A 72089-nucleotide genomic window follows, 5' to 3' on the forward strand; every position below is an offset into this window, starting at 1 on the left:
GTTGACATCCAACAGCTGGAACTGCGCAAATCCCACGCAGTCCTCAACGCATCAGCTCCGCGCGCGCATCAAAGCGAGGCTGAATGGCTTCCCCGCTGTCCTCAACGTTTCTTGTTGCGCAAAGCTTAAACCTACTTTGCTCGTCTTGCTGTGGTTCTGGCTGATCCACTTTACTGATGAGCAAGTTTTTGACTTGCTTTGCTCTTGGTGTGGTTCTCAATCCACCTTTATACTAAAGAGCACTAGTTTTTGACTTGCTCTTCATGTGTTCTCAACGAGCACCAGTTTTTGACTTGTATAAGGGCCAAACTTGATTTAACAAAACAATAAATCTATAAGCCCTTGAGGAGGCTGCTACCGGCTAAAAACCTATAATTGACGCGTCTGTGGCCGCTGTTGTAACCGTCTGGTGAAAGGAATGAATGTCCACAAGGTTCGTTCCAATAACACCCCAAATGGGTTTATTTACCACACAAACGTGATAAAACGCAATTGCCAAACGATACCTTTCAAAAGAACAAACAAAACACTTTACCCTACAAACAAAACGATAACAAACAACGTGCCGTGTCGACGTGACAACTTGACGACTTGACGTCCTGACGGTCAAAAACTGTTTGGCTCTACCGGTAACCAAACGCACCTGCCTGTCATCAGTCCCGTTACTCATTAAGTAGCTACGTATGTCACCTACTGGTGAGCAACGGGAACTGATGCCACAAACTCAATTTGGCAGGCTGGCAGGCACAATGTATTACAGGCAGAATTCATCATAAATACATAAATCCAAACAAATGCATAAAATATAACATATGGCACTACAACCATGTAAATTGGCTCTTACAGTGACAATGGCTCTAATATTATTATTAAAATGTCTTATTTCTACAGTGGGAGTAATATTAGATTGTTATGTTATTTGGCTTAATGATATACCTGATATACAATAGCTGTAATATTATATTGGTATGTCTTATTTCTATAATGATTGTAATATTATATTATGTCTTATTTCTAAAATGGCTGTAATATTATATTGTTAAATGTATTTCTATAATGGCTGTACTATTATATATTTTAATTTGTTATCAAATATATATTTTTTTTCACATGAAACAAGACAAGACACAATACAGTAATAATAATAAACAACAATAATAAACAAGACTTCACAGGACGATAACAGCAGTAATAATAATAACAGTAATGACAATAAATAGAAATGATAAAAAGAATAGAAACAGAATATAAAATGTAATTTATTTGCCTCAGACGTTTCTTCTTTGTACTATTATATTGTTATAATATAATGTCATTTCTACAATGGCTGTAATATGATATTGTTATAATGTCTAATGTCTTATTCATATAATGGCTGTAATATTACAGTATATTATGTCTTAAATATATAATGGCTGTAATAGTATATTGTAATCTCTTATTTATATAATGGTTGTAATATTATATGTGTATAATGTCTTATTTCTATAATAATAATAATAATAATAATAATAATAATAATAATAATAATAATAATAATAATAATAATAATAATAATAATAATAATAATAATAATAATAATAATAATAACTTTATTTATATAGCACCTTTCATACATGGATTGCAGCTCAACGTGCTTCACATCAAATAGCATAAAATGAACATATAGGCATAAAATTAGCATACAGTTGACAGAATAAAAGCAATGCATAAAGTGCAGACATAAGAATATGTAAAAGTAGTGCAATGTAGCTGTAATAGTATTGTAATGTCTTAATTCTATAATAACTGTAATATAATAACAATAAGCTGATATAATATCCCCTAAACGCATATGGCACCTTACTTCTGTATTCATTCCCTGCCCCAAATTGCCACTCAACATTAACTCAAGCATCCTTTACAACCTCCTCACAGCTCGTTTCAATAGTGCCCGTATGAATGAGTGCACAGGGGGGGAAAGCACACTGGGAATGTGTGAACAGTGGGGAGCCAGGTGCTCTGAAACTACTTTAATTAAGCTAATAATTGTTCTGTGGATGCTTGTAATTATGAAAAGGCTGGTGAAGGGGCGCTGGGAGCCCACATTATACTAGAGGATATTTTGAACCAATATAACCAATATAACCTATATAAGACCATATTAAAAACAAAATTACCTTGTGGGTAAAACCAGCTTGCGCTATTCGAGAACCACGTGGAGATGAGAGAAAGGGAGAGCAGATACGTTCACCTTCTCTGTGTGTTCATAGTATAGGATTATACAGAAAAAGGTTCACAAGACCCCCAGGATGTGAAGCTTGTAGCCTTGAAGCTTGAATTCACACTGCTAACAGAATGTGGCCTGAGCGATCGGATCTCAATGTGTTTTATCCGCGCTTTACAATTTGTGAACCGGTGGCAGAGGCAACCATGAGGTGCCAACCTGCACATCGGGAGCAATTAGGGGTTAAGTGTCTTGCTCAAGGACACTTCGACCCACTGCCCGGGAGGAGTGGGAATCGAACTGGGAACCTCCAGGTTACCAGACAACTGCTCTACCTCCTCTACCTCTACCTACCAGACGACTGCTCTACCTCCTGAGCCACTGTAGTGTTGCCCCGTATACTTAGAGTTGTCCACTCGTGGTCGGATCTTAATGCCAGTGGAAACAGGGCCACTGTTGGGTTGGCCACTGAGCAGCTGGGGTTAAGTGCCTTGCTCAAGGGCACTTCAGCAGTCGGTATTGAGGGAGGGGAGAATGTTATTCATTCACTTCCCTGCCCAGATTTTTCTCAGGGGGGATCCAACCGGGGGGACCTTCGGGTCCTCTAACCTCTAGGGCCACCGCTGCCTCTAGTTGTTTTAGTGCTAAACCAGATCAAACACACTACTGGATTAATTTCACCTCTGTAATAGACCCATAGAAATGCACATCTAAAACTATAATTATGATTCTAGATCTATAGTAGGAGATTGATTGATTGATTGATTGAAAACTTTATTAACAGATTGCAGAATGGGTACAATACAGTACAGCTCAATACACACAATTGTTAAGGGGATGCAGACCAGAGAAAGACTTTCGTCTTGTTTACATCAGGGTCCCCCATTTTCAATTCATCAGGACATATATGACATACATGACATACAGATATTCAGTACTGCTACATCTATACATTTATGACATACCAGATTTGCAAATACAGTACTGTTTGTGATACAGAAGGAGTCAAGAAAAGGGAGTATATACATTTGACGTAGAAACTGTACATTGGAGGAGGTTGGGTGGGGTTGTGTGGGGGGGGTTGGGTACATTGGGATATTGTCAACCATACTGGGTAATTTACATTGGAGGTGGTTGGGGGGGGGGGGGGAGAAACACTGTATAAACAAACAAAACTGTACATTGAGGGGGGGGGAGACACTGTACAAACAAGCAAAATTGTACATTGGACTATTGACAAAACCATACTAGGTAAATGACTGTACATTGGAGGGGGTTGTGTTAGGACATTTACAGGGGCCAGTTTTGAATTGCAGTCTCCCGTAGGTGTCCCTTGAGAGTGGTTTTGAAAGTGGGTATAGTGATCCACATTCCTTTACAGCTTTGGGTAGGGCGTTCCACATTGATGTGGCATAATTGCGAAACGTGTTTAGTCCCTTATTTGAGCCGAATCTGGGTTTAACATGATTTGTGGCGCTCCCTCTGGTGTTGTGATCGTGGTATTCACTGACCTTTGGGAAGTATTTTGACATGTACATGGGTACCTTGGTCGTGTAGTGTATCTTGTAGACCAGGCCCATTGCAAGTTGCTGTACTCTGTCGTCTACTCTAAGCCATCCTAGGTTGTCAAAGTGGGCAGGGGTGAGGTGGGTTCTAGGAGTAAGCTTAAGCAGTAGTCTGACCAGTTTGTTTTGAGATGTTTGTAATTTTGTTTTTAGCGCCTTTGAGGTGCTTTGGTACCATGAGGTGCAAGCATAGTCGTAGTACCCTTGAATGAGTGCTCCTGCCAGAGTCTTCAGGGTATTCTTGTTTACCAGAGAGGAGATCCGGTACAAGAATCGAGTTCGTTGGTTGACTTTTTTTATTACACTGGATGCCATTTTGTCACAGGAGAGATTAGCCTCTAGGATGGAACCCAGGTAGGTAATTTCATCTTTCCTTGTGACAATATTGTCACCCACTGTAACTGAGAAGTCGTCGGTCTTGCTGAGTTTGTTATTTGAACCGATGAGAATGGACTCTGTTTTGCCCATGTGTAATGATAGTTTGTTATCCGCGAGCCATATGCAGATTTTGCCTAGTTCCGAGCATGAGAACCAGCTCATGTGTGTGTGTTGTTTTTAAAACTAAATACCACTCAACTAAAGACCAGTGTGTGTGTGTGTGGGGGGGGGCATGTTTATACGAGTGGTCTTTCCACTCCGATACAGCAGGGCGGCGGAAGAGCACCAATGCGGTCGACTTGTCAGCCGCCAAAACACTGATTACACAGAAGAAAATATTTTTTCTCTTCGGGAAGAAGATACCGACAAAGCGGCCCTCTTTCTTTTCAACCAAGAAAAAGTCCAAACAAACCGGGAAAATAAACATGTACGCCAGGACGAACGCCGGGAGCGCACACGGAGACTTTCAGGACAGAAACGGAGTAAACTATGTGACCTCGGCGGAGTCTTTTGGACACTGCTCTCAGTTGTTCTGGAAGAAAGATCCCAATGACTCCGGAGTAAGAAAGCCTCCTGCTCATAACAGCCGTTAGCCACTAGCTAACGATAAAGCTACCGACTGCTCCTTTTCAAAATGACCGCTTTGTGTGTGTTTAGCCACATTGCTCGTTTGTTTATATAGCTACCGCATGTCCGACGCCTGTCTTCTCGGGGGTTTCTAATAGCATGCGATACGCGTTAGGCAAACGTTGTGTTTCCTCATAATAACAGCGTTAGCATCGTGCTAACGCCGCTGGTCGTCATGCTGAGCGGTTCATCATCACGGCCTAGTTTACATAGCGGCTAGTTAGCGTGTTAGCTCTCCGCACCGTGCAGCACACATCTAGGTCTAGTTGTAACTGTTGTTTTAAAAAGGGGCGCATGTGGGTGTTGCCTGTTAACGCCCGGGATCATTTGACCATATTAAATGGGACGTATTGGTTGATAGTTAATAACACCCACTTGGCTAACACCTAACAATGCAGCTAGCTAAGCTAACATGATTAGCCTCTCCGAGGAAAGCCTGGTCAGAACAAGGCAAAGAGGAGGAAGCGATGGAAACATGAATACAACTTTTGATCTGAAAGGGATCTGAAGTTTAAAATAGTCACAACATGATGGGTTGATTGTGTTACTGAAGGCAGATGTGAGGGTGAATGTGTCGGGCCTGTGTGATAGTGTGTTGGTGTCCCAGTGGAAAGCCAAACGGAAGACGCCCCCTGGAAGAAGTTTGAAAGACCCCTTTGTGATCACCCACACTTGACTGTGGTTCATTCATGCTGTTATTCCCCATACACAGATAAGATACATTTGCGATTAAAATTGTTTTTGCCTATCATGTCATCCTTTGAATGGTGTCTGGGAGTAGTTAACTACATAATGCAGTGCATTTACTAGTTTAACTACAAATTGCATTAGCCAGGATGGTGGTTTAACTACATTAAAATCTCAGTAGCTTTTTTTTGTAGCTTTTTTTTGAGTAGTTAACTACTTCAACAACCAGTGTTGATGTGAGGTTTTGCTTCTTGTCCTAGTCACTAAATCAAACACAGTCACGCTTTACTAAACTACTCTAAATTTACGAGAGTAGTTCAGATTTACTTGAACTACTTTTTCACTGTGAAGTAGCTAGTAGTTTGGTAAAGTACCGTTTTAGAGTAGTTTAGTTCCCCCAACACAGGTTGTTTATCGCCCCATTTTGGCCCTTCTGGTGCTATACATTATGATGGATAAACGTATCCGAAAGGGGCATATTCTATAACTATGTAGTAACGCTGTTTATTCCTTCTAATTTACTGCACACTGTCTAGCAGAGTCATAGTCCAACAGAGTTTCTCCATCATCTGAATGATAATCCAAACTTTAACCAGCATTTGTAAAGAAAGCTCTGAACACAAAGAGAGCGAAAACTAGATTAAGAGAAAATGATAAACTGCAACAGACATTGTGGTTGTAGGGCCAAAAATGTATACATACTAGGGGTGTAACGGTACACAGAAACCACGGTACGGTACGTACCTCGGTTTTGAAGTTACGGTTCTGTATGGGTTTTCGGTACAGTGGGGGAAAGTTTGGCTTTCCATGTTCATCTCATTGGTGATGTAGTGTTCAGTAACTAATTGTACTTGTAGGGCTGTCAACGAATATTCTATATTGAAATATTAATAATCAAAGATTTTTAATTCATAATTATATTAGATTGTGAAAAAAAACAGCCCCCGGTGGGTGGTCGTTAAGTGGTTAACATACCATTGTATTTGTTCGGTACACTACACAGCCGTTTGGTACGGCCGGATACGTGTACCTTTACACCCCCTAATACATACTATATATTTCTAAGTGAATCATAAACGATTCCTTGCAGCAGTATTGGAAAGAAAATAGAAAATGTTCAATGAAATAGCACCACTATTTTTTTTTACAAAAATGTATTACAAAATAAAGACGTAAAATCAATACGTCATGTAACATTGTAATTTGTACTGAAAAACTAGTACCTGTGCCCCGGTCCCTAATCTCCTGCCTCTTCATCTTCCTCTCCCAGCCGAGTTCCACCATCAGCTGGTGTGACCAGCTGCCCTCCTCCTCTGCCTCCCTGACCAGCGCCACTCTCAGTATGGACTCCCGGGCGGCGCCGGCACCGGCTGTGGACATGGACTCCGACGAGAGGCCCTACACCTGCGACCTGTGCACCTGCGCCTACAAGCACGCCAGCTCCCTGCTCAACCACAAGCTCACCCACCGGACAGGAGACTTCAGGTGAGGCCTCTGATTCAGATTCAGAGTTTTATTTGCCACATGGAAGCAATACAATCATAGAGTTTTCATACAAAATCATAAATACCGTAACCATACCATGGGAAAAAGGAGCAGGAAGAAGAATAATTCTTATAGTTACCTGCCCCATATTCCTAAACTAGGCTCTGAGCTGGTGACTGAGGGGGACGGCCTGGCGAGAGGACAAAGGGAGCTCTCGAACAGTAACGGGGAAAGGGGGACAAAAATAAATAAAGTATAAAATAAATAGATCAACCAAAAAGACCAATCCAGATAAGACTTTGACACAGACGATGCATGCATTACAGAGTTAAGGGAAATAATTAAGACATGCATCAAACAAACGACCAAATAAAATTACACGGTATGCAAGACATGAAGCGGAACAGACAATGTAAATTTGGCGTTAAAAGGCTGGGTGGCAGGTGTGTGTGTGTGTGTGTGAACAACCCGTCCATTTTCAAGGTCTTTTACATCTCGTTCCAACTGCTGGGAGCAGCAAATTGGAAGGAGGATTGGCCAAAGGAAGTGTTTACACAGGGAACGTCTAGCGAGATATCTACAGTGCCCACCGTCTCTGCCTACTAGTGCCTGTGAGATGCACTCGCTCCCCTCTGTTGTGTACTCATCAGAGCAGATACCCCTCTACACCGGAAACCCGTGTAGCTGTGTCTAGAACCCCCCCCCCCCCATACTGCTTTACAGGCTCCAGGGCTGTCTGTCCCCAATTCCAAAGCTTTGGCACCAATTATTTGATGATGGCTGCACTACAATGTGTGGGGGGGGGGGGGGGGGGTACAAAATGTAATGTCTATACCCACCCAGGTATAAAGACCATACTGTATTTTTAACACACGTTTTCAGCTCACTTCTAATTGGTCTAAATTTCAGTAAACATGTCCAGCTAAATTAAGAGTGCACCGACTCTTTGAAAGGAAAAAAATTGTTTTTTTTTGTTTTGTTCAATGAAAGCTTGCAAGTTTAGTTGGGGCGCATTCATTAGAGCTCTTAAGACGAATGGACAAGTTGAAGCCTTTAACGCTAAGTTTAATTAGCAGTTACTCACAGCGCCGAAGCACCTTCCTTCTGTAAGTCTGCAATCCACGATCCAGTAACCGATGTCGCACACCACACTGACAACACAGTCTGTGGTGAAAACGCAAGCTGTCCTCATTCACGGGCTGTAACGTGAAGGCCTGAATATACTTCCCGCGTCCGTTGGTACGCGTGGCGTAAATTGCGTAATTTTCACCAGCGCTCTTGTCCGCACCGTATACGCGTGCCTGTTAGATTTTGTGGCCACGCGGATATGCGCGCCGACTTCTCGAGTATACAGTTCCAGTCTTCCATCAACAACATTCATTTCGTGGCTCAACAACAATAAAACTGCAGCCTACATTTCTCCCCGTCACAGAGGTCAACTAAAGTGCAACAGCGTGATGTGCAGCATGTTTGGCTAAGAGTTTAACAAGCTCTATTTCTGTAAAGTATCTATTTGCAGAGTAACAAGTCAGTTAAATCAGTTTTTCCCCGAATGTTCACAATATGTATGTATGTATGTATGCATGTACAAACATTTGAATACTGATTTTGGCATTGATGATTACCATGGCAACCACGATTTTGAAGCTTCAACGTATTCGGGTCGGCCCCAACAAGCTCCCTCCCACACTGGGACTGTGTGTGTTGGGGCTGAATTATTAAGCAGAATTTGTGTGAAATGTGTGTAAAAATGTCTTAACTGAAGTACTGTGGCGCTGCAGAGACGTCTCGGCCTGCAAATCATATTCTACAGACTTAAGAAAACATCTTTTGTTTGACTTTTGTTTTTGACCACCTAAATGTTTACTGGGAGCGATCTGTAGTGCCAAATTTCCCTCTGGATAAATAAAGTATTTCTATTCTATTCTATCTTTTGTTTGGTACGGATCCCTGCAAAAATCATCAAATGAGAATGACAACACGAAAATGAGCATTCCCCTCAATATTGTGAATCATATCACAATTAGATTAGTCTTTTCACAGCAAAATCCTTAATTCATAATGTTCAACTAAGAATATACAGGAAAACTCATTTCTATTGCCTTGTATAAACTGGCAATAATGTACAGTTTCATCTTTGTTGGGAAGGTTTTTTGGGTTGTTAACCAGGTTCAGTGAGATGGGGTTTAAAGGGAGACTTGACCTGGAGGGCAGCAGCACATAGTTCTAAAGTTTGAGTTACGGTAAGAATTGTATAATATAATAATGAGTAACTTTTTTGGGGGTCATTCAAAAGGAAAACTAGGCTAGCAAAAGAAATGGCAGAAAATGATCACTATTGTTTTAACCATTACCATTTGAGATGTATTTGCATACCGGTATATATTAACGCGTTTGTAGATGGTAAATACATTTGCGCATCTTTCTCAACCAATCATACCTGAGAGACTGTTGCTTGAAATGTGTGAACTTAGTGAAACAACATGGCAAACGTACAAAACAGTTATGCTACATGGCTAGCTAGTGAGCTTCACCCAGCAATCATGCCATTCAGCGGTGTAATGGTTAACAGGGCTCCCCTCTCAATACACTACACAGTGTAGGTGCTGGTAAAAACAACAGAAAAAAAAATATTTTAAGACCAAACAACAAACAAAAATATTTTTTTTGAATAATAATAATAGAATTTATTTTTATACATTTCAAAATTATTTAATGATTATTCGAAAGTCGATGCGCATCTCTAATGTGTAACCTCTCTCCCACCCCTGTGTCCCCTCCCTCCAACAGATGTGACTTCTGCAGCAAGCCCTACACCAACTACATGTCCCTGCGGAACCACATGCGCATCCATGGCCAGAAGCGATACGTGTGCGACCTGTGCGGCAAGTGCTTCCGCCTGGCCCGGTACCTGCGGAACCACCAGAAGATCCACGACGACGGGCCACACCGCTTCGACTGCCCGTCCTGCTGCAAGAGCTTCCGCACCATGCTGGAGCTGGCCCAGCACCGATGCAACAATGCCGGTAGCCAGCCTGCTGGTGCGGTAGCAAGGAGGGTGAGTGATGGGGGGGCGGGGCATGTAAGAGAGTCGATGGATGGGTGTTGGTGGGTGTGTTTATGAGAGAGTGGATGGGTGTTGGTGAGTGTTTATGAGAGAGTGGATGGGTGTTGGTGAGTGTGTGTATGAGGGAGTGGATGGGTGTTGGTGGGTGTTTTTATGAGAGTGGATGGGTGTTGGTGGGTGTTGGTGAGTGTGTGTATGAGGGAGTGGATGAGGGAGTGGATGGGTGTTGGTGGGTGTTTTTATGAGAGAGTGGATCGGTGTTGGTGTGTGAGAGTGGATGGGTGTTATTGGTGTGTGTATGAGAGTGGATGGGTGTTGGTGAGTGTATGAGAGAGTGGATGGGTATTGGTGGTTGGGTGTATGAGAGAGTGGATGGGTATTGGTGGTTGGGTGTATGAGAGAGTGGATGGGTATTGGTGGTTGGGTGTATGAGAGAGTGGATGGGTATTGGTGGGTGTGTGTATGAGAGAGTGGATGGATGTGTGTTGGTGTGTATGAGAGAGTGGATGGGTGTTGGTGGGTGTGTGTAATATATGAGAGAGTGGATGGGTGTTGGTGGGTCTTGGTGGTGGGTGTGTATGAGAGTGGATGGGTGTTGGTGGGTGTGTGTATGAGAGAGTGGATGGGTGTTGGTGGGTGTGTGTATCAGGGCTGTACAGTGCGACGAGATGGTCGCGAATTGCCCCTTTAATTGGCCGTTGCGATTGGTAAATATTATCTGGGGGCGGGCTTGCGAGTAGTGCTTTCAAGCCTTGCATTCGCATTTCACTCCTAAATTATCCAAGGCGTGTGATGACGCGATGCCGTCACTCACGCGAGCTGAGCAGTGAGCACTCAGCAGCAGCGTTTCCGTTAGCCGGTAATTACCGGTATTTGACCGGCAAAATATGTTGAAGTCCGAATATTTAAATCTCTCCGGTCTTAATGTCCGATGAAAATAATTCCTCTAAGCACAATTTTATTATTTGAATTGTATTAAAATCGACTAAAATTAAATAGCCTATGCGATGAACGAAACAATAATTCCATTTTCAGTTTCATTGTTGCTTCACTCCGATAGGATGGCGCCGCTCAGATGTGAAACTTAATTTATTTATTTTTTTGAGCCTGCACGCTCTGGCCACCATAACGACAAACAGGTATACGAGGAAGAGAGAGAGATGGCGAAACAAGCTAAGCTTAGTAAATATTTCACGAAACCAAGCACAAGCAGGTCTAATAATGACAACGAAGATGAATCTTCTGAACTTGAAGTCACAGAGACCGCTGACGCTGATGCCGTGGTGGCTCCTCGCTGTTCCCCCCCCCGCTGTTCTCGCATGCAGGTACAAAACGGATAGGCACAACGAGAGACGGGGTGAGTGAGTGTTGACATTTTTTAATCATAATATGCAACTGTTGGTTGACTGCCGTGTCACATAGTAATGCATATTATTGATTATAACTAAATGTAGGCTATAACCTATAATGAAATTAACAAATGCGTTACGCGGACGTGGCTCGTCCTCTCTGCATGTGGCGACGAGCTAGCAAACGAGGCAATGTGATGATCAACTACAGTTTGCTGTGTGTGAAGTTGAACATTATGATATGTGTGACGTGTCTGATACAACGAGGTGAAGCGATGTCGACTCGAGATTCATTTGGGGGTGCATGCGACAGCTGCTGCAGTGCAAGCCTGCGGGGCGGGAGCTTGATGCTGGTAGCGTATCGCACTAACTTGAGAGGCGAGAGATAGTAATTTGATTCTGCAAATCAATTTCTCATTCTTCGCTTGATGTAATTAATACACATGTCCAATTATAACGGAATTCGTTAGCTCATAAAAATGTGATTATAATAGACTGCTGTTTAAAACTCTGACCGGAATTTCTTGAATATGTTGATAGAAATATTGCAGGACACCCAGACCGGCACGAATATGTTCTAACGGAAACGCTGCTCAGCAGGTATGATCAGCGGGAACAATCGACTGAGCACTCACTCTGATAGACTGGCTGACTGTCTGATTTAGCTATGAAGAAAAGTAAAGTTAGTATTGCTTCATATTTTCGACGCGTTTGACCTCCTATAGTGAGCCGAACTGAACTGAACTCAAGACACACGGAGAGAGCTGCGGCGTCTGCTGCGCCTCCTCCTCCAGCGCACCCGTGGCTGTTGTAACACTAGTCTCTAGTGGGACACTGGGACGTCACCTCGGTGAGCCTGCCAGCCGCTAGCTACTGATATCAACAAATGCTCCAGCAAGTCTATAGTAGTGCATGATAGCTCGCGTTAGCTTACTGTTCAAAACGAAACGTCCCATTAAACTAAATAGTTCAGATAGCTCCTGATATCAATGTCTTATAACACTGACTCTATGCGTATTCGAGCTGAGGGCACGCTGAATATAGTCAATAGGGTCCAGCTGCAGCGCCGGTGAATCCTGGCCGTAGCTGGAGGCTATAGTATAGGGTCCAGCTGCACCTCCGGAGAATCCTGGCCGTAGCTGGAGGCTACTCGAGTACACACAGACAGTGGAGCTGGTTGCATATAGCGAGCATTTTGACTTGTTGCGTGGTGGCGATGTCTCGCAGATAATACAACTACAAATATGATTATATAATATATATATTTTATTAAAAGAAAAAATTATATAAAATAATTTCTCTTTTTAAAAAAAAATCAAAAACAATCGATATAAATAATGGTAAAATTGTTATTTAAAAATGTGCCCCTAAAAATATTTTTTGCCCCTAAATTTCTCATTTAGGGGCAAGTGTGCCCCTAGTGAAAAAGCTTAGTGTACAGCCCTGTGTATGACAGAGTGGATGGGTGTTGGTGGATGGTAGGGTTGCCGCGGTGATGTGAAATTCGGTGACACCGAACATTTTACAAAATCATGCTCAATATCTAGAACATTATGCGGCTACATTGATCCGCTGTGTCTGTCCTTCTGTGTCTGTTTTTAATACATTTTTGATGACTAGTATCCATTTGTTGGACAGACGGAGTTGACATTATGTTCTAATTTAAAAATAAACCAACAGACGGTAATGCCATCCGTCAATTTTCTATCCAGTCACTGGCTGGATATACACAGATCAATGTAGCTGCAGCCGTTAGCATATTGCGTAAACATACTGTTGCCTCTCCATTCTAGCTGCTGCAGGGTTTAAATCTGAAAGATTGCCAAATCCTCCGCCATCGCTTTTTAACCTGTTGTGCCGTCTCTTAGAGTCTTCTTTGTCTCCTTCACGTGAAGTTAAATCTACTCTAAATGTGACGGTGAAACTTTCTCTGCTGCACAGAGACCAATCAAATAAGCTCTGCTGTCCATGCAGACACGTTCAGTTTATAATGTTGTCTGACTGAGTTATTATAAAAGAGCAAGTCGTTTATTTTTTTTGATGAATGTGGGAACTGATGCGCTTTATTTCTATTAAAAGCATACAACAAGCATACAGTACAGCAATGAATGTACTCGGTGGAGCCTGAACAGAGTAACACCGCTAGGGCTGTCTTAAATACTTCGAAGCTTTGAAGCTTCGTTCGATGGCACAAGCTTCGAACATTAAAAAAAATCTAAGTTAAAAAATAAATAAAAAAAAAATTACTTCGATTTTTGTGTGTGTTGGGAACAAAATTAACTTTTTGACTTACCAGCCATCTGGCTGGTAGATTTTAAAAACTACCAGCCAGGCAGATTTTTTACCAGCCAAAAATTAAAAATAGCTTTTTAGTATATCGCCATGTGTTATTATTACTATATAATACTCTCATATGCTATTTTCAATTAATATCATAAACAACATAAGGAATATTAGCATAATTTTGAGTGGACTGAAGGAATGAGTCAGCGTTAATAGTTTTAAATGCAAATAATTTATTGAAACATAGAAGTGGGGTCGGGGACACACACTGTTTCAACTCACCACCCCTGCATCATATTGTAGTCTAGTCTGTAGGGGTGGACGGTATAAACGGTATACGGTATAAACGGTATGAATTTGCTCTACGGTATGGATTTTGCCTATACCGTGTAACCGGTAGTGCAGCTCTAAAATAGCAATGACGTCATGTAACCACTGCGCGACTATTTCACTCGCATTTGCCCCTAAAAATAGATAGAATTAGTCATAGATAATAGATATGTGCGAACTGGAAAAAGTTATTTAGGAGGCTTCGCGCAGTGGGCGTGCCAGCCCCTCCCGCACGCATGTAAACACGGGTCTACTAGTAGTCTAGTGGGACGGGACGTCTCCCTGAGCTAACGTTAGCTTAGCTACCGTTACAAAATGACCCAGTCAACTATTCACTTTTAGTTTAATACATGATGAGGCATTGTCTAACCGAACGGTATCTAGTCGGCCAGCTACCGATAGCTCCTGACATCAACAAACGCTCCATCAAGTCTAGTAGAGTAGACGTGTATGATAGCTCCGTTAGCCGTTAGCTCACGTTAACGCAAGTTGGTTCACCGTTCAAAACGAAATGTCCCATTGAACTAAATAATTCACTGAGGCGTTGTATTAACGTTATATATCCGGCTAGCAGTAGCTACAGATAGCTCCTGATATCAATGTCTTATAACACTGATTCGATGCGTATTCGAGCTGAGGGCTTGATGAGCACAGTTATGTAACGTTATGCCAATAGGGTGCAGCGCCGGAGAATCCTGGCCGTAGCTCTGCTCGAGGCTACTCGAGTATAGGTCCAGGTGCAGCTCCGGATAATCCTGGCCGTAGCTGGAGGCTACTAGAGTACACACAGACAGTGGAGCTTGTTGCGTGGTGGCGATGTCTCGCAGATAATACAAGTACAAGTCTAATTATATAATATATATATTTTATAAAAAAGAAAAAAAAAATTATATAAAATAATTTTTTTTTAATCAAAAACGATGATACCGTGATATATACCGTTACCGTCTATGCTTCAAATTATACCGTGATATAAATTTTAGACCATACCGTCCACCCCTACTAGTCTGTCTTCAAACTTCCACTCCTCTCGAAACCTTTTTATATTTGAATATCAACATTATCTGTGCATCCTCAGTAATCCTCAGTTTACTACAATATACTCCTCTCCTGAGTCCTGACTAGTGACTTCATCGTCTTTCCAAACGCACGCACACACACAGAGAAAGGGAGAGTGCCCCCCCCCCCCCCATTTCCCTTTCCCCAGTCCACACTGTCTGCTGTTCTCTATGGCTCTGCCGCTGATCAGGATTAGCTTGTTAGCTTACGCTAACATAGCGTTCATTTCGGGCGATGTGGGCATAAAGGAATGGCGACGATGCAATGCATGTTAGATGAATTTGACCCGTTGTGAGAAGAAGAAAAAACCACAGACTTATTTCGGCTCGCAAAATAGGCGCACTGCTGTGTAGCTCTGCTCTCAGGGAACAAACTTAACTTTTTGACTTACCAGCCATTTGGCTGGTAGATTTTAAAAACTACCAGCCAGGCAGATTTTTTACCAGCCATTGGCGGTTGGCTGGTACTTATTTTGTTCCCTGTGTGTGTATACACATATACACCTACGTGCCTTGTATAATTCCACACATAAGAAAGAGAGATACTGGTATGAATAAACAAAATAGGAAATAAAATGTAGAAATGCATGCAATACATAAATAAATATGAATCTCCATATATGAAATAGAACATTTAGATAAGGTGCTACTGAGATGTTTTGGTGAGTTCTTTGTTTTTTTGTGGAAGTAGCCCTTCTTAAAAATGCATGAACATTCACTGATTGGTCTAGTGGAGTCTACAAGGTCTACATTGCCGGACCTTGTAGACTGACATAATTCTGTGCATAGTTTAGTCTACACAGGCCATATTTCAAATAATCAAAATCTTACTTCATTCATCTTAAACATTCTTGATTTGGGGGATTGGTAGTTCCCATGAAATCTGAAGTTGTTCAAACGACAACAGCGATCCACCTTGAATTAAATCACACAGCCGAGTGAAACCTTGTTGGCTGCGTCACAGTCACGAAAGGGGCTACTTAATTCATTAATCCAATCCACTTTATTTATAGAGCACATTTAAAAACAACAAAGTTTACCAAAGTGCTGTACAAGTCCCACAACATTTAAAAAAAGAAAAATTATTATATATTTAAAAAAAATAAAAAAAAAAAAAAAAAAAAAAAAAAAAAAACGAAGCTTCGAATTAAAATCGAAGCTCGGCCCCGAACCTTCGATTGCCAAAAAAAGCTTTGAAGGTCAGCCCTAAACACCGCTATCACTGACTACTGTGACAACAAGCCTGGTGTAAAGTGGATGGGTGTTGCTGGGTGGGTGTATATGAGTGTGTGTGTGGGAGAAACTGTATGTGTGAGTGAGGTCTGGAAGATGCAGAAGACATTAAGGCAATGATAATTATGAGGGATTATTTTCCCCTGTTAGCCATATGTCATATCTAATTATCTACTCAGTAGTGCAAAATCACACTAAGTAATCCACCCAAGACTCATCACATTGTTGAAGTGCATGATAAAGGGAAACCAATTAACAATGCTGATTTATTTTGCACATAATCTCACACACATCCCAAAACTGTTTTGCACACATTCATTTAAATTATTATTATAGTAAATTAGTTTGAATATGGACACCAGTGATGTAATCGGGGACATTGAATCCTTGTGTTGTGTCAAATTACAGCTCCATGAAATTATGTAGATGAAAGAAAACGGCAATTCCATATGGCCATATTATATGTGCAAAATAAATCAGAATTTATTTTCTGGTGAAGTACCCATTTATATATAATAAACAAAAAAAAACTCTTCCCTGAAACACACACCAGCTTCATTTTTGGTAAATTGGGAGTTAGGCTAATTCGTTTTCGTTGTCCTTACTTTAAACAACATAACTGTGTATCACGATTTCACTAGATCATAATTTCATCATTATATGATCCCATTGAAAGATGAAATAATTATATTATTTAGTCATTGCCCGGCCCTAGCTGAGAGAGTGTTTGTGTGCATTTTGTGTTTGTGTTGGTAAGAGAGAGTGTGTGTGTGTGTGTGTGTGTGTGTAAGCAGGACCCTAGGCAAGCTTCACCACTGTGCCCGCCCCCCCCCCCCCCCCCCCAATCAAAACATCTTAACAGTTATACAGTAAAGTACTGCACCTTTTATTTATTACAAATAAGAGCTAAGAATAAATGTAAAGTGCACTGCACACTAAAGAATTAAAACAAATAAACAACTTGGCTAACAAAACAATAATACTACTAATAATAACAATAACAAAACAATAAAAGAATGTGGACATTTGCTTTCAAAGAAAATAAGAACAAATGTAAAGTGGACACTAAAGAATTAAAACAAACAACTTAGCTAACAAACAATAATAACAACAAACAATTAAATGTGAAAATTAGCTTTCAAAGAAAATTATGTATTGTAAAATATGTTACACATGTTAAATAATCAAAATATAATATGCTAAATAAACAAACCAATAAATAAAAATTACAAATTCACTTTGTCTCAAGAACTATTTACATTCCACTCCCTATCATCACACTTCAAGGTTAGCCTACATATTAGCTCCTCTTCATACGTTAGTCTTTCTTTCCTCGACGCTCACTTTGAGGAGGGGGGGGGGGGGGGGGGGGGGCAAAACTGTGTTCAGCTAAAGAAAAGAAAAAATAGGGTTAGGCGGAAGAGACCCTAAACCAATCAGAGAGGGTCTTCGCACACATAGGCTACGTTTAAAAAATCATGCGTATGACCCAGTGTCTTGTCTGAAACTATGGACGTGCAAGCATGTGTTCCCCTACTTCTGTCTTTGTGAGAATCGGAACAGTCCTCACAAGTATAGCCCAATTATCAAAACAGTCCCCACTTGTGAGGTTCGCCTTGTCCTCACAACACCCCACGCTTTAAACTCCAGGGTTAGAGAGTCGGGTTTGGTTGCGGTTAGGGACAGGGTCAGGGATAGCAGCTAGGAATGTCCTCACTACCAGTTAGGGCTGCACGATTCTTGCTAAAATGTGAATCACGATTTTTCTCTAAGAATTGAGATCACGATTCTCTCTCACGATTCTTATTTTTCGTCATTTAAAAAAAGTAAAGTAAAAAGTAAAAACATATTAAAAAAAAAATTATAATTTTTTTTAAAGAATTAGTTAAAACATCTTCATAATTTAGAAATGAGATCACATAGGTCTATGAATCGAGATCGCGATTTTTTTCCTGATGAATCGTGCAGCCCTACTACCAGTATAGTAATACCAATATGTGTGTGTGTGTGTGTGTGTGTGTGCGCTTGTGTGTGTGTGCGTGGCTGCGTGTGTTGGGTTCATAAGAACCGGTACCACTGTCCGTCCTGCTTTAAGAGCTACCGGAACATGCTAGACCTGGCCCGGCATCGCTGCAGCGCCGCCGCCAAAGACCAGGTTGGTGTGAGCATGGCCTGAGTCAGTCTGGTGTCTGCTGTGGAAGTGGTGTGTGTTTGTGCGCGCAAAAACATAAATAAAGTACTATCGACCACAGGAAAAAAGGTACATAGCGTACGCTTGTTATAGCCATACGTTGTATATTAAGTCTTGTATGAGAAATATAATTGTTTCATATAAACGTTTTTTTTTTTTTAAATCGCCAAGACCAGGATTCAAACCGACAATGGTCAGTGTCGCGGGAAAGAGCTCTCATCCACTAGACTAAACCTCCCACCCACCCTGATTATATGACGATGGTTCGTTTTAACAGTTGTGGTTAAGATGGAAAGTTGGGGTTCGATGGTTATGGTTAGTTCAAGGTAACAGTGTGGTTATGGTTAGTTTAAGGTAACAGTGTGGTTATGGTTAGTTCAAGGTAACCGTGTGGTTATGGTTAGTTTAAGGTAACAGTGTGGTTATGGTTAGTTCAAGTTAACAGTGTGGTTATGGTTAGTTCAAGGTAACCGTGTGGTTAAGGTTATGGTTAGTTCCAGGTAACCGTGTGGGTACGGTTATGGTTAGTTCCAGGTAACTGTGGTTAGGGTTATGGTTAGTACCGTTAGTTCCAAGTTAGGGTTAAGGTTATGGTTAGTTCCAGGTAACCGTGTGGTTAGGGTTAGTTCAAGGTAACTGTGGTTATGGTTAGTTTAAGGTAACCGTCTGGTTAAGGTTATGGTTAGTTAGTTCCAGGTTAGGTTTAGGGTTAGTTCCAGGTAACCGTGTGGTTAGGGTTAGTTCAAGGTAACTGTGGTTATGGTAGGGATGTCCCGATCCGATCACGTGATTTTCCGAAGATCGGGATTTTGTATTCAACAAACATGACCATGTTCACGTCTTAAACTCATACTGAGGCCTTAGTTTGGGTTTTAAATTGCATATCATCATTTATTTATTGTCACACAGAGCAGAAGAATTTTTTTTTTAATCCCAATTTCTCACATTACATTCACCCTGAATGTTGACGTTATCCAGGTGAAAAGTTAACTTCATTCAAGCGAGGCATTGCAATCCTTGACATAAATCATTTGATGTATAATTAATAGTGCTGTCAAACGATTAAAATATTTAACTCGATTAATCGCATGATTGTCCATAGTTAACTCGCGATTAATCGCAAATTAATCGCATTTTTTTTTTTACCTTAAACAGATCTTTTTCAAGTTCCAAGTTTTAATACTCTTATCAACATGCGAGTCAACAAATGCTTGCTTTGTGCAGCCATTTAACACAAAAGGATGACCCTCATGCATTGCAAATTTGCATCAAATTCAAAACAGAGTGATGCACAAAATAACTTAAAAGAAAATAATAATTTAAAACAATGAATAAAGTGTGCATGAAATAATAGGGGAAAGAAAACGTTAGGAACTTGTTACATTCACACACACAAGGGCTGATTAATCACACACCCCCCTCTCTCCCTCACACACACTCTCCCAGCTCTTTTTCTCTTGCCCCTTCCTCATCTCCTCACCCCCCTCTCTCTCTATATCTCACACACACACACACACACACACACACACACACACACACACACACACACACACACACACACACACACACACACACACACGCACACTTCAGAAACAAACATAGTATCAATGAGAGCATCAATAATACACCCGAGTGAAGTCTAGTAAAAAAAAAAAAAAAAAATTTAAGTTAATCTTGAGTTAAAAAAATTAGTGGCATTAATAGAATCGGGAGTTAATGCGATATTAACGCGATATATTTGACAGCCTTAATAATTAAATCAAAGGAAATGCGTTTGGGTCTGAGAGTGTGGCTGGATACTATTGGTTTGTTTTGGCAAAATTCTTCTGCTCTGTGTGACAATAAATAAATGAATGATGATATGCAATTTAAAACCAAAACTAAGGCCTCAGTATGAGTTTAAGACGTGAACATGGTCATGTTTGTTGAATATTTTTAATTTTTTTATCGGATCGGGAAAGATCGGTATCGGTAGATACTCAAAATCACATGATCGGGATCGGATCGGGAGCAAAAAAGTGTGATCGGGAGTCCGGGACATCCCTAGTTTAAGGTAACCGTGTGGTTATGGTTAGTTCCAGCCAGGTAACAGTGTGGTTAGGGTTTCCTCGAGGCTTTCAGAAATGTGTTCATTTCCAGCAGGGGAGCTCAAACCTTTTCTGAAAACATTAAGTTAATTTTTTTTTGAATATGTACTTATGTAATACAGACACGTTGTACATACATCAATATATTACTCATACTATAACATAATGTTCAATATGTACCTTTTCCCTGTGGTCGATTTGGTACTTTATTTACATATTCAGCAAGATCTGGCTTGTGTGTGAGGAACAGGCAGGGAACTGTAGTTTTAATATAGTGGTCGACCGATATGGCTTTTTACTGGCAGACACCGATATTTAGAGGGCACAATTTTTCAACAATTTAAAGATGCTGGCATGTCATTTATCCAATCGGGTGCATTCCATGTGGGGAAATGGGAAGTAGGGAGGGGAATAGGGGCTACATGCACACAACATGTAAACAACAACATTAATTTTGGACCTGCAAACTCTTATCCTGCTAAAAGCTTTTTAGTATTATGTATTTGTTTTAAATGATTGCTCTTTACTTTAGTAGATCTGAACTCTACTTATTATTTAAAATCAACACATTGATTGAACGTGAAAATCTGAAAAGAACCGTTTTTGGAATCACTTCACACTTTGCGGGACTGACGCAAGGCGGAGCACTAATATTTGAGTCAATCGACCATGTGGGTGCAGTGACCGACCAATAACCATCATCAAAATGCCAGATATCTGCCCGATTAACAGAAATGTTAGCACCGAGTAGGGAGCTATGGATCCTATACCCACACCAAATGAGCAAAAATCCTACCTAATATATTATTTACTCTATTAATGTAGAATCTTTGTGATGGTGGGCCATTTTGTCACATTGCCCTCAAACGTTTTGGCTGTTAATGGTTTGAGAAATGGTGGTGATTAATAATTTCTGGTGTCGTACACTTCTTTCTTTAATCAGTCGCCTCATAATTTATAGATAAGAATAATATAATTTATTCCCTTTATTCCCTTTGTGGATTCATCATAACTTACAAGCAGCACAATATAATATCTATAGACTGGTAATAGAACTCAGCCCATAATAGCGGTTTATTTGCGGTTGAGGAGTTGCGTTAGGGATAGAATCAGGGTTTGGGTTAAGGTTGGCGTGTAGGGGATGAATGGAAGTCAATGGAGTGCTATTGGTGTGAGTGTGTGAGAGAGAGCACAGTTGACCCATGCCATCCACCATCCATTTAAGAACAATGTTTGTAAATAAAATGGTATATATTGAATATTTTTTAGATGGATTCAGTCTTTTTATTTATATATTACACCCAATGGTAATTGTTTTCTTGTTCTGCAAACAGGTCTAGGTTGAACATGTAGCCTACACAAGAAGACAAGATGCTAAGCGATAATCACTCATCAACGTGCCTCATGCATGCAGATGCATCAATCACCTCTCTCTCCTTCCTCTTTCTTCTCTCTCTCTCTCCTATCTCTTTTTTTCTCTCCTCTCTCTCTCTTGACATGCTATATTGGCATGAATGTTACATTAATAATATTGCAATGTCTAAATACAATATGAATTTGACCCCAAATTTCTTTCTTTCTCTTTCTTTCTTCTCACCTCCTTCTCTCTCTCCCTGTCCCTGTCTCTCTTCTCGTCTCCCTTTCTCTCCTTCCCCCACTTTACCTCTTTCCCTCTCCCCTTTTCTCCTTCCCTCTCTTCCTGTCCCCTTCTCTTTTCTTATCTCCTTTTCTCTCATTACCTCCTTCCCTCTCTCCCTGTCCCCTTCTCTTGTCTCCTTCCCTCTTTCCCTCTCCCCCTTTCTCCTTCCCTCTCTCCCTGTCCCCTTCTCTTGTCTCCTTCCCTCTTTCCCTCTCCCATTTTCTCCTTCACTCTCCCTGTCCCCTTCTCTTTTCTCATCTCCTTTTCTCTCATTACCTCCTTCCCCCTCTCCCTGTCCCCTTCTCTTGTCTCCTTCCCTCTCCCCTTTTGTCCTTCCCTCTCTCCCTGTCCCCTTCTCTCTCTTGTCTCCTTTCCTCCCCTTTTCTCCTTCCCTCTCTCCCTGTCCCCTTCTCTCTCTTGTCTCCTTTCCTCCCTGTTTCTCCTTCCCTCTCCCTGTCCCCTTCTCTCTCTTGTCTCCTTTCCTCCCTGTTTCTCCTTCCCTGTCCCCTTCTCTATTGTCTCCTTTCCTCCCCTTTTCTCCTTCCCTCTCTCCCTGTCCCCTTCTCTCTCTTGTCTCCTTTCCTCCCCTTTTCTCCTTCCCTCTCTCCCTGTCCCCTTCTCTCTCTTGTCTCCTTTCCTCCCCTTTTCTCCTTCACTCTCTGCCTGTCTCCTTCTCTCGTCTCATTTTCTCTCATTACCTCCTTCCCTCTCTCCCTGTCCCCTTCTCTCTTGTCTCCTTCCCTCTCCCCTGCCTCCTCCCTCCTTCCACTACCCCCTTTTCCTTCCTCCTCTCTCTCCTCTCTACTCACCAGTCTGGTGGTCGTCGTTCTAACTACTCGGCTCATCGCCGCCAGCAGCAACAGCAGCAGCAGCAACAACAACAACAACAACAGCAACAGCAGCAACAACAACCACAACCACCACAACCACAACAACAACAGCAGCAGCAGCAGCAGAATAACAGCAACAACATGATGCAGCAACACGGTGTGAGGAGCCAGCAGGACTCCCTCTCCTCGCATTGTGTCTCCCCGATGTCCCAGAGTGCCATCTCCGACCCCCACCAGGTAGGGTTAACCCTCTCCAGGTGTCACCATCAAACCGTTGTGATGAGGACTTAGGGGAATCCCCGTCAAAGTCCATCTAAAAACAAGCGAGTCACTCTGCCTGCCGTCTTGATGAAAATGGGGTTTAACAAGACATGGGGCCGGTCGCACAAAGCACCTTAAGTTAAGATTTTCCTTAAAATCCGAATGAATATTTCCTTCAAATAAAATTTGGTTTCACAAAACACCCTTTTTTACTCTTCACCTGGTTTCCTTAAATGTTTCCTAACGTATTTTAAGGTTTTCCCCATTATCTTGGTCTTATACTAAAGAGGTCCCTTAAAGTTACTTCAACCGCAAATATTGAATCATAACTAGAATACTTGTAGAATCGCAATACATATCAATATCAGCATCCAACTAGGTAGGTATGGTAGGGCTCACAAGTTTCAATTACGATTTTCACTTCCTACAATCGTCAAATCATAACACAATCAAACGATTATTGTACCACATGCCATGTTGCTCTCATTTTGTCTAGTGTTGTAAATGCAGCACACCCTTCCTTCACAGCGATGCGCTCCCACCCCAAACAGCAGTTTCAGCTCGTATTGAGAGGGAGGAGAGGGTTCCACGGTGCGGTTCTGTAGTTATTTTGAAACGTCTTTGGTAACTTGTAGAATATGACAGAAAGGCAGCCTTTGGTCGAGCGTTTCACTCGTATTTGCGACTAAAACATTGTTGCATCAGCTGAGCAGACAGTTGTTTACTTTCGGTGTAACAGCTGAAAACGTTTGAACGTTTGGTTGAGCTTCAGAAAAAAGATGGAATACAGCTAAATGCAATACCTGCAGCAGGAGTATTTTGTGCAGCAAGGATGCTCCTCCAATATGACGAGGCATTTTCTTCAACCCCCTTCGACGTGTTGCGGTCTCCCACGGTTAGCACCTTAATGTTACACTCGGGTTATAATATCTCCTGTGCTGCACAAGCACGAACTAGTGTGCACGTGGAGAGAAGTCTGGCTCTAGTGCAGGGGTTCTCAAACTATTTTCTACCACAACCACACAAAACCCATTTTATTTTAGGATTTCTTTTGGGCGACCCCACACTTAACTCGGGTTATCTCGCCAACCGTTGAGCGCCAGAAACCCGAGTATACTCGGGTTTTGATCTTTGATCTTTTCCTTTGATCCACGTTCTATACGGTCAGTCGGAGCCCTCTAGGTGTCTGTGATTCATCTACCTACGTTGGAATTGCAATGACGATCGAATCTCACCGGGTGGCAGTATCGCCTACCTTTTGAACTGGGAACTGAGGATATCACTTGTCTTGTGATCCACTCCGGCTGTTTCCACCTAGGAGTGGATCACAACATAGCAATCGGTGGAAGATTTGGTGCCTCAGAGCTAGGGGTGGACGGTATGGTCTAAAATGTATATCACGGTATAATTTGAAGCATAGACGGTAACGGTATGTATCAGTGTTTCCGTTAGAAATTTTTTTTTGCCTGATAGGCAGGCTATATAAAGAATGACATCCTCAAGGCATGTAGATTTATAATATTTTAACTTAAAACTAGGCTACTTTTGCGTATAAAGTCATTATATTCCAATTAAATAAGTCCCGAGTCCGTGCTGCTCCCATTGCAAACAGCCGGGCTGGATGCTGGATTTTGCTAGAAGCATATGTAGCTGCAGAGCCAGCGGCGCTTTCAGGTCTGGTCACAGCTTTCAGCCGTTGGGTGGGGGGGGGGGGGGGGGGGTGGGGGGGGCGCTGTTGAGCGGACCTGACTGAAAGCGCCGCTGGCTCTGCGGCTCTGCAGCTGCATGCTATTCGCAAATCCACTGCTGCCGCCGTCCCCCCGGCTCCCGCTGCAGCCGTCGTTATCATAACACTACACGCATATCATAATGTTTACAGCAAACTGTAGTTGATCACCAGGTATGTTTTATTAACGTAGATAACGTAGAATAATTCATATAAGAAAAACGATAGGACATCTCTTACCTTTCTCCACTGGTTAAAAATGCCAGGAACTGAAATTGAAACTTGCTGTGCGCCGCGGTGATATGCGTTTATTATGAAATGACAATTGCGTGTTGACACGCCCACTGCGCGAAGCCTCCTAAATAACTTTTTCCAGTTTGTACATATCTATTATCTATGACTAATTCTATCTATTTTTAGGGGCAAAATGCGATTGAAATAGTCGCGCTGTGGTTACATGACGTCATTGCTATTTTAGAGCTACTCTACCGGTACACGGTATAGTCAAAATCCATACCGTAGAGCAAATTAATACCGTTTATACCGTCCACCCCTACTCAGAGCTATTATTTCCCGTATGGTAGCCATGCCCAATATACACGAGTAATTGCGATCGCCATGGGATCGACTGGGATTTATTCATTTGAGTACTTTCTGACTGAGGTAAGGTCCATCTTAGGTAACCTGCTGGTAAAACAGTGTTGTAGCTTACCGGAAGTAAAACTTGCTTTAGGTAACAATCACAGTTTTGAGTTAAAACGACCCCCCCCCCCCCCCCCCATGATGATTTTGTGAAGACACATATGTACATGGTACCTTTTTATTTGGGGCTTCAGGGGATCAACCAGAACGATTTGGGCTTATTGCATATAATCTTGCGATCTATGGAAAAAGACTGGATTATTTCGGAAATGGGGCAATGTTTATTAGCGTGTAACAAACTACAGTGTGTAGAAATGAACTGATTAGTCAGTAATGGACTATGAACAATGACTGTAAAATGATGATACTATTGTCTCCATAGCTATAATACAGAACACACGATGGGTCTGCAAACATCGCTAAAATGGTCATTAACGCTGGCACCAAACAGTGCAGATGGCGAAAGCTAGTGGCCCTCAATGAGTTAATGTATTGCGTAACAACAACAGCAGCACACGTTGTTGAACTTGATCATGCATATTTATTAGAAAATTAAATTACAGCACAATGTTATCAATGAAATTAATAAATATTATCAACAAAAGCAACGGAATTGTTTCTGTATATATATTTGTAAAACTAGGCGTATTTTGCCAAAATATGTTGGTTGCCAGAACATTAAAAAAAAAAAAAAAAAAACGTTCATACGCTTTTCAATAATATGTTGAATATGATACGTGGCTGCGTTGTGCAAAGGGGACAAGCTTTCTCAGCGCAGCATTACACAGCACTGGGTACTCGTTCCGGACTCGTATCCAGAACTTTGTGAGGGCCTGTCCAGTAGGGCTGACCTTCTAAGCTTTTTTTGGCCTTCGAAGCTTCGTGGGCCGCCTATTCGACTAATAGGGGTCAGCCCTAAAAAATACTATAGAGAATTGTCAGTGCTGTAAAGTTTAAACCTTTTTAAATCTTAGACAAACGAAACACTTTGCTTTTATGAAATATTGTAAGCCGTCATTTGAGGCTTTATAAAAGCAGCAAGTTGTATTCAACACGGAGGAGTTAATGAGGAATCTCCATGTGCTTGTTGTAGTTAACAAAGAGAGGCAGAGTTAATGAGGCGTATGACGTCCGTTGCATTGGAGGCACAAGATTTTGCAGGTTAAAAAAAAAGTATATATATATATATAAAAAAATATATATTAGAATCCTGTGCCCATCGAACGAAGCTTCGAAGTATTTAAGACAGCCCTACTGTCCAGTGAACTTGACTTTCAGTAGCTCGTCACAAGAAAGATCAATGCGCGCCTTCTGCTCAGACAGTGTCTGTCTGGCAGCCTGTTGCGTCCTGCGTAATGAACGGATCTTGGATCCATTGTCCGTGCCCTTTCTTTCAGGAAAATAGTTCAGAAATTTTTCTATGTGGCTACAGATGATGGGCTTCGTTTGGGCTACATTCTGTTCCTCCAAAAAGCCATCAAGCAGAGTAAACACTCCAAAATCTCTGTTGATGATCCCGGAGTGCCACAAACTGAGTTTTTTTTAATCCAGCTGCATTTTAGCTGTAAGTCCAAACAGGTCCGTGTCCCGACCTTGTAGTCCCAGATTCAATGTATCGAGGATCCGCGACTATATACCTGTACAGGATGTAGTGAGATGTGTATCCTAAACGCGGCACTTTGCGCTCCGCGATTATACCTGTGCAGGATGTAGTGAGATGTGTATTGGAATACTGTGTGGCCTCTGTTGATGAAGGGGCGAGACATGGCAAATACTGGCGCAGATACTCAATTTCATCGGCGACGGCAGTGTGTGTTCCTGTATGTGCCGCCCATCGCATGCGTGTGTCACTGCATGATAAATAAAGGCTTTTTTTTTCAAAAATCCAGTCATAATGCATCAGAACCGGATGGCGAAAACTAAAGTTGCAGCAACTTAAGAGAAAAGATGCCTTCATGTCGTGGTTCATTATGTACCGACTAGAGCCTAAATCTGCCAAGAATGAAAGGTAGAATTGTTCTTGATGTTTAATTTTCTCCCCCACCAAAAATATTCAACTCAAAACGGACATTTTATAAGAACCGGATACGATAACCAGAACTAAAATCCAAGCAATACCCAACTCCTGAAAAAAGTGATGGTATGAACATTTTTCATTGTGCTCCTAAATGTCTGTGTGCTCCTACGTTTTCTCAAGTGGCCATGTGCTCCTTGGGAGGAAAGTAAGCGGCACGCCCTGTCATGTTCTCAAATCAATGAGAAATCGTGTCTTATAATCGTGATTTCAATATCAATCAAAATAATCGTGATTTATGATTTGTCATCGAGCAGCCCTACATGATGGTACCAAAACGGGAAATAAGCATATCGTCCCAGTCCTAATATGAAATGGAAAAAAGAAATGTTTAGGCAACAGGATCCCTGTTTACTGTACATATCTGCAGGAGTCAGGAGACATCTAAAGATATGAGCTGAGTTTAGTATGTACACAGTGAACTAGGGCTGACCCCTATTAGTCGATTAGTCGACTAATCGGTCGAAAGGAGCCGTAGTCTACTGCCAACCTACTGCCAAAATAAAAACGTATAATTTTTTTTAATTTTAATTATTTTTTATCATTCTTTCCAAAAGAAAAGAGGCCTAGAAGCGTGGCTAACGCTAATGGCACGCATACCAGAGGCTAACTGCCTACGAAAACAGGCACAGAGGCACTGAAAGAGGATTTCACCCATCTAATGAACACACACTAGACTAGACAAATATCAAGATGTATCCATCAGTGGACCAATTGCATGCTTTTGCAGAGGACAAGAAGCCTTCAGTCGACTCCTTCAGACATTAAGCACCCCCCACAGCCCAAATGGAATGATAAAAAAAAAAAAAATTGTCGACTAACAGCTAATTTTGGCCAATCATAGTCGACTATCCAAATCCTTAGTCGGGGACAGCCCTACAGTCGGGGTACAAAATGGCTACACGCCCAGCGCCATTGGCTTGTAGATTTATTGTTTGGCGACTAGAATTTAAGGTCTGCCCGCCACCTGGCGGCTAACAAAATACACTGCATCTACCTCGGCCGGCAGGTAATGGGTCGGCTGTGCTCGGCGTCAATATGATGCGGCGGTGGTGAGTTGAAACTGTGTGTGCAGGGGAGGAAATTAGGCCACTTTACTCGCCAATTGCGAGTATTTTTTACGTTTGGCGAGTAATTCATGAAGAGCACTCGCCAGTCTGGCGAGTACTAGTAATTACAAAACAAAACAAAAAAATCATTCTGCAATCTGCTGATTCGCTCACTGACACAAACCGAACTCTGACTCCCCCCTTGATTCCTCCCATTTGCGCCACATAATAATCAGACCATAACCAATGAACATCATCGTTGTACAGATGCGCTCTAAGCTCCTCCAATGAACACTCGTTTTCTAGAAGATGCCGCCCATCTAGGGGAAGTGGACAGACCACTGACTGCGCGCAGACCTACAAACTCCTGCCACCGGCAGCCGGCTTGACAACGTAGACAAACTTACAAAAACACATGAGTGGATGAAAATAATTGCATGTAGAGTCGTCGCTTTCGGATATCGGTGCGGTCTGACATGGGGGCGAACAACAGCACGCGACGCGTCTCCTTCGAGTCGGATGAGAATGACAAGTCAACAACATTAGCCGGCTAGCTACCTAGCATGTAACAAGCTACCATAACGCGCATTCAACATAGTGGACTATACTGAGCGGCTTTGCTTAAATGCAGCCGAGTGACATTTTATTATTACCGGGTTTCCCAGCATATCACCACTCGCCCATATGCCCTTCACAACGGTGATGTTGTCATATTTGGCATTCAGAATACACCCGCTGAACCCCTAGCGTTGTCGATTCGGTTCCAATGTATTGTCATCTTACAGCACAAGTACAGTACAACCAGAATACATTTGGCATACAACCAGAGTGCAAATGTAACAGTCAAGTTCAAGTTGTTTTATTTAGCTATTACATTACAGTGAAATGCTTGGTTCTTTCACTGCCCAACCCAGTATTGATTGAAAACTTTATTAACAGATTGCAGAATGGGTACAATACAGTACAGCTCAATACACACAATTGTTAAGGGGATGCAGACCAGAGAAGGACTTTAGTCTTGTTTACATCAGGGTCCCCCATTTCAGTCCTGTTTGCTTAATGCCTTGTCCACTTCCTCCACACTCCAATATGTTATGATGAATTGAAAATGGGGGACCCTGATGTAAACAAGACGAAAGTCTTTCTCTGGTCTGCATCCCCTTAACAATTGTATGTATTGAACTGTACTGTACCCATTCTGCAATCTGTTAATACACTTTTCAATCAATCAATCCCTTCAACCCTGCTCCTGTCAAACCTGCTCTTTCCATTCCCTCCATCATGTCCCCCCTTTCTGATGAATATTTCCTGCACTTAAGAGTCAGACACACATTCCTAGTAGTTGAGCTGTGATGAATGAAAACTTTATTTAACAGATTGCAGAATGGGTACAGTACGGCTCAATACATGCAATTGTTAAGGGGATGCAGACCAGAGAAAGACTTTCGTCTTGTTTACATCAGGGTCCCCCATTTTCAATTCATCATTCAGTATAACCTAGACCAGCCCAACCCAGCATCTTTCACTGCCCAGTTCAGCCCAACCCAGTCCAGAATAGTTCCCTCTTTCATGTTAATATGTGATTTAATGATGTAATATTTTGAAGAGTAGAGACAGTGTGATTAATTTACTATGATTGAAAATCAATTTAGACGAAGACGTACAAAGAAGTAATTATCACAATTAGCGATTTTTTTTGTCTGGTAAAAAATCTATTTGGCTGGTAAAAAAAATCAGATACCCGCCAGTTGGCTGGTAAGCCAAAAAGTTAGTTTCCTCCCCTGTGTGTGTGTGTGTCACGTGTCCGTTCTAATGTTTACAAACAATGAACCTTTAAATGTAAATGAGATGCGCTCTGCTCACGAGGTCAAGTTTGTAACATGAGACGCACATGAGGTCTTCTTACTTCCCCCGTTATTTAGCCTACAACAGCGTTTCCGTTAGCCGGTAATTACCGGTATTTGACTGGCAAAATCTGTTGAAGTCCGACATATTTAATCTCTCCGGTCATAATGTCCGGTGAAAATAATTCCCTCTAAACACAATTAGATTATTTGAATTGTATTAAAATAGGCTAAAATTATATAGCCTATGCGATGAACGAAACAATCTCACCAAGCAGCCGGTCTAATAATGACATCCTGCTGTCAGCGCGAGCTGGCTGCTGATATATTTACGTGAAGCATGGCTTGGCAGGGTGCAGTACTCCAATTCAGCCATTGGCAATTCAGCTGTTGGGTGGGGGCGCTGCTGACACCACTGCTCTGCTCTGCCTGCTCCAAGTGCTCCATGCTTCACGTAAATATATCAGCAGCCAGCTCGCGCTGACACAGCGGTGCCAAATTTCTCAGTTCTTCGCTTGATATAATTAATACAAATGTCCAATATAACGGAATTAGTTAGCTCATAAAAATGTGATTATAACAGACTGCTGTTTATTAAGGTCGGGCAGACTGCCCACCGACACCTCAAGTCGGCAGCAGCAGCACGAAGTCTCGAGGGACTTATTTTATTTGGAATATATTAATGACTGATACGCAAAAGTAGCCTAGTTTTAAGTTAAAATATTATAAATGCCTTGATGATGTCATTCTTTATATAGGTCTATCAATTGTTTTTAAGCTCAATAAACTCTGACCGGAATTTATCCCATTTGTCCGGTAGATTGAAATCTACCGGACACTCAGACCTGCAAAAAAAAATTCTAACGGAAACCCTGGCCTACAAGAAAACCCTGCAATCGCGTTTTTGATTGTGCTCTGATATTTTACTATTTCGCATTTGATTTGACCAAATATGTGGAGGCATATTCCCTGCAACAGGTTCAAAGATAACTTCACATTTATTGGCAATTTGTTTCCTTATATCGCTTCCTCCAGGGTTCCAACTTGTGTTGACAAAATGCAACCCTGCTCAGCTACGGAGAATCAGCGCTCTCTCTCTAGACTAGAAAGGTGCACTCAGTAGAGCACAGATGTCCGCCAGGGCGGCAGCCACACATAATAATAATAATAATAATAGATTGGATTTGTAATGCACTTTTTGTTCACTGGGATCCCAAAGTGCTACACTACATGGTTAAAACAGTTAAAAAAATAGAAATAAAATAGTTATTAGTAAAACAAATAAAATAAAATACAGAATAAAAATAAGATAAAAATAGAACATAGTTAATTAAAAACATAGTATAAACAGACAATTTAAAAACAAAAGCGCAATAAAATTAAAATAAAAAGCTTGAACAGGTAGGTTTTCAGGCCTGTCTTCTCTCTCTATCTATCTATCTATCTACCTCTCTCTCTCTCTCTCTGTTCAATGATTTAAAGTGGCCAAACGTTACAATATAAATACTAATTGGATTTTTGGCTGGTAAAAAATCTGCCCGGCTGGTAGTTTTTAAAATCTACCAGCCAAATGGCTGGTAAGTCAAAAAATTAAGTTTGTTCCCTGCCTACAGTGAACTAGTGTGCATTCACTTAGGTTATCTGTGGTAATGGTGGTGAGTTTAGTATTTCATGCATAGTCTTAGGTTATCTGTGGTGATGGTGGTGGGTTCAGTGTTTCCTGCAGGTTCTTAGGTTATCTGTGGTTATGGTGGTGAGTTTAGTATTTCATGCATAGTCTTAGGTTATCTGTGGTGATGGTGGTGACACTGGTGAGTTCAGTGTTTCCTGCAGGTTCTTAGGTTATCTGTGGTGATTGTGGTGAGTTTAGTATTTCATGCATAGTCTTAGGTTATCTGTGGTGATGGTGGTGAGTTCAGTGTTTCCTGCAGGTTCTTAGGTTATCTGTGGTGATGGTGGTGGGTAGGGCTGACCTTTGTTTTTTGTTTTTTGGAATTCGAAGCTTCGGGGCCGAGATTTGATAAACATTTTCGAGATCGCCAAATGATTGACTGAGGTAGAGGCTCGAGAGTCAGGAGTGGTATTTGAAAAAATGTAAAGTCTGCCGTCTACTTCAGCGCACGCCTCACATATCGGCATGTAACTCGAGAACCGCTGAGCGTATTTTGTCGACTATTGACAGGCAACAAATAGGGCTTTAATTTGATCTATATACTGTATTTTTAAATATAACGAATGAGTGTGGCTTTCCAATGGTACCCCAGGTGGGAATGAGCGAATCAGGGATCTAGGTGAAAAGTCATGAGCGAATACAGGAAGAGAATTCTCCATCGAATCCATTGGAGTCAATGAGAACATATTTTTCTCTTTATTTTAATTTTTTTTACCGCTTCTAATCACTAATTTCTGAGTGGATTTTTATGAAATTTGGACATGTACTACACAAGACTTCAGGCTATGGTTTTTTCAGCCATACCAATTTTTTTGGAAATACTACTTATTGACTACTAACTACTACAGAAAAACATGAGTAACAAGTTTTTCTACAACTAAGTTCAGACTTATGTTACTCTATTTCATTAGCACTAAAAGTGAATTTTCTTTATTGTATCAGAAATGTCATCTTTCAAAAGAGACCAGGCTCATGCATGTGCTATAAGTATAAAGTATAGTATTTTGGTTTGCAAAAAAAGTATGCAGTCCTCAAGTAAAAAAGAATTGCCACTTTTGGGTATGCCAGTTAAGAGGTTAACACATCCAGCGCCAAAAACGCTGTCCAGCGTTATTGGCCGCCATGCGTTGTCTGCAATACCGCCGCCTGGTGGATGGTCGGTCGAGTTACACTCGCAAACAGGATGTGCCATCAGTGCATCGATGAAAATCATCCGGCAGTCACATCTCGTTACGGGACTCCCGACAGACACTATGTACATAATGGATCGCTTTCTAAACTTAATAATCTATATGATTTCGGCATTTATTGCGCCATACAAACCGGAAATGGACCTAGGCGATCGGCGTCGTATAATTGGGATCTTTCACCGCCAGTCTCATTGGCCCACGGTAAGAGGAATATAACGTTATTTTCAACCTGATTGTGCATTTCCTTGTGTGCAAACCATCTGATCAATATATCCACCCAACCTACATAAAGCAGTTACTGATGATCGGGGAATTATAACCCCCCCCCCCCCTTTCCTCCGCGCATGATGAGGCATAATGTATACCGATCATATACATTTGAGTTTTTTGGTGTAGCGTGTATGGGGGGGAAACGGCAATCGATAATCTATATAATGCGTTTGGGCCTATAACTAGCGTTTTTGGAATTACAGCAGAAAAGATTAAAAACATACTTATATTCTAGAAGGTATTAACACAACAATGTATGAATGAAAAAGTATAACGTTCCCACATCCTGAAACGATAGATAATCGATGTTGAATGGGCCATAGTAATGTCAATATAGCAATAACATTTAAAAAGTTATAGCCCTGCAAAGAAGGTAAACATCTCCATAGGCTTACAGTGCTGGCAGAGAGGTGCATTAGATGGGCTTATTACATGACGTTTTAACATTCGCCAAAATGCTTGATTGTGATTGGTCAATAGCGCTCGGTTGCCCCTGACAGCGGTCAGTTATTTCTCGATAACGGGCCGCTGCTATGGGCAACTCGCAATAATGGCCGCTGATACGGGTAACGCAGCGCTATTGACCAATCACAATCAAGCATTTTGGTCGCAGACAGTCACGAAAGCTAAGCTCAGCATATGCACGGCTGCACTCATCAGGTAATCAGACCACAGACCTGCCAGCGATGACAGAGGAGCCACAGAACAACTGCCTCTGCATTTGATCTCGTCTTGTCGATGGTGTAAAATGAATTAGGTATATTGTTAGTAAGTTAGCCCTGTAATAAGCGGGATAATGTATAGCTATACTCGGTCATTGTCGCAAAATAATTGACCTTCACTGCGTTTAGAACACCTCAGCGCGGTGCCTCTGTGTTCTAAACTCTGTGTCGGTAAATTATTTTGCGACAATGACCTCGTAGCTATACATTATTCCTTACTTATTACATGGCGTTTTCACATTAGCCGAAATGCTTGCTTGTGATTGGTCAATAGCGCTCGTCAGAGGTCCGATATTACTCGATAACGGACCTCTGTGGAACAATAATGACCGCTGTGCGCAGCTGTTCACAATCAAGGCCACTGACACACTGCATCAGTGCAGCCAATCAGACACACCTGCTGGCTGCACTGACAGCGGAGTGTGTGTGACTATGACAGCGGAGCCAGAACAGAACTGCGTCTGCATTTGATCTCGTCTTGTCGATGTAAAATGAATTAGGTATATTGTTAGTAAGTTAGTTAAATACAGAGTCTATTGTTAAAAAAGGTCAGCAGAGGATCTACCTGCTGAGAAAGCTGAACTCTTTTAATGTTGGTGCGAAGATCCTGAGCACTTTTTATAGTTTTTTATTGAAAGCCTCCTAACTTTTTCTTTTATCTGCTGGTTCAGTGGCCTGTCCATTAATGATAGGAACAGCCTACAGTACATAGTGAAAGTGTGCTCCAAAATAATTGGAGTAAAACAGAGAGACCTATGTTCTCTCTGGACGGACCAGGTGGTCAAGAAGGGGACGAGCATCATTAATCAACCCCTCCATGCTCTGTCTCAGCGGTTTTCACTGTTGCCTTCTGGCCGCCGTTATGACGTCCCACCAAGTAGGACCAACCGCTACGCCAAATCTTTTGTCCCCTCGGCTATCAGACTTTTAAACACAGACGGTAGTCATTTTAAGTAGCCTTTTGCACTTGGTTGTCTGTTTTTACTTTTACTTTTACTGCTGGATTGTGTATCACATGGAGTGTTTATCTTTTTATTTGCCGTGCTGTCGTTGAGATGTTTTGTTGTTTGTTTGTCTTTGTTGCTTGTTGGTGAAGCTGCAAATATTGAATTGCCCCACACGGGATCAATAAAGTTGTCTGAATCTGAACTGCATCAGTGCAGCCAATCAGACACACCTGCTGGCTGCACTGACAGCGGAGTGTGTGTGACGATGACAGCGGAGCCAGAACAGAACTGCGACTGCATTTGATCTCGTCTTGTCGATGTAAAATGAATTAGGTATATTGTTCGTAAGTTAGCCATGTAATAAGCGGGATAATGTATAGCTATACTCGATCATTGTCGCAAAATAATTGACCTTCACTGACGTTTAAAACACCTCGGCGCTGCGCCTCAGTATTTTAAACTCTGTCGGTCAATTATTTTGCGACAATGACCTTGGGCGGGCAATGTGTTAATGAGGTGCAGGGGTTATGATTTCAATTTTAAGATCATAATGATCAATAATGCAGTCTAATTGAAATATAACCTATGGTTATTTTTTATTAAATTATTTTATTTAATTAACTAAACAAATTGCAATTCTATCTTTATGTAAATATATGTAAACATGCATATACAGTACCTACTAGGGGTGGAACGGTTCACAAAATCCACGGTTCAATTCCTATACTTTTTTCTTTTTCTTTTTTTTGTAACACTCCAAAAATCAGCATAAGATATATATCCTAAAAATAATCCAACTTTTCAGTTATTCTCAAGGACGTAGTCATGCAAAAACTGAAAGAATGAGGCAGTTTGACATCAGGCACATTATTTTGACAGTGACGGTTAGAGCTAGGAGAGATTTTGGTACAGCAAGAGGGGAGGCATTGCTGATTTAAACATGCTTCTCATTTATTTGGTAAAAAAAGTTGACCTTTTAACACTTTAAACTTTACAGCGTCATTCCCGGCCATGCTCAAGTTGCCGAAGGACGCTTTACAGCGTCTTTAATATCAATATTTCAAAAATCTGTGATCGGATTCATATTTCCCCTCCGCTGGCCTGAGATCCACCAGGAGGACCCACTGAGCTCTCTGGCGGTTCAGGAGCGCCATCTGGTGGCCGATCGGCGCAATCGCCAAACAGGAAGTGCTGTGGAGGTTGTGCTGGTCGGCCATATTACTTCCGGGCACTCGGTTTGGCTGCCGGCACTCTGGCTCGGCACAATATATAGCGATCCATTGCCAATAACTCGATAAACAACATGATTTGGACGTATATAGTATTATACAAGCTGGAAATGGTTCATCAGGATAAACATCCCATAATCGAAAACGGTCTACACCACGCTGATCGTCCAACGGCGCGAGGAATATCCGGTAAGATTCAGCGTTATTGTTGAACGTGTTCCATATAAACTGTTATGATGAACATATGACCCACACTAGATGAATGATATAACGCTGCCCACGGAATTATAAACGATCCCCCGCCCATCCGGTCATCATCAGATCATACGTAGATCATTCTAGAAGTACGTCCAATTGACATTTTTTATATCGCCCCGATTGCCATCAAACTGTATTTCATCATCAATATAATGCATTTGTGGCTATAGATCACGTTCTGGAGAAAGCTGCAGAAAGAGATGAAAACATACTTATACATTAGACCATACTTTACTATGAATATGTGAATGAAAAAGTTTAACGTTGCTACACAATGAACAATACATATAGGACTTTGAATGGGCCCTAATAATGGCAATGTAGCAATAGAATTTAAAAAGTTATAGCCATGCAAAGAAGGGGTACTTCTCCATAGACAAATAGAGCCGGCAACCTATGGTATATAATGAATTTAACCCATGGCACCCAAAGTGTTAATAATGTTTGGCACACAAAGACCGAACCGAAATATAGGCAACATTTGTCAAAGTATTAACTTAGTGAAAAACAAACAAAATAATGAAACCTTTCTATTTTTGTGGCCACATTATAGACAAAGGCCATCAACATAAAGTATGCATATGCTCAACCAGCACTAGACTGTATTATCAAAAAGGAAAAGTCACTGTTATTTAAAATAAATAAATCATGTGTAGTAAATATATATGTACTTTTTAACACTTTGACTGCCTAAAAACGATTTACAACGTCTTTGCTGGCGATGCTAAAGTTGCCGGGGGACGCTGTACAGCGTCCTTATATCAATATTTCAAAAATCTGGAATCGGATTCATATTCCCCCTCCGCTGGCCTGAGATTCACCAGCAGGACCCACTGAGCTCTCTGGCGGTTCAGGAGCGCCATCTGGTGGCCGATCGGCGCAACTGCTTAACAGGAAGCGCAGTAGAGGTTTTGCTGGTCGGCCCTATTGCTTCCGGCCACTCGGGATAGGTTCCGGCACTCTAGCTCGTCACTCTACATAGCGATCGATTGCCAATAACTCGATAAACAACATGATTTGGACGTATATACCATTATACAAGCTGGAGATGGACCGGGTAATAATATATCCCATAATGATAAAATTTCTACTCGACGATGATCGCCCAACGGCGCGCGGAGACTGGGGTGAGTTTCAGCGTGTAACGTTACCATCTTCGATACTAACTGCTTTTATCAACATTTGACCCACATTAGATGATTGGTATAACGCTGCCCACGGAATTATAAACGCCCCCTCGCCCATCCGGTCAACATCAGATGACGTGTAGTAACTTCTAGAAGTACGTCTAGTTGGAATTTTTTATATCGCGCTGATTGCCATCAAACTGTATTTCATCATCAATATAATGCATTTGGGGCTATATATCACGTTCTGGAGAAAGTTGCAGAAAGAGATGAAAACATACTTATACATTAGACCATACTTTACTATGAATATGTGAATGAAAAAGTTTAACGTTGCTACACAATGAACAATACATATAGGACTTTGAATGGGCCCTAATAATGGCAATGTAGCAATAGAATTTAAAAAGTTATAGCCCTGCAAAGAAGGGGACGTTCTCCATAGACAAATAGCGCTGGCAATCTATGGTATATCATTAATTTAACCCATGGCAGCCAAAGTGTTAATTGCATGAAACATTATGAAGTATTCTCTTATGCCGCTTTTCACTGCATGGTACCTAATCGACTCGACTTGCTTTAGCTTTTTGAGAGTCTTGCTAGCCGTATTTGAAGTGACCTCACACGAGGAAGTAAATAGTCAACAACACTACAGTAACACGGCGTTGGAAACTGGAGAAGCCCTGATGATATAATATAAATGAACAGCCAATAAATGTGAAGTTATCTTTGAACCTCTGTTGTCAAGCCTCGTCAATATACCCCCCCTTCCCCACTAATGGAACTGGTGTCGTGGAATCACTTCGCTGTGAGTGTTTCCACGGTTAGCTCGTGGCTAACGTTAGGTAGCTTAGCTCGCGGCTAACTTAGTTACTGCCTCTCTGGGTATGTGTGTATTTTTTTGTGCATCCCAATAACCGAACAATACACGCATGCCCCGAACCGTGGAGGTCGTACCGAACGGTGTATGGTTAAAATGCGTACCGTTCCACCCCTAGTACCTACCTTGTTTTATTCAGTGTGTTAGTATTACTGGTAGCCTATGTGCTGGTCAAATAGCCAATTCTTATTTTCTTGGTCTTCAAAAATATTTTCTTTTTGGAGGGGCCATCTGTTGGGCTCGTCTGATGTTGTTCCCCGTTTGCCATCCAGCAGGCCCGCTCCAGCTCCTCCCAGAACCAGCAGAGCATGAGAGGGTCCAGTAGCTCCTCCAAACACACTTCCTCCTCCTCCTACTCTCTGCTACAGCCCCTGGTACCAGAGGTAAAGGAGATGAACCCATCAGCATACACTAGGCTGACTCCAAGCAACCCCATGGTAGGACAAAGCCCCCGCCTGCCGCCCGCCCGCTGTCCTAACCCTTTCCTACCTGGATACTAATATATGGACTAATTCTTAGTGCCTTCAAATCTTTTAACACTTTTAGGACATTTAGAATTGTATTTGGTTCTCTTTCCTTGTCGGGTACTTGTGACCATATCGGGGTTTCCACAGGGTCTTAAAAGGTCTCACATTTCATAATCAGAATTTTAGGTCTTAAAAGTCTTACATTTTATAATCTGAAGTTTAAGTCTTAAAAAATTACATTTTATAATCTCAATTTTAGGTTTGAAAAAGTCTTAGATATTATAATCTCAATTTTAGGACTTAAAATCTCTTGAAAAGATCTTAACTGTGATTTTGATATATATATTGGATTAGGAAGTTACTTCTATGTTGCAATACCCTGTCTGTATCTTGTTTAAATGTGTTGGGGGGGGGGGGGGGGGGGGGAATATCCGGGCTGCAAAGTAAGCAGTATAGTAATATCAGCCCCCCCCCCCCCCAATAATTCATATGGAATTTCTTCTTTCATAGTAATTTCTCTTCATACATTTTTGCCTTGAAATAGGCATTCACTTATATTTAAAAAAAAAAATTAAAAATTAAAAATTAAAATGAAATGTAACTTGTTGAAACCTGCAAGGGACCCTGACTAGGTTTCCATGGGCTCTTAAGAAGTCTTACATTTCATAATCACAATTTTAGGCCTTAAAACGTTTTTAGTATGGTAGCAGTATAGTAATGGCTCAATAGTCCCCCCACCAATTCATATGGAATTACTTCTTTCATAGTAATTATCCTTAATTCGTTATTGCCAGTATGGCCGTGAAATGGGTATTAAATTCTATTCAAAGTCTTAAAAAGATCTTAGTCTTAAATGTAATGTGTTGAAACCTCAAAAATCGCTCCTCTTTGTCACATGATGATAGAACGTTAGAAAGCAGTCAATAGCGCTCGGCTAGAAAGTAGTCATTCTGATGCCCATGATATGACGAGTACCCAGCCAGGATAAATAAAACGTAACATTTCTAAATATCAACCTTTTTAAGAATTAAAGGGGCATTTGCCGATTCCTAACCTGAATCTCATTGTTTTGTTTGCGAGGAGGACGTGATGGTTGGACAGAGAACATGTAGACAGAATACTAACACGCCATGCGTCTGGAGAAATCACAGAGCAGCTGCCAAGGTGGCGTCCCCCGGAGGACGGCAGACACCGTCTCCTTAACTGTCCTCCAGTCGGTCAAAGCTACAGCTGGGAACTGTTAGGAAACGAGCGTCACTGTAGAAGTCTGGTCTGGGGGCCGACGCAACGGGGCTCTCGAGACACGGAACTCGTCACATGTCCTCCTCACAAGAGAACGATAAGAAAAGGGCAAAGTGGCCCTTTTTAATATCGGATATTTAAATAGTCACGGCAGTAGGACCTTCTAGATGTTAGCTTGGGGTGCTTAGCGCTGTTAGCTTGGGGTGCTTAGCGCTGTTAGCTTGGGGTGCTTAGCGCTGTTAGCTTGTGGTGCTTAGCGCTGCTAGTTTAGGGTGCTTAGCGCTGTTAGCTTGTGGTGCTTAGCGCTGTTAGCTTAGGGTGCTTAGCGCTGTTAGCTTGTGGTGCTTAGCGCTGCTAGCTTGGTGCTGGCTGGCTTTCACACTAATCCTTCACCAGTCTATTGGCGTTTATCTTTTAGCTGAGGTCACTTCCTCTTTCCTTCCCTCTTTCTCTCTCTAGTATCTCTTGTGTTCATGTCTCTGAAACACATAGTCATCATAGCCTCTTACGTCGTTCTCCTGTCACACAACAGATGTAATTTTGACCAACGCCATTGTGTGTGTGTGTGTCTCTCTCTTTGCACCCTCTCTTTTTATCTTTCTCTCCCTATTTTAAATTTATATAAACCTTCCCGTCACTGAAGTGCATGTCGTTAAGAGTATTGGCATCAGGACAGGAGTACAATACAACAGATACTATCACTGCTCTCTATCACTTTCTCTAGTCTTATCATTCATGGTCACTGGTCTTCATACATCAGACACAGGCTTTTTTCCTCTGTCATGTTCACACATGCTCTCTTGTCTGTCTCTCTCTTTCTCACACTCTGCCTGTCTATATCTAATCTATCTATCTCACATTCACCATTGTTAATACATCAGATAATCAAGCTCCATTGTGATTTTAACTGAGATCTCTCTCCCTCTCTCTCTCTCTCTCTCTCTCTCTCAGCCGAAACACCAGGACAGTTTCTCCATGGTTTCCCAGAGGCCCCTGTCCACCATCAGTCCCCTCAGCCACTCCCTCCACCCAAATGGGGCCCCCACGCTCAAGCCCTCCCCCCTGCCACGCCCCATCCAGGGTATGCCATGGGAGCAGCGCTCCCTGTACAATCAATGAACCCCCACATGCACACGCCCTCATCCCCTCCTGTCATAATAAACATCAAGGCTCCAGATCTTTTCACCACAGACATCCAACATTTTACGACGCCGGAGTCTCTTTCCCCCCCCCCCCCCCCCTCCTTTTTTGGGGGGAGGGGGGGGGGGGGGTAGAGGGGGGGAGGAGTCATTGAGGAATAGTTGAGATCGATTACTGAGTAGTTAGGTTAAAAATGTGTTGCCTTGACCCTTGTATGATCTATGCCATGTACTGAATATAAGTTAAAGTAACTGTCTGTCTCTCCCATAACCTCCCTTCCTCCCCCCCCCCCCCCCCCCCTCTCTCTCTCTCTCTCTCGTTCAAAAACATCTATCTCTCCTTTATAAATAGTCCCCCCCCCCCCCCCCCATCCCTCCCTCCCTCCCTTTCTTTTTATACATGTTGAGAGAAATGAAAGGAAGGCTATTTTTTGAAAAACAATGTGAGTGTTTTACTGCATTTTGACGCTCGGCTCCCGACCAGCGAGAAGACGTGAGGTTCTCGACCGCCCCGCCTCCCTGGGGGGGAAGAAAAAGGAAAAGGTGACAAACGTTAAAAAAAAAAGGAAGCCGTGGTTCGTCTTTGTCCGACAGGAAGTGGGGGGGGGGGGGGAGGTCGGACCGTCGTTGTGTATTCTGGTTGGGCCCGTCCAGAATGAACAGAACTGTATATTTATCTTATTGTTATTACTTCTGGTTGGTGTTTCTGCTCCCTCTCTCTCCGACTTGCAGCACACCTCCCTCTCCCCCCAACCCTATGTAACACAATGGAGGACCACCATGGAGCAGAGTTGTCGAGTTGACCGTTTTTCTTTTGGTTTTGTTATCATTGATGATTTTAACAATTCTAAATACATGTTTGGCACAGTTTGGTTTACATGTGTTTTATAAAAAAAAAAAAAAGAGAGAGGGGAAGAAACGACGGTCAAAACGAGCCACGAGACTAAAACCATTTGGAAAAAGGACCCAGAGCCATTGTCACAGAGCTGCCCCCCCCTGCATCTAGGACACGTTTGGCTACAGATATATTATGCATTACAGCCCAAACCCACCGAATGCGTGAGGCGGGCGTGCGGGCGATCAGCGCTTCACTTTCGCTCCCATGTTAACGGCCGTCGCTGTTCACGCCAGCCGCGCGCGTGGTTGGATTCGGAGGCGTGCGCCATGCGCATTTTCACAGAAATACACTCAAATATCTGCATTACCACACATATAGATGTTGTTCAACCAGCTAATGTGTCTGTATCTTTCCCAATACAAATAAACCATACTATACTTTTTCAGGAGTACAGTCGCACTGATTTCATCATTCTAAAATTAATTGTAACATTCTAATTAATTAGATAATAACTGGTTATACATGCAAAATGCACAATAGAACACTGGAAATCTGAGAAGGTGCTATTGAAAGGTGGCCGGTGGGAAACACTTTGGGCCCTGACGGGAAGTCCCGTGGTCGGATGGGGCTGTGGACCCGTTTCCAAATGTCTCAAAACCCGAAAATCGACAAGGTCCAAATTTATTGAAACTTGACTGTCATATCGCTATAACATGTCTTGAGAGATGAGTCATGTCGTTATTAAAATAAAAATCCAATTAAATAAGATTAAAAAAACTCGAACAATTGTTATACAGTGAATCATGTTTAAGTAACAAAAATGGCAACACTGTCTGTTGACGGTATGAAACGTATTAAAATAATGAATTTGTGACCCATCATGATAATCACCTGGGATTAGTGTTTCTAAACCAACTGGTTTTCAAATAATATCCCCTCAAAATATTGTATTCATTTTTATTTTAGTATGCTGTTATCCTTCATTTAGTTGACAGAATGGTGCGCAACAAGATCATAATTTCAACACAATATGATCCCGGACGGTGCGTCTGTGAAACGCTAATATTGATTTCATGAGAAAGCATCATGATCTCTACGTTTTGTTTTTACGTCCGACCAAAAAGCATGTGCCTGTGGAGGCCGGATATCAATAAGAATCCCAAGTTGTAGAAAAGTCCACCCTACTTGACCTGCAAATGGATGCAGGACGAGAAACGCTCATGGGACAGGTTTGTGGAGCCAATGTGGCTGCCACTGAAAACTGCAATGGCCAAACTGTCGGTGGCTCTGGGCCCCAGCCCTTCAGACTCTTTCCCTGTAGAAATGTCATGCCTTTGTCTAACTACTCCCACAATACTTTTAGTTAACGATAGTTAACCCCTGTGGGCCGTTTCAGGAAGCAGCCGTACACTGTTAGCCACTTAACCCCACCCACCCCCACCAAGGACACAAAATAGTCTCCATATAATTTTGGCCAAAAAGAAAAAAAAATACACTGATTTGAAAACTGATCCCGAGTCAGTTATGTTGCTAACCGGGTGACTGACATGCTGTTCTACCTGAAACACCCACTGCTCTACTGACATTGTATTTTCTCTTTTTAAAAGTTGTTTCTATTTTTATTCACAACATTTTTGTTGTTGCTTTCTTTCTCCTTGTAAAGTGTCTTTGAGTATTTAGAAAAGTGCTATACAAATAAAAATGTTTTATTATTATTAGTGAGGGTGGTGATATCAGTATGTGTGTGTGATTTGAAAATATCGCAACCTGTGTGGATGCTGCTACTAAAGTTAACAGTTTGAGTGCCATTTAACATTGGAAACCCTGTTGAATGCCAGCACCAACTTCAATGATAGCGTTGTGAACGCATAATCTCTCTCCTAATTTATGGCTATGTGTCTAATCTGCCTGTCGTTTATCAATGACTTGTTTGCAGTCAACATTGTCGAAATTGATTGTTTTTTTTATCTGTTCATTTTCGTTTTATAGCATTTTGAAAAGCCCTAGTTTTCAAGGGAAATATATAGATTCCGTGATAAACTGCATTTACTGGAATATTCTAGCATACACAAAAATGTAATTTTTGGCCTATTTATGAATCGTTTTCAAATAAACGCTAGATTATCGATAGTATATGTGTACTTATGCACGCTATAGAAGCGGGCTGAAAAATTGATTCTCTCATTTCCTCATCAGGAATCACGGCGCACACACACGCATAGGGCAAAAGCTTATATCTCCGTGAAAACGGGTCTGATTATCCTAAGACTGGTCAAATAAATTCCTTACCTGAGATCAGATGTTATCCAAAAAGATTATTCCAATTCCTGATCGCCATTCCAAATATCGATCACGCTTATTGATTACAGTGTTGGTACTGTAAATACATAATCGTCGCTGTTCTGATGGCCGGCGATCACTTGGTCTCTTCAGTTGGCTCGACGGAAAAGTAAAATGAGGAAACTGACCACTCCCCCTGCATCAATCTAAAGTAATGGGGTGCAGTTACACAGGGAGAGACGATAGGGGGCGGTATCTTCCCAATTGAGCTCAGAGAGACTGCAGCATTAACCCGAGGCTCGATTGATGAAATATGAATTCAAGTCGCCAATAATAAAAATATAGGCAAGAGTTCAAAGTTTGCACAGTATGGGTAACGGAGCCTAGGGTATAGGCGATGGATTTCATAGTTTGTACGGTATGGGGTTCATCCTGGAACATAGTTCAGAGAGATGACCGCTGAGGGGAAGAAGATGCTCCAGAGTCTGCTTGACTTGGATCCCTACAGCGCCTCCCAGAGGGAAGGAGGGCAAACAGTCCGTGGTTTGGATTAGAAGTGTCCCTGACGATGCCTTCCTCATCGTTTGTGATGGATAGACTCAATTGCAGGGAGTGATGCATCAGGTGGGTTTCACCCCCCTCTGCAGTGCTCTGGTCTGAGTGCAGGTTTTCACCTCCCTCTGCAGTGCTCTGGTCTGAGTGCAGGTTTTCACCCCCCTCTGCAGTGCTCTGGTCTGAGTGCAGGTTTTCACCCCCCTCTGCAGTGCTCTGGTCTGGGTGCAGGTTTTCACCTCCCTCTGCAGTGCTCTGGTCTGGGTGCAGGTTTTCACCTCCCTCTGAAGTGCTCTGGTCTGAGTGCAGGTTTTCACCTCCCTCTGCAGTGCTCTGGTCTGGGTGCAGGTTTTCACCTCCCTCTGCAGTGCTCTGGTCTGAGGCAGTGCAGGTTTTCACCTCCCTCTGCAGTGCTCTGGTCTGAGTGCAGGTTTTCACCTCCCTCTGCAGTGCTCTCTGGTCTGAGTGCAGGTTTTCACCTCCCTCTGCAGTGCTCTCTGGTCTGAGGCAGTACAGCTTTTCACCTCCCTCTGCAGTGCTCTGGTCTGAGAGCAGGTTTTCACCACCCTCTGCAGTGCTCTCTGGTCTGAGAAAGCAGGTTTTCACCCCCTCCCCCCCCCCCCCCCCCCCCCCCCTCTGCAGTACTCTCTGGTCTGAGAAAGCAGGTTTTCACCCCCCTCTGCAGTGCTCTGGTCTGATAGAGCAGATTTTCACCACCCTCTGCGGTGCTCTGGTCTGATAGAGCAGATTTTCACCCCCCTCTGCAGTGCTCTCTGGTCTGAGAGAGCAGGTTTTCACCTCCCTCTGCAGTGCTCTCTGGTCTGAGAAAGCAGGTTTTCACCCACCTCTGCAGTGCTCTCTGGTCTGAGAAAGCAGGTTTTCACCCCCCTCTGCAGTGCTCTGGTCTGATAGAGCAGATTTTCACCACCCTCTGCGGTGCTCTGGTCTGCGAGAGCAGGTTTTCACCCCCCTCTGCAGTGCTCTCTGGTCTGAGAGAGCAGGTTTTCACCTCCCTCTGCAGTGCTCTCTGGTCTGAGAAAGCAGGTTTTCACCCACCTCTGCAGTGCTCTCTGGTCTGAGAGAGCAGGTTTTCACCCCCCTCTGCAGTGCTCTCTGGTCTGAGAGAGCAGGTTTTCACCCCCCTCTGCAGTGCTCTCTGGTCTGAGAAAGCAGGTTTTCACCCCCCTCTGCAGTGCTCTCTGGTCTGAGAAAGCAGGTTTTCACCCCCCTCTGCAGTGCTCTCTGGTCTGAGGCAGTGCAGTTTCCGTACCAGACTGTGATGCAGTTGGTGAGGATGCTTTCTATGGCGCACTGGTAAAAGTTCACCAGAATCTGAGGAGAAAGGTGGGCTTTCCTCAGTCGCTGGTGAGCCTTCTTGACCAGTGACTAGGTCTCGAGGGTCCAAGAGAGAGACTTCTACTCCCAGGGATTTGAAGATGGATACACGCTCAACCTCCATCCCATTGATAAGGACGGGGGTGTGCACACCAGCTCTAGTCTTCCTGAAGTCCACGATGAGCTCCTTGGTTTGCCAACATGCTTTTGAAACCAAGCATTCATAGTCCTATGGAAAACATGCCTCTACCCCCCTGTACAGTGCTTCAGGAAATCAACAAGTACCACAAGCAGATCCTGAAACGGAACAGGCGAGTGAGAATACCGGGACAGCCAGTGAAACGTCTTGCCTGCCAATGGTCTGTTTTTTTTTTTCTTGCAGAGTTTCAATGGCTTAAGTACAACAACTAGACAATTAAATTCACTGTACATACTGCAGTCATGTGTTGGAGCTGTGGCAGGATGGAAGGAACGGAGTGAGTGAGTCTGTAACTCCGGTTATATGATACAAAAGCTACTTTTGATCATTTTTACGAGTCAACATTGTTAAATGATATAATAGAAAACCTATTATGTCAGCCCACTACTCATGGCAGAGAAACTTTTATAATATTAAAGGTGCTATAGATAACCACTAGATGTCGCACTAGAGTACCAGCATGTCATTTATCGAATGGGTGCATTCCACGTGGGGAAATGGGAAGTAGGGACAAGGGACTAAACACTAAACACGTTTCGCAATTATGCCACATCAATGTGGAACGCCCTACCTAAAGCTGTAAAGGAATGTGAATCACTACCCACTTTCAAAAACACTCTCAAAAAACACCTACGTGAGACTGCAATTCGAAACTGGCCCCTACAAATGTCCTAACCTAGTTGTACAGTAAATGACCAAGTAAGGCTTTGTCAGTATTCCAATGTACAGTGTAAAATGTGTGTGTCCCCTACCCAACCCCCCCCCCCCCCCCCCCACCTCCAATGTACAGCCCTCACCCATCCACCCACCCAACCCCACCCCACCCACCCAACCTCCTCCAATGTACAGTTTCTACGCCAAATGTATATACACTCTTTTTCTGGACACTTTTGTATCACAAACAGTACTGTATTTGCAAATCTGATATGTCATAAATGTATAGATGTAGCAGTACTGTCTATCTGTATGTCATGTATGTCATATATGTTATGATGAATTGAAAATGGGGGACCCTGATGTAAACAAGACGAAAGTCTTTCTCTGGTCTGCATCCCCTTAACAATTGTATGTATTGAGCTGTACTGTACTGTACCCATTCTGCAATCTGTTAATAAACTTTTCAATCAATCAATCAAACATGTAAACAACAACAATACATTTTGGGGTCAATAGTTTTATTCCGCAACTTTCTAAAAGCTCTGGATGCGTTATTTAAAAAAAATTTACATAAATATTGTCTATAAAAGGGTATGTAAATGAATGGAAAATAGTGTATACTTAATGTTTTAGGCTTAAAAATAAAATTAATAAAAATAATGCTAAAAAGCAATCCATAAAAAAAGGTTCAAATGTATAATTTAGTCTCACTTGTTGGTAAACCTGCAGAATATATTGATATGGTTAAACTTAATATAACATTTACAAAGTGGGACTAGATACATTTTCCTTTGAGTGTGTGTGTGTGGTGTTAGATGTGCATTTATATTTCATTTAAGTTATATACTAATGTTTGAAATAGACTAAACTATCCTAATGGTAAAATGGTTCATACAAATGTGGTCACAATTTGGTTTACCCAAAAGCTTGTTTGAAAGAGGGAAAGGCTTCAATGTCTAGATTAAGCTGCGTCAGCTTTTTTTGCTTGTTTGAATATTGCTCCAAAACATATGTTAACGTGGACACTGACTCAGTCTACTGTGAGTGAGATTCAATGACCAGCTTAAAGTTTCAAGTTAATTTGTCACGTCCACTTTTTCAGCATTGAGGATTTAAATACTTAGTGACTTGGCTCCTCTGCCTGGCAGCAGTATCAGTGCAAATAGAACAAAAGAAGCAGTAAAAACGGTGTAAGATTTTAAAACGATCAACATAGCAATAATTAAACATAAACTGAAAAATATCTTGACTCCTCTTGACTGAGGAAAGCAACAGTTGTGATTGGAGGGTCAAGAAAAGAAGGTGGAGCTTGAGATATGTCAATTTCAGTGACTTTTTTCATATACAATTTTAATATGGAAGTCATTGGAGAAATCGGACAGGAAAAAGTCACTGAAATTACACCTTTCTGTATTTTATTTTATAGTGGCATGAGGGTGATGACTAATATTTTCTTTGAAACCTCAGGGACTGTCACTGAACAACATAATGTAATACTCAGGAGTCAACATATCCCACTGTGTTTGAGTATTCTGATGGAGAGTCCACTGTACACCTAAAATCTCAAGTTATGTTTATCTGTTTTAATCCTTTGTGAAGGGTCTGTGTCAATCAAAACGGTTTCATATCTCGTGTTAGTCTGTCATGGGGAACTATAGAGTTTTAGTATTTTAAAATAACTCAAAGCACCTGTGACATGTTAGCCTATATGTGTGAGATAACATGATGACATATGATGTCCTCCATTAAAGGGATATTTCACTTTAGTAAAACTTGTCAAAAAGCAGCAGTCTTACCTCTATCTAAGGTAATCTACTAGTAAACAAGTGACCACTGCTGACACCTGGGTGGAATGGTGTTGTTGACAGCAAACAACAGGGACAACAGTGGTCGCTAGTTTACTTGTAGATTACTTTAGATATGACAAGTTCTACTAAAGTGAAATATCCCTTTAATATCCACACAGACGTATTACATTTAATCTTGGTAGACCAACGTCAGGTGATTGTAATAAATAAAAAAACGTCATCGTCATTATGTGCCTTGCCTGCCAACAGTGCGCCATATTGGTAGGCAAGGCATCGTGGCAATAATGACTGAGTATAAACCATATATACCCATACTTCTAGTTTTGGAATCTGAATAACCCTAACCCTATAGATTGAATGTATGATTACAAATAAATGTTTCGTTCCGTCGTGGGGGCAACTGTCTAGTGGTCAACACGGACCTTATATCAGACGGACCGGAATCAAATCAATCGATCCCTCAAAGTTGTCAGATAACTTTCACATGTCCTGCATGTGTCCAGTATGTGTTTCCTTTTTGTAATGGCATTGGTTTGTCCTGCGTCCCAATTATCTGGAGTAAATCTTCATTAATCATATATCATAAGGTGATCAATGTTTCCTAAAACACCTTTTATCTTGTGACACAAGAAGCTGATTTTATTCAACATGACTATGAAACTGAAATGATTACACGGCAACAATGTTCTTTAAACGGCACCCCTGAAGCTGCATGTCAAAACTAGACATATAGTTCTTCTGGATTTTGCCTATTGCGTTTGTATTTTCAGTAGGGCTTGCAAGTGAACAATATTAACCAGTTATTTTCGTCAAACCCGATTATAAATGTTATAAGAAGCTGTTCATGTTGTTCACCGAATGCCTATTATTAGCCTACTATTAGTATTATTATTATTCGGCTATTATTATTATTATCATATTATTTGTATTATTGTTGTTATTGTGTTTGTGATTAAAGAACTACCTAATCCAATTAGGCATAGGCTAAAAGGCCAATGCCATGGCAAATTAATTAAGATAGCAGACTATATAGTCGAAAATAGTAGGCTAATAATGAAGATTGCCATCCATTTCTTCGAATACCGTCACACATTCTGTGGTGAATGGCGCGCACGTGCCTGCGTGCCCAATAATCCCGTTTCTATAGGAACGAGGGACGCCGAAGTGTGCTCCATTACATGGTTAGTATGAACGAGCGTATGGATGTCCGCTTACAGCACAAGGCACAATCGTATAGAATTAATATCAACGTGCCACTGATGATATTATTTCATTAACATCACGGTCAATTATCTATATAAAATCGTTTGCCTTTTCGACGGGCGTTCCGTGTTGGGGCCTCTGTTGAAAGTGAAAGCGGTGTAACGTTGAGAGAGCAGCTCGTTCAGTCCAAAACTTTACCGTCAATTTGATGTACATTATTATCGTTTGATTGATTGATGGACAATAGGCAGAGAGTACCTATTCGTCACTGACATCGATTATGAGGCTTGGGATTGGTCCAGCATCAAATAAACAGAGTTTTATTAAATTACGTGTTTGTTCCGAGGGCGCTTAAATATACACGCGATCGCATTCACTGCTTTCAAATGAATAATAATAATGCTGCTATTTTTTCCCACATTATGGTTATAATTCTAGAATAAATTCGAACCACAGTATCAATTAATTGTTTACTGATCATAAGTGTGTCGCCTCATCCGGTGTAGCCGCCAATGACTTCATTCTAAAACGAAAATATATCATAAAGGTGCAGGAGGCCCCACCATTTAACACACAGTAACCTATGGGTCCAGGGGGCCACGCTTATATCCGCTATACATCTGCCTATATAGGCCCGCGTGTAGTACCCGTTCGCGGCCGCATGGTGGCGCCAGTGGCTCGAGCAGGAGGAGAGCAGAGGGTTAATACGTTAATACGCCATTTAACAACCTCAGCATTCTGGCCTGTTGTTTTTTTGCGCTTTAAACAATAGATGAGTAAATAATAGATTAGACGCTTTTTAGACGACACGTTTGTCTGTGGGGTGAAACAAGCTTTTGTTTGTTTGGTTGTTTGCTTGGTTTAAGGCCTCTACTGTAATATAGTATAATACAATTATATAATATAATACATAATAATATACTATAAGTAACTCTATACTCTAACTCTGTACATACACCTGATTAGCACTACTCAGTATCACTATATTCCAGTTTAATCACCTACATTGAATAATACATTTACATTTTCACTCTGGTTGGATGCCAACTTCTTCCCATTCTACTGTACTTGTGCTGTTAGGGTCTATGGGTGACAGTACTGTATATTTGCATATCGTGGTATATGTCACGTATGTCCCTATGTCATAAATGTCATGATGTCATGTATGTTGTGTATGTCATAAATGTCATTATGAATTAAAAATGTGGGACCCTGATGTAAACAAGACGAAAGTCTTTCTCTGGTCTGCACCCACTGTGTGTATTGAGCTGTACTGTATTGTACCCATTCTGCAATCTGTTCAATAACGTTTTCATTCATTCATTCATTCATTCATTCATTCATTCATTCATATGAAGAGAGTAGACAATACATTATAATCTAATCTAAACAATTTGAGCATCTGATCCACTTGTCTGTTTCTAGTCGAGGCTGATTTAACAGTTCCGTGATGATGTGCCATTATAGTGTTTGATGCACGTTTTCAAATTAAACATGGGTTTTATTAACTTTATTGATTAACTATAACTTCGGACCATTCCTAAATGTTGGTATGGGAGTGGTCGTCCTCGTCCTGCTCCTATAGGCCTCGTTGCTACTATTCTATTGCTATAGTTATTCTACTCCCTCTGAGAGAGCCATGTTTTATGTTTAGGGACTTGTTCTCTTCTATAACGTTACTGGTTCTCCAGGTTGGCGGTCATCCTGCTGAAAGGACCCCCCCCTCTCTCTCTCTCTCTCTCTCTCTCTCTCCCCCCCTCTCTCTATCTCTCTCTCTCCCTCTCTCTCTCTCTCTCTCTCTCTCCCCCCCTCTCTCTCTCCACCCCCCTCCCCTCTCTCTCTCTCTCTCTCTCTCTCTCTCTCTCTCCCTCCCTCTCTCTCCCCCCCTCTCTCTCTCCACCCCCTCCCTCTCTCTCTCTCTCTCTCTCTCCCCCCTCTCTCTCTCTATCTCCCCCCCCCCCCTCTCTCTCTCTCTCTCTCTCTCTCTCTCTCTCTCTCTCTCTCTCTCTCTCTCTCCTCCCTCCCCCCCTCCCCTCCCCCCTCTGCCTCTCTCCATTTTGTGCTCAGTACAACAGCAGTAGCCTGGCTGCGGTATCACAGGGCGCCACACGAGGGGTTTAATTTTGATGGAGTCCATTTGATGGTGAGTTGCGCTGCATTAATGAAAGATAGTCCGATTCACAAACAGTTAAATCTCCTTTTCTTTCGTCCCCTTTATTCGACCTTCCTCGCTAAATGGATCAGCCTCAGGTGATGCTAAACAGCATTAGGCTATCCCGCACGGCTCCGGAATAAGTTGTATTGTTGTTGTTGTTGGGTTTATTTTATCCCGCCCCAAACTAAACTATCTAACTTTTAGCTTGAACAAATTAATTATCTTAACTGTTGAGACACGTATAGACTTTAGGCAACTGCCACAATGGAAACGGGACACTTGTGTGTTAATTGATAAACTAAAGTTAGACTAAATAAAGTAAGTAACTCGATAGGCTACCCTTAATCTGTTTACATTATTTTGAAAGTGTGTGTTCATCTCTCGTTAATGGTATCAACGGCTAAACCCTTTTGTAGGCTACTTACTGCATGGGGTTTGAATTGGATAGTGTGTGTGATCAAGTTTCTTCTTGTTGTTTACGTTAGAACTATGAATCAGAGTCCCGTTCCATCTGTTGTTTCAGGATACAGCCGATGTCTTACGTTAATGTATTTTGCTTTTAACCACTAGGAAATATTTATTCATCTTTTCCTTTAATTCTGCTTAGTAAATTCCTGACTTCGACCTTCAGTCAGTATTTCAGTCCAGCCGTTGCAGGAAGTGGCTGTTTACATTTGGACAATTTCATATAAGTTCTATGTTCCAAAAGTGATTACAGCTAAATAACAGTTTAATACAAGTTCTATGTTCCAAAAGTGATTACAACTAAATAACAGTTTAATACAAGTGCTATGTTCCAAAAGTGATTACAACTAAATAACAGACAAGTTCTATGTTCCAAAAGTGATTACAACTAAATAACAGTTTAATACAAGTTCTATGTTCCAAAAGTGATTACAACTAAATAACAGTTTAATACAAGTTCTATGTTCCAAAAGTGGTTACAACTAAATAACAGTTTAATACAAGTTCTATGTTCCAAAAGTGATTACAACTACATAACAGACAAGTTCTATGTTCCAAAAGTGATTACAACTAAATAACAGACAAGTTCTATGTTCCAAAAGTGATTACAACTAAATAACAGTTTAATACAAGTTCTATGTTCCAAAAGTGATTACAACTAAATAACAGTTTAATACAAGTTCTATGTTCCAAAAGTGGTTACAACTAAATAACAGTTTAATACAAGTTCTATGTTCCAAAAGTGATTACAACTAAATAACAGTTTCATACAAGTTCTATGTTCCAAAAGTGATTACAACTAAATAACATACAAGTTCTATGTTCCAAAAGTGATTACAACTAAATAACAGTTTAATACAAGTTCTGTGTTCCAAAAGTGATTACAACTAAATAACAGTTTCATACAAGTTCTATGTTCCAAAAGTGATTACAACTAAATAACAGTTTAATACAATTTCTATGTTCCAAAAGTGATTACAACTAAATAACAGACAAGTTCTATGTTCCAAAAGTGATTACAACTAAATAACAGACAATTTCTATGTTCCAAAAGTGATTACAACTAAATAACAGACAAGTTCTATGTTCCAAAAGTGATTACAACTAGTTCAAGTTCAAGTTCTTTAATAGTTGTCATACAGAAGTACAGAATACTTTCATACAAAATGCTTCTTACTGTTACGCTCCAGAGACTGTGCTAGACAAGATAGTATCAAATAACATAATAACATAATATAGCATGAATTTAGAAGAAGAAAATGAGGTCACAGTGTTCGGTATAGACATATGTACAATGTTCTGAGTTACCATATAATATACAATACACAATACACAGCTAAATAACAGTTTAATACAAGTTCTATGTTCCAAAAGTGATTACAACTAAATAACAAACAAGTTCTATGTTCCAAAAGTGATTACAACTAAATAACAGTTTAATACAAGTTCTATGTTCCAAAAGTGATTACAACTAAATAACAGTTTAATACAATTTCTATGTTCCAAAAGTGATTACAACTATATAACAGACAAGTTCTATGTTCCAAAAGTGATTACAACTAAATAACAGTTTAATACAAGTTCTATGTTCCAAAAGTTATTACAACTAAATAACAGTGTCCTGTAGTTTCTGAACATTCAATACAATTTGAATAAAAGGTTTACAAAAAAAAAGAAAAAAAAATACTAATAATAGGTTTGTAGCTTTGTTTGTTAGCAGAATGTAATGGAATGTGTTTCTAACCGGAGAACAACAATTGTTGTGAAAATGTTAACAGCAAGATTGCAGGTAATTAGTGACTTATTTTCAATACACTATGTAGACAGAAGGGTTGCCAGATCCTCAGCAAACAGCTATAGTTCACAAACACTTTGCACCAAAACTATTTTGCATATAGATTAAATTACGTTAGATTATATTGCATTTGATTAGATTAGATTAGATTAAAATGTCATCATACAGCACAAGAACAGTACAATGAAAATAAGTTGGCATCTAACTAGAGTGCAACAGTAAAATGCATTGACACAGTGTGATTACATGTAAACAAGTAATTAAATGGAATATATACTGTATATCAAAGCTATTGAGTCAATATGCAAATCTGATGTATATACGGTATTATTGTGTACAGTGATTAATTATTACAAATATAATAAACTATTATAAATATATGTTTACACTTTCATGTAGACATGTGAAGATCCATCTTTATCTTATTTAACAGACATTCTTGACAATGCATGGCAACATTTAAGCAGTAAACCTATATACACCATGTCTTACTTTCAATTCAGCTTGTAAATTAAGAGTGGTTATGCAGAAGAATTATTTATTTATTTTTATTTAAATTGTATTATTATTATTTAAAAAAAAATTACTTTGTTACAAAACCCCCTGAATGTAGGCCAAATTACGTTTATTGTCTAATAATTGTTATTCTTCTTACCATTGTTGCAGCTATTGACAGCATTTCTATACTCTGTTGGAAAAAAGAAAGATGAGTGATGATTGTGAAAACAAATTTTAAGACATAATAGTCTCAGTTTGACCTAAACTCAACGTGGTCCACTGGGCAAGTTAATACCAATTAATTAATCAATTAGCTTCAAGAATCTTAAGTGTTCTATTTGAGCCACTGTGATGTCAGGCTAAACATTAAAAAGGTCACGGAACATCTGCCTCTTGATGTCACAGCTGGTATTCAGAACAATATAGTTGAACTTCTATAGTTAGACCATCCATCTTTAACATACAAAGTACACTGTTTTCAGCTATTATGGTTCACTGTTGGTGTACAAGTCTACATTACTTTAATAATAATAATAATAATAATAATAATAATAATAATAATATAATAACCATTATTTGTATAGCACCTTTCATACAAGTATTGCAGCCCAAAGTGCAGTAAAATGGACAGAAAAAATGCAATGCAGAGAATCAAAAAGGTTAAAAGCAATGCAGACAATAACACAAATATTGATTCATAAGACCCAAACCAACAATTCAGTTGAAACAAATACTTAGTGTATATACTCACACAGTTTAAAAACCTGAGTCAGCCTACAAGTCTATGTTTCTACACCAACCTACAAATGATTTTCAGTCTGCAAGGTATAAGGTCAAGTACAGTTCAGTTGTATTATGTAAACTATAAACAATTGTAACACAGTTCAGTTGCATCATGTAAACTATCCTATAAATGATTATTACACAGTTCAGTGTTGTCATGTAAACTAAATGATTATAACACAGTTCAGTGTTGTCATGTAAACTAAATGATTATAACACAGTTCAGTGTTGTCATGTAAACTAAATGATTATAAGCAGTGTTGTCATGTAAACTAAATGATTATAACACAGTTCAGTGTTGTCATGTAAACTAAATGATTATAACACAGTTCAGTGTTGTCATGTAAACTAAATGATTATTACACAGTTCAGTGTTGTCATGTAAACTAAATGATTATAACACAGTTCAGTGTTGTCATGTAAACTAAATGATTATTACACAGTTCAGTGTTGTCATGTAAACTAAATGATTATTACACAGTTCAGTGTTGTCATGTAAACTAAATGATTATAAGCAGTGTTGTCATGTAAACTAAATGATTATAACACAGTTCAGTGTTGTCATGTAAACTAAATGATTATAACACAGTTCAGTGTTGTCATGTAAACTAAATGATTATTACACAGTTCATTGTTGTCATGTAAACTAAATTATTATTACACAGTTCATTGTTGTCATGTAAACTAAATTATTATTACACAGTTCAGTGTTGTCGTGTAAACTAAATGATTATTACACAGTTCAGTGTTGTCGTGTAAACTACTATAAATTAGGGATGTTCGATATTGGCGTTTTTACCTATACCGATATTGTCCAACTCTTAATTTCCGATACCGATATCAACCGATACCCCCCCCCCCCAAACGGAATAATTTCAGGTACCAATTAACATTACATATATCTTGTTGTGGAATTAACACAACATTATGCATACTTTTGACAATAAATAAAATCAGAATTTGTTCTTACTTGCTTAAAGGTTAAATAAATGTAAAAAAATATATATATTTTTTGAAAACCGATACCGATCATTTCCGATATCACATTTTAATGCCAATATCGGCCGATAATATCGGTAGATCGGTAGATAATATCGGACATCCCTACTATAAATGATTGAGGTGAAAGTGGCTCAGGAGGTATAGAGCAGTCATCTGGTAATCAGAAGGTTCTTGGTTCCATTCCTCCCGGCTGTGTGTCAAAGTGTCCTTGAGCAAGACACTTAACCCTAACTGCTCCTGATGAGCAGGTTGGCACCTTGCATGGTGTGTGAATGTGTGAGTGAATGGGTGAGTGAGTGAGGCATAAGTTGTGAAGTGCTTTGGATAAAAGAGTTATATAAAATGCAGCCCATTTACCTAACACAGTTCAGTTTATCATATAAACTACCTATAAATTATTGTAACACAGTTCAGTTTTATCATATAAACTACCTATAAATTATTGTAACAGTTCAGTTTTATGATGTAAACTGCCTATACATGATTGTAACTCAGTTCAGTGTTGTCATGTAAACTGCCTATAAATTATTGTAACACAGTTACATTTTATGATGTAAACTACCTATACATTATTGTAACACAGTTCAGTTCTATGATGTAATAAACCTATATAAATGACTGGCCTTTATTTGGCTTGTCAGACAGTCAAATACAATTCAAAGTGATTATTCCAAATCCAAGACTAAATAAAAATAAAGTATACTATTCATACCTGTTATTTACCCAAAGTCATATATACGTATATATATAGCCTATACAGACACTGTACACCATAAACTCCTATTAGGCCTATTTGGTTTTACGTTGGTAAAATGAAATATTCCAATAATACATGATACTTATGAGAGTTGGCAGAAATCTGCAGTCATTTTGCCTCGAGCTTGGAGTGACACATCTTCTGATGCAAAGAAGTGTTAGAACATTTAAAGTCCTAATTCGTGACCCAAAAAAAGAACGATCCATGTGGGGTATATTCATGTATACATTCTTGAAGAGTTTAATTTGTAGATGGAAAATACACAATTGAAAACTTTATTAATGCTTAAGATCACTTTTATTCCAGTGTTTACAACCATTACCAATATAAACAAAACCTTTACAGACAGAAAATACAGCAAATATAATTAAAAACTCATATTTACTTGTATCAAGAGCTCAGTCAGCCAACTACACAAGGAAAACCTGTCTCCATTGTTATTCCTAGCTTTGGTGGTGGTTATACCCATTTGTTAATGTTTGGATCACTGATTCGGCCTTTAATAAAACATTCCAGATGTTTTCTATAAATGTGTGTTTAATTAATGCTCAATTAATACACTAGAAATGTGTGTCTTTTTGATGAGTGTTTAGGTGATTATGACTAATTCAACTCAGGATTGTTTAAGTGAACTTGAAATTCTGAAAACTATTTTAAAATGTTTGTGAAATATGTATCCTTACAATAAAGACATTTGGAAGTAATGTGATTATAACAGAACAAAAACTCTCATAGTCCTTATGTGAGCAGCGGGCTGGGAAGCAATAATCACATCCAATGGAAATACAGTAATGTGATTACACTGTAACTGTAATAATTTCCACGTCCAATTGGGTATGAGAGGCTTTGAAAGAGAAAATGTCTCTTTGGTTGTGAGATTATTAAGATATTACAAACATAATTTTACACATTGATCAAATGTCTGTAGATGATGATACTAACGTTGTTGAAAGTATTGACTTTGAACTGGAATACAATTTCTGCATTACCTCCTGTTGATCTCATCTCCTTCATTACATAAAGTGACTTGCTTCCCCGTCGATCCTGTCCTCTTCACTTTAAACACAGTTTCTAAAGAACACAAGAACACTTGCTGAATAAAGTTTATATCCTGTATACTATATATGCAAGGGGGTAAAGGAAGCATGGATCCCCAATAATAGAAAAACGAAGGCAGGTCTGCAGGTAGTCACTTAAAAAAAAAAAAAGGCATGTATTGTATCCAGCATGTATCCAGCATGTATCCATGCTGGCGACAGTGGCTCAGGAGGTAGAGCGATCGTCTGGTAGTAAGAAGGTTCCCGGTTCGATTCCTGCTCCCGGCCAGCGCGTCGATGTGTCCTTGAGCAAGACACTTAACCCCTAATTGCTCTCGATGTGCAGGTTGACACCTTACATGGTCGTCTCCGTCATCGGTGTGTGTGAATGTGGGAGTGAATGGGTGAATGTGAGGAACAAAAATTGTAAAGCGCTTTGGATATAAGCGCTGTATAAATGCAACATTTACCATTATGTATCTAACATGTATCTAACATGTATCCAACATGTATCTAACATGTATCCAACATGTATCTAACATGTATCTAACTGTATCCAACGTGTATCTAACATGTATCTAACATGTATCCAACATGTATCCAACATGTATACAACATGTATCTAACATGTATACAACATGTATACAACATGTATCTAACATGTATACAACATGTATACAACATGTATACAACATGTATCCAGCATGTATCCAACATGTATACAACAGTAAAACCGGCCAGGTATCCAATGCTCTATTTGAACCTATTATATTTTACAGTTCCCAGTGACAACAATGTATTTTCAATGTGTTTTCTTTGTCCCAGGTTCATGAGACACGCTCTGCAACACTGGAGATCACGGCCGCTCTCACACGCATGCAGAAAAGGCTGAATGGGGAGACTCAAGGTTTCATCAATACGAAGAGTCTCTACAAATGACACGAAGGTTCTTTATGGGTAAACACTGTATATGTAAAGCTGAAAGAAATTACCTCTACAAAAGGCTTGAATGTTGTTTATAATCTTGACAGTTTCTCGTTTATACAAAGTACATAGGTTTGGTCATAGAAAACCTATGGGATATCTATCGGGATAAATCAAATCATAAATCAAATCAAATTGATTTGTAAGGCCCGACAACACACGTTAATGTCCCCATGGGCCGCACAAGTCTTCTTTAAACAAGTCAAGAAGAAACATCACAATAAGTCAAGAACAAAGCAAAAACTCCATAAAGTCCAAAAAAAATTAAATAAATGCAACACTCCCAGACATACCCCACGCGAAGGTAAGGAAAAACTCACTAAAACCTAGCAATAGGAAAAAATGCACCACAGGCAATGTGGAGGAGAGAAACCTTAGAATAGCCATTCAAGGGGGTATCTCCCTTCTTAAGATTTAAGATTTGTTTATTAAGGACAATGCAAATTAATGAACATCATTTACATGAGTGTATGCATAACATCACAGCATGATAAGGACGTAAATATGCCGGGAATAGCACAGGGATAATTTCCACCCGTAGTCCTAACATAAAACAAACACAAAACGGACCTTACAACGTTCATTCATAAAAACTGACATCACTGACATGACCACACTAACATGACATTCAGTCAGTACAACATCACTAACATCCCTAATGAGTGCATATTTATTTGGCTGTCTAACAGCCATTTCCTGAGTTGGCCCCTAAAGGTGGACAGGGTGGTACAGTCCCTTAAGGGGACCGGAAGGCTGTTCCATGTTCCACTTCCCTTTATCGATAGAACATTTGAGCTGAAGGCAGTCTTTATAAAAATGGACCTCACAATCCCCTCTGGTGTTTGACCTAGTGGCTAATCCAGTGTTGCTTTTCTCGTGGATAAACTCCTTAGATGTCGGTGATAGTAGTGTTGCAGTAAAACAGGCAAACAGTTGGTAAGCATGCACTCATATGGGTGGTGAGACACAGATAAGTGCATGCGATAGCAACTGAACATTTTGAAATATTAAAGATAGAGCTGATAGCGGATCTATTTGAGGCACGGGGCGGCGCAGAGAGGGTCGCATCCTCCCGGTCATCATCACGGGACGTCCAACACTCCGATCATCGCTCCGAGACAGCCACTCATAGGGAGACGGGGAGACAGGGAGATGGGACAGGCGTTAGACAGTTCGTGTGATTCTGATGGGCGGACATAGCAATAGATACAAGTGGTAAGCATATATGTGAATAGAATAGATATATGTAGTAAGCATATTATGTGAATAGAATAGAAGTACTTAACCCAGCAATGAACTCAGCGTTTAGACCATGTTGACAGACCACGGACAGAAGACGGTAAGAAGCTGATCCATGGCCTCGGTGGTGCACGTTAGGCTTGGGCGGTATAATTTTTTTCATACCGTCATACCTTGCTGACATAATACTTTCATTTTCATCGGGGGGGGGGGGGGGAGAGCGGAGCTAACAATATACTTGTTATCACTTATCACCATACATAACGCTTATATTGAAACACGTTGACATTAGGGCCATTCTTTCAACCTAAAAGTGCACTTTCTTCAACCTCAAACCTAAATTCCTTAGCAACCCGTGTTACCAAGTAAACAGATCAGTGCGCACAGTCAAGACACACAGATATGAAACAAGTCATACGGAACAAATAACGTATAACGGAGGCTGAAATTAGAGCAATATGACTCACGACAGTAGTACACAACTACACCAGCCAGGTACCAACGCTAGCTCACAGAACGATATGAATGCTGGTAGTGTATGGCTGGTGCTGGCTAACTGGCTATCGTTCTGTGAGCTAGCGTTGGTACCTGGCTGGTGCTGGCTAACTGGCTATTGTTCTGTGAGCTAGCGTTGGTACCTGGCTGGTGCTGGCTAACTGGCTATCGTTCTGTGAGCTAGCGTTGGTACCTAACTACTGTTACTGTTTAAACAAAAATGTTAATAAATGGGAGCTTCCTCAAACAGCCATCTCTTTCCCGACAATCCCCTCTGTGCACACGATTGGAAGATGAATGTATGCCAGTTAGCCAGCACCAGCCAGGTACCAACGCTAGCTCACAGAATGATAGCCAGTTAGCCAGCACCAGCTAGGTACCAACGCTAGCTCACAGAACGATAGCCAGTTAGCCAGCACCAGCTAGGTACCAATGCTAGCTCACAGAATGATAGCCAGTTAGCCAGCACCAGCCAGGTACCAACGCTAGCTCACAGAACGATAGCCAGTTAGCCAGCACCAGCCAGGTACCAACGCTAGCTCACAGAACGATAGCCAGTTAGCCAGCACCAGCCAGGTACCAACGCTAGCTCACAGAACAATAGCCAGTTAGCCAGCACCAGCCAGGTACCAACGCTAGCTCACAGAACGATAGCCACGTAACCCTCTGCTGGTGTGTGCTGTGCACTACAATCAACTCCGTGTCAGTGTAATAGCAGTCTGTGACGTCACGGTATTGAGAATCATACCGGCGGGATTTCGAAATATCCTGGAATACCGTCATATCGCCCAAGCCTAGTGCACGTAGAACAGTCACTGCAATCTTGGCCAAGACCCCGAGACATCCACCATCTTGGACAGTACTACGAGACAACCACTCAGAGAGATGGGCGGGGGGGGGGGGGGGGGGTTAGAGAGTTCCCGTGTTTGTAGTGGGCGGAGATGGAGCAATAAATAAATGTAGTGAGCATATGCATGCATGGTGACAGTAGAATCATAGTATATAAGAAAATTGTGAAATTGAGTAATAGATAGAAATACTGCAGGCGTATGGATACAGGATGAGATACAAGACAATAGCTCAGAGCCGTATGCCCCGGGTGGCAGGAGAAGCCACTCAGAAGGTTCAGCACTGCAGGCCAGACAGAAGGCGGTATGAAGCTGTTCCATGGGACCGATTGAGACAGAGACAGAGGTTAAAAAGGTTCTCCCATGTCTGCAGAAAAGCAGACATGGGAGCAAATAGACATCCTAACTAAACTAGACAGATTAATCTAAGGGTCAGTCCTCACCAGGTGAGATCAGGGTAGGTTGAAGGAGAGAGAGAAAAGATGCGGGTCTTAAGCAGGGATTTAAAAGCTTCGACAGAGCAGGCGCCCCTGACAACGGCAGGTCATTTTGAAAGTATGGGTACCGTCTCAAAATCGTACTCAAGTAAAAGTCAGAGTATCTGGCTAAAAACACACTTGAGTAAAAGTCAAAAAGTTTCTACATTTAAATGTACCTAAGTACTCAAAAGTAAAAGTCAAAACTTTTTTTCTGACTGTCTATTCTTCTGATAGCAGGCTGTTTCTTGCCTCCCACAAGCCGGCTGCAATGTGGACTAAGTCATACATAGCACAAGTCCCCTCCGGTACTTGAGGTAACAGCAATCGCATCTTTTCACCTGTGCAGCTCGATCTCTCAGTGGTGAGGAGTAACGCGTGGGAGGCTCACGCTGCCCCCGACACTTCCTGATTCCACTGCGCAGGCGCACCAACCGACCTGTAGGAGTCAAACAATCAATGATCCCCGCTTTCTAGTCTTGCACAAGGACCAATCAGCATGGGTATGGGCGGGTTAATTTTCCATTCCATTTTGATTGGCTGTTTTTAAATAAAGTGTGGCCGCAGGATTAATAACGTTAACGTTAGTTCGGCCAGAGAAACAAATATACTAATAAAAATTGTTGGACCTGTGGGCGGCTACGTGGCGTAGTGGGCAATGCGCTCGCCACGAAATCTGGAGACGCTGGGCTTGCCTGTTCGAGCCCAGCGCTCCACATTTGCTTTCAGTTTAGCTGGTCGTCCGTACTAATACACATTGGCCGTATTAGGGGGTGGGAAACTGATGGATGGGGATCGGGCGTTGTGGACAGCGACTCCTACAGGTCGGTTGGTGCGCCTGCGCAGTGGAATCAGGAAGTGTCGGGGGCAGCATGAGCCTCCCACGCGTTACTCCTCGCCACTGAGAGATCGAGCTGCGCAGGTGAAAAGATGCGACTGCTGTTACCTCAAGTACCGGAGGGGACTTGTGCTATGTATGACTTAGTCCACATTGCAGCCGGCTTGTGGGAGGCAAGAAACAGCGTTCGTGACAGGGGAGGGTTGAATTGGATGATACGAAATTGGGATGGGAGAAAATATAGAAAATGGGAGAAAAAGTGGATAAAAAAAAAATTGTTGGACCTGTGAGATTTGTACTTTGCACTTATAGGTCTGCATTTTAAATGTAAGGAGTAAAAAGTATGTTTTATTTCTCTGAAATGTAATTGAGTAAAAGTACAAGTATACACACCTAATAATACTCGAGTAAAGTACAAATCCCCAAAAACAGTACTTAAGTATTGTAACAAAGTACAATTACTCAAGTACTTTACACCCCTGGAAACACCTCAACCATATACCTGATGAAGAGCTCACGGGGGCTTGAAACGCTGTAGACCCAAGTGCAATAAAGTAAAACATTGGGAGTCTTTTTGAATGACATGAATATTCACAATTGATCCATAATTAATGGTAATATAACATTATAAGTGTGTTTAGTAAGCCTATATCAGCCCACACTGCCCTTCCTCAATAACCCAACTTATCATGGCCATGATGATGTAGCTTCTCATGTATTTCATGGGCTTTATTCACTCCGCTGTCATATTGGTGGGCTGTGATGTGATGGTGCCGCTATGATGTGGACATACTATAAAAATAGAATAAATTCAGTCCAAACAGCAGGTAGAATACACCTCATGACTATGATTATTGGTAAACGACATCGTTTTTGTGTTTTGAAATGTACAGAAGTGAATTAGTCATCCACTAATCAACATGCATTAGCGATCTAGGAAACTGAGGCCACCAAGTTGTTCAGTGGTATGAGTCATATGATTGTAGTTTCGAAAATAATTTCCACTTGTCGTTTCTTTTATAATATTGCTGACTGCATTGTTGTTTTTGAATGATATTCTCAACTGTCTAAACGGGAGAGACGGTGTTGTTCTCAGGAGCTCAGCTTAATGTTATATTTGAGATGGAATCTATGCGACTGAAGCCAATAATGAGACATGGGGGATATAAATTGTTGTTAGTCTGCCTCTAATAATTCATACACTATTATAACATTACAAATAATAATAATAATAATAATAATAATAATAATAATAATAATAATAATAATAATAATAATAATAATAATAATAATAATAATAATAATAATAATAATAATAATAATAATAATACAACTTTATTTGTATAGCACCTTTCATACAGAAACTGCAGCTCAAAGTGCTTCACAACAGAAAAAAGACAGGCATAAAATGAGCACATGAAGTGCAGACATATACAATCACAGTTTTTCACATTAGGATCTAACATCCCAACAGGCCACCTTGTTTATGGGTTGATTCAGTTTTAAAAATAGACAATAATAAAAAGAGTAAGATAGAATAGACAGAGTAATAGTGCAATAATGCAGTGCAGTAGTAGAATAGAATAGACATGAAATGAGCACATACAAATCAGTTTTTTTAACAATAAAATTGTTCTGGATTACTGTTTAACAGTTTAAAGTTGTCTTTACTTTCTCTGTTTGGTATCCACAGTTTAAAACCTGACCTAATATTATATATTGTAAATACTTATGCCTAAATTATTTAGAATTATTTAGTTTGACAGAGAGCTCCACATGGACACATCACTTGTTGTACCATAATCTACGTCCCCATACTGAAAGTATATTTTTAGTGTGTATATATTCTTTTAATATCTTTTATATATTTCTACCCATATGTACTTTTCTGAGAGTATACTTACAATGTATTTAGCATGTGCTTCCATTCACTAATTCAAAGCACATTTTAGTATGATAGTCATTCATATGCTGTAAATGTAATCCAAGTACACTTTAAAAAAAAAAATTGAGATATTTACCAAACTTAAGTTGTACTTAAATAAACGTATTAAAATTGTACTATTTTGCTAAGCAAAAGTAACCAATCAATCAACCTTTTGTATAGCACATTTCATACGGTAAGTGCAACTCAATGTGCTTCAAAGAAAATAATTGCAGAGAATAATTAAAATGATTCCAAATAAAGGCAAGAAACAAACAAATAATAATAATAATAATAATAATAATAATAATAATAATAATAATAATAATAATAATAATAATAATAATAATAATAATAATAATAATAATAATAATAATAATAATAAATAAAATCAATGCAAAAAGAAACTAGGTAAAAGCGATGCTAAAAAGGTATGTCTTAATAGTAATACATAAATATAATGTCCAGATTCATAAACCCGTAGATCCTCCGGTAGGCTGTTCTAAAGGCTATAGGACCATAATAGATAAAAGCTGCTTCTCATTGATGTTCTATAGACTATAGAACCATAATAGCTAAACGCTGCTTCGCCTTTTTTTTTTTTTTTTTTTTTTAGATTTCATTTATAGCATTTTCAGCTTTTTTTGGTCAACGCAGGACCTTTTGGCCACGCAGGACTGACAGAGGAGAGAGGGTGAAGCGGGAGGAGAAGAGGGGAGGACATGCGGCATATGGCCACCGGGTCGGGGAATCGAACCCGGGGCGACCGATTCGTGACTCACCGCGCTATGTGGTGTGCTACTGGAGCGCCCATCTCTTTGTTGTTCTAAAAGCTATAGGACCTTAATAGATAAAAAGCTGCTTCTCATTGTTGTTCTATAGACTATAGGACCATAATAGATTAAATCTGCTTCTCTTTGTTGTTCTTTTTACATTTTTTTTTATTATCCTTTTCCCCCTTCTTTTTCCGTTTTTCTCCCCTCCCAATGTTAGTCGTTATGCCAATTCCCAATCCCCTTCCTGGTCGTTGCGCACTCTACCCCCTACCGTCGGTCTGGGAGGGCGGAGACTATCACATGCTTCCTCCGACACATGTGATTGTGTACCCAGCCCACCACTTCTTTTCACCTGGCAGCGCGGACTCTCACTGTAACTCTTAGATCCTTCCCTTGCTGTGCAGGCCAGGCGCCCCGACCAAACTGTAGGAGTCGCTGTCCACAACGACCCAGACCCACCCACCGGCTTCCCTCCCGCTGATTCTGCCAATCGAGCCAGTATGACGGCCGGCCAAGCCGGAAGCAACGCTGACAGCTGGGTTCCATACCAGTGTCTCTTGCGTTGGTGACGAGCGCCTTGTCCACTGCGCCACCCAGCCGCCCTCTCCTTGTTGTTCTAAAGGCTATAGGACCATAATAGATCAAAGCTGCTTCTCATTGTTGTTCTATATAGACTGTAGAACCATAATAGATAAACGTTGCTTCTCCATGCCTTGTTGTTCTACCTGGTGGAACAGTTCGAGGATCTGAGCGCTATAGGCTATAGCTTGCAGCCGGATAGCTTTCTACTGAACGCACAGAGAGGAATTTGGTATCTATCTTCTTATCTGACTCTGGAGAAGACTGTAAGTGCATTTCCCATAATGTTGGTGTGTTCCTTTATGTACAATTCTTTTTTTTTTAAACTTCATTTTTTAGCGTTTATCGCTTTTTCTGGTCAAGCATGACCGACAGAAACAGGTTGAATGGGATATAGATCAGGGGAAGACACTGAGAAAATACGGCGAGTCCGGGAGTCGAACTCGTGTACCCCAGATCCGTGACGCGCACGGTTGTCCCCGACGCCGAAATAGCGCCGAGATACGCGGTGAGCTACTGGAGCTCCCTATGTACAACTTTTAACACTAAGTACAACTTAAAGTTAGACTCTGGAATGCCGTCAAAAGCGACCTCTAGGCAAAGCAGCCCCATAACTTATTATAGAGTGGATTTCTCCCTGCCTCTGTGTGTGCCAGCAGGTGCAACCCATCCCCTATTATTATATATTATGAATAATATTATATATGCTGTGTATTGACAGTGTATTTGTTTTTATCAAATAAATCTCATAATAGAAATATACACTAGCTTGTTGTGGCTTGAAGAGGAAATTCTAAGTATCTGAAATACAGATGTGTCTCCAATGTTCACTAACATGTGAGAAGTCTGTGTGAAACTCCAGCCTGTTAAAGATTCTCCCTTTAGCTTTGAAGGGTTGAGCACACTCATAATTTATATATTTTATACCCAGTCTAATCTTCTGTACATTGTATCTTACAACAATACTGCACTTTACTGTTACATTTATGGTTGGATGCCAAACCTATTTCCGTTGCACTGTACGGTATAATGACAATACATTTTAATCTAATCTAATTTGGGGAGCATCTTCATGTATTATATGTTACACCATCTATTATTATACAGATAAAAGATAAAAAGACAGCTAATTTCAATGTCTTGTACTCTTGTTATATTTGAAGGCTAAATCTCTTTCTTTATTTATAAATTGTAGAGATGCATATAAGGGATGTTTGGGAGAAGAGTTTGCAGGTAGAATGGTGTACTATGTATCGGATAATAGTATATGGTAAGTGTATGTATGGATAAATGTATATGGTAAGTGTACTATGTATGGAAGAAGTGTATATGGCAGTGTAGGCTACTATATGTATGGGATAAGTGTATATGGTAAGTGTACTATATGGGAGAAGTGTATGGAAGGTATAAATGTGTATTTGTGAGGTATAGGTGTGTATTTGTCAGGTATAAATGTGTATTAGTGAGGTCTCTAATTTTGTGAATCACGCCTAGTCTTTTTGAATACCCTGAGCCACACCAGATTTGAGCCAAAAATAGATTTTAATATGAATATTTAAACTCCCCGTGGCATGCTCAGCCGCTCCCACCAGACACGGGATACTCTGAGTGGTTCTCAAAGTGAGGTCCGGAGTCCCCCAGGGGTCCTTGAGGGCCATTCCAGTGGGTCCCCAGCAAAATGAGGAATAGTTTAATTTCACTATACTATTTTATTCTGGAGAAATTATGTGTAAGAATGACTCCTGGTCGTAGGTTTCAATATCCCCTCCTGCATGATACATTCATACAACTCTGGCCTCAAACTACAACTCTCTTTTCAGATGAGGTCCTGACCTACAATGATATGGCTAGTGGACTCATCACTAGAAGGTCATTCTAAATCAACCACCCCTCCTGTCATCAAGTATTCAAAATAAAGGTGCAGTCACCAACAATCAAGATTTTTGATTGTTTGGAATGGTCAACTGTTAAATGACCATAACACTTCAATTAATATTGCAGGGTTTTATTTGCTTCGATTATTGAACTCAACCAGGGTATAATCGGGACCAGACTTTAATTATTTTCCAACAAAACTCTTGCTCAGCAAAGATACTATCAAATTGTTTACTTAAGGGCGACTGGGTGGCGTAGTGGAGATTGCGCTCGTCACCAATGCAAGAGGCTGCGGTCTCGACTCCCGGAGTCAGCATTGCCTGCGGCTTGGGCCAGTCATCATACTATCTCAATTGGCAGAGGTAGCGGGTGGAAAGTCGATGGGTGGGGATTGGACATTGTGGACAGCGACTCCTACAGGTCGGTTTGGTGACACCTGTACAGCAGAGTCAGGAAGTATCGGGGGCAGCGTGAGCCTCCCACGCGTTACTCCTCGCCACTGAGAGACCGCGCTGTCTGGTGAAAAGATGCGACAGGCTGCCTCCTTGTGTACCGGAGGGGACACGTGATGCAAGGCTTCTATCCTCACTACAGCCGACCAGTGGGAGACATATAGTCTAGCAACGTTCAAGACAGGGGAGGGGAGAATTGAAGGGGAGAATTGGCTATACGAAATTGGGATGGGAGAAAAAAATTTAAAAATAAGGAGAAAAAGTGGATAAAAAAATGTGTTTACTTAAACCAGTATAAATATTACCTGTATAAAAGTCAGGCTATCGTATCGAATTACATATAAATTACGAATCATTCATTTGATCTTGCTCAGAGAGACAGCATTCTCATTGTAGCGCCAACCTCACACATGGCACGAGAAAGAGAGAGAGAGGAGTCGGGGGGAATAGATATGTTCTCAGAAAGTTTCACTCACTTTACAAGTGTCGCTCTGGTGAGTAACATTACAGTTATCATGCAGGCGCGCTGTATTGTTGTAGTTAACATTATGCACTTACAAGCATTGTGTTGTGAAGATGAAGAGTAGTGTTAAATCATGGATGATTGCTGGATGTGCATGTTGTGTGGGTGCACACAGTAGATGGATTAATTTTGTATTGTGTGCGTGTTGAGAGAGAGGAATAGACTATATATTATGTCAAGCCTTCTCGTGTGTTTGTGACTAGTCACTAAAGGTCAGTGGGAGCTATAAAATGATAACCAAGAGCTGAGTCTTTAATGTTTAAAATCTACTGACTACTAAAATCTACAGCATCTAATTTAAAACATTTATTATTACATATCTGTTTGAAAATGAAATACCTATAACTAGTTACAAATGGTTGAATATTGTTTATAATCTTGACACAGATCCAAACCAATCTTAGGCCCCGTTTAGACGGAAACGCTAGCAGGTGAATCCGCAAAAATATTTTTTCGGATGTGCCTTTCGTTTATACGGAAACTGCGTTTTTACGGGGTGAAACCGCAAAAAAGTGAGACTATCTTCCAGGGTGGAATTCCTAGAAACGCAAAAGCTTTGCGCTCTCGTCTAAACTGTTAAAACGTATAAATCTGATAAAACGATGACGAAAGGGTTGTCACGGCTCTGGTCGCGCGTACTGCTTACGTCACAGGTAGCAGGTATGCGCCAGTAGCCGAGACGTAAACAAAGCAAGTATGTCTGACTTATATCAACGGAGATCACCTGAAGGCTACATTGGCAGTACTTTTAACCCTTTCACTGCCACACGACATAAGGTTAACCCTTTACTATCACACAACCGGCTGTCGTGTGGCAGTGAAAGGGTTAAATACACAAGAATCTGTCCCGCGGCGTGAGTGGACCCACTGTCTGTGAGTGACTCTGCTTTGGTGCAATCACATTCCCCATCCACAGTCTGCGAATCAGAGGCAGAGTAGGGCGGGTCTTCACAGCACGTCATGTGACATATGCGCCAATCGTGTGACAGTGGGGCTCCGTCGTCTCGAGTCGTTACAGCGTCGTCTGCACGCAGAATTCCATCCCAAAACGCTCGTCTAAACGTAAAATTAAAAGTGAAACCGCAAGATGACTTTTGCGGTTTCTGTTCACAAAACGCTTGTCTAAATGGGGCCTTATCTTCTTTGTATGGTAAAGGTGGTGGGAGGGTAGGAGCACCACAGCCAATCAGATCATTTCTAGTTTCAAACAGTGCTCCAGGGATCCAGTTTTCTCTTCACTGTATGTAGAGTGAGATAATTCCTACTTTATTTGCTTTAAATTCAGTTTGACACTTCTTCGGCAGTTGGAGGTTTAGTGCCTTGCCCCAAGGCACGTCCATGGTAGCTGCTGAGTTGTGCTGTGGGAGGGAGCGAGCAGCCCTCTTTAACCTCCCCTGCCCGTATCTTCCCAGCCAATTTCAACCTTGTGATAATAACAAGAGGAATTCAGGTACAGATAACAGTTATATATGGTTAAAATGGGAGGGTGTCAAGTCAACTCATCCACGAGTAGATTTAATCGACAAATCCGTAAGATTGTGTTTCATGCCATCACACAGAAGGACCTTTTTTTTTTTTTATGTTTTTGGTAGATTTGTATTTGTTTGTACTACCGGGCAGTCCGGTAGAGAGAGAGAGAGAGAGAGGAAGAGCGGGAGACAGAGCGGGGGGAAGACATTCGGCAAAGGACGCCGGGTCCGGGAATCGAACCCGGGTTGGCCGCTTTGCGACGCAGTGAGTTACATGGGTCGCCACTTGGGTGCCCGGTCCTCTTTTAATCTAGTGCTGACTAGAGATGTTCTCAACACTTTTCAGGATATAACTTGCAGAAAATGTATACAAAAAACTACTTCTCGATTAACAAAGCGTTGATGGAGTAAAACCAAACAGGTAAATTCATGAACTGAATAGAAGCCCTAGATTTGGATTAATCAGCACCTAAAAATCAGCTACTATTACTAC

General features: G+C 41.0%; 1 protein-coding gene across 4 annotated transcripts; it reads left to right on the plus strand.

The window, feature by feature from the left end:
- The first annotated feature begins 4515 nt into the window (after positions 1 to 4515).
- On the plus strand, positions 4516 to 41853 carry LOC311241257 (uncharacterized protein). 4 transcript variants are annotated; one of them, XM_084330020.1, is made up of 7 exons: positions 4516 to 4709; positions 6734 to 6948; positions 9739 to 10006; positions 18334 to 18423; positions 22998 to 23252; positions 39179 to 39343; positions 41567 to 41853. In XM_084330020.1, the coding sequence occupies exons 1-7, from the start codon at positions 4575 to 4577 to the stop codon at positions 41732 to 41734; spliced, it is 1296 nt and encodes a 431-aa protein (XP_084186146.1). In that variant the 5' UTR covers positions 4516 to 4574; the 3' UTR covers positions 41735 to 41853. The 4 variants fall into 4 exon arrangements, with proteins under 4 accessions (XP_084186146.1, XP_084186148.1, XP_084186147.1 ...); XM_084330022.1 differs by having other exon boundaries at positions 39179 to 39289; XM_084330021.1 differs by having other exon boundaries at positions 39182 to 39343.
- The last annotated feature ends 30236 nt before the right edge of the window (positions 41854 to 72089 follow it).

Source organism: Notolepis coatsorum (assembly GCF_963971535.1).
Source record: "Notolepis coatsorum genome assembly, chromosome: 14".
NCBI classification, from domain to species: domain Eukaryota; kingdom Metazoa; phylum Chordata; class Actinopteri; order Aulopiformes; family Paralepididae; genus Notolepis; species Notolepis coatsorum.

Coding starts and splice junctions, on each gene's coding strand:
- LOC311241257 (XM_084330020.1), top strand. CDS start 4,575: ATGTACGCCAGGACGAACGCCGGGAGCGCACACGGAGACTTTCAGGAC. Junction 4,710..6,733: donor AAGATCCCAATGACTCCGGA/GTAAGAAAGCCT, acceptor TTCCTCTCCCAG/CCGAGTTCCACCATCAGCTG. Junction 10,007..18,333: donor CTGGTGCGGTAGCAAGGAGG/GTGAGTGATGGG, acceptor TGGGTTCATAAG/AACCGGTACCACTGTCCGTC.